The following is a 72,089-nucleotide window of genomic DNA, read 5'->3' on the forward strand; positions in this document are numbered from 1 at the left end:
AACTTAGGACGAATGTAAACGAGATAAATTTTTTTGAGAATGTTTATATCTGTAGATTTAAAACTCTTTAAAACTTGAAAAGAAATAGTTGATGCAATTTGATAAACGTAATTGATGTGGTGGTTCCATTTTAGGTTTTCAGCAATAAAAATTCCCAGATCTTTAAACACTTTAGTTGAAGGTAACTTTATGTTGTTTATTCTAAATTCAGAAGTGATACTAGATGTATTTTTTTGAATGTTTAGAACCTGACATTTACTAGGATTTAAAACTAGTTTTCTTTCTTTTAGCCAATGATAAATTTTATCCAAAGATTTTTGTAGAATTGTGTTAGAATGGCTAAAAATTTTTGTATCGTCTGCAAAGAGATTTATGTTGCTATCGACATCTACTTCTAAAGCTATATCATTGATATAAATTATAAATAAAAGTGGGCCAATAACCCCTCCTTGAGGCACTCCACTGAAAACAGGTAAAGACTCTGAAAAAGTGTTACCAATAACTACTTTTTGGGTTCTGTTTTCAAGGAACTCTTTGAACCAGCTAACTAAACTTTTATGAATTTTGTATTGAGTTAAAGTCTTTATTAGTTTAAAATGGGATACAGAGTCAAAAGCCTTTTGAATGTCTGTGTAAATAACTTTAGTTGACTTATTGCTTAGAAATGAAACCAGCCATGAGTGTATGCAATTCAACAGTTGATAACTAGATGATCGATTAGGTAGAAAACCAAACTGTTTATGTGAAATTAGCCTATTTAAAAAAAGGTGATCAAGTATTTTTAGAGAAATTATATGTTCGAAAATTCTACAAAAACTGCTTGTTAAAGAAATGGGTCTGTAGTTTAAAGGGTTGTACTTACTACCTTTTTTGTGCACTGGTATGACATATGAGACTTTCCACTGGTTTGGTACAGAGGATGTAGCTAGTGAACAATTAAAAATTAGTGAAATTGGGAGAATTAGAGAATGAATAGTACGTTTAATAAAATATGAAGGAATGTTTTCAGGCGTTCTGATTATTTTATCTTTTAAATGATTAACAGACTTTATTATTTCATCATTGCTTATGAAGAAGTTTTTCATTTCCAGACACTTTTTACTAACAAGTGTAAAATTTTTGTCATCACAATCTTTAATAAATACCTTTTGAAAGGACCTGTTAAAAAAAGAGGCTTTATCAAGTTCTGATATTATTGGAATATTATTTTCATTAATTAATACAGGTAAAGAAGGTGTTAACTTGAGCTTTGATTTTACATAGCTGTAGAATTTTTTTGAGTTTGTGTTTTGGCAAAAACGTTTTTCATGTTCTATGTTGAACACTTTCACTGCTTTTTCATATTTTTTTGATACAGTTTTGTATTTTTCTATCATCTGCTTATCTAACTTACATTGTTTGTAGAGTTTTAGTTTTTCTCTTAACAACTTTTTTATATCAGAAGGATATGTTTTCATTTTTCTGTCTTGTTTAATCAAAGGCACAAATTGTTTGATTGAAAAGTTTATTCTTTTGATAAATTTATCATAAAACATTTGTAAATTTTTTGAGTTGTTAAAAAGAACTTTCCAATTTATATCTGATAAAAATTTATTAATATTCTCAAAATTTGCTCTACGAAAATCTGGATAGAGTGATTTAGGAGATGGTTTTTTACTTTTGTGAACACTTATCCCAAACAAAATAACATTGTGATCATTTATATTTGTTAAAGGTGAATCAACCAAATGAAACTTAACTCTATCTAATGCCATATAATTACAAAGCAGTAAATCGAGGATATTACCGTTCTTATGGGTAGGTGAGTCAATAAGTTGTGTAAGGAGATTATCTGAACAAAATTTAATAAAACATTTGTGACAGTCATTGTAGGTTGTGCTTGGGATATTCCAGTCTATATTTGGCAAATTAAAGTCACCTAAAATGTAAAAAGGAGACTGTTTTGGAATAAGGTTTTTGATTAAGTCGATCATGTTTGAAACAACAGCTAGAGATTTAGAAGAATTTGGAGGGATGTAGACACATAAAAATCTCAATCTGAGTCCTTTAAGAATCAAATCAAAACACAAAAATTCAAAACCATCAGATGAAACAAAATTAGTTTCTACTTCAATTAATTTTAAAAAGTTTTTAAATATAACAGCAACGCCTCCTCCCCTGCCTATTCTGTCATTACGGATTATATTATACCCTAGAGGACAAAAATTTGAATCAATAACATTTGAATTTAACCATGTTTCAGTAAAAAAAAATAAATCTAAATTTTGTGTACACATATAACATTCAATGAAGCTTATTTTGTTTAAAATAGATCTTATATTAGTATATGAAATGTTTAAAAATAAATCTCTACTAGAGGTTAAACTATTAGAAAAAACAGTGCCTGAGGCCTTAGTATTAGAACAATTAAAGATTAAACTAGATGACTTAAGATGCAAGTCAGTGTTTAAGCTAGACTTATTAGGCCCAGAGATCCTGGGCGTTAAACCGAAAGGGCAGTTGAGTACTTTCAACTATTTTGTTTTGTTTTATAACGTATCTTATGTTCAAATTTTTACTTTCAGCTTCTGCTTGTTTTTGTTTTAGTTCAAATCTCAATTTTCTAAAATGTTCCATCTCTGATTTTGTTCGATCAATATTAATGTAGATACTAATTTGTTTTCCCAGATGCTGTATTTTAAGGTTTTTTAGACTCAACAGTCGTTTTCTGCTAGATTGTGTCCGTAGCTTCAAAATTATTGGTCTCGTTTTATTGCCGTTGTATTTACCGATACGGTATATTGTATCTAATTCAGTTTCTGCTATCTTGTTGGAACCTAGAGAACTTTGTATTTTATTCAGGTCATTTTTTGCATTTTCTACCGTATAAACCGATGTATTGCTAATGTTTTCTGGAATATTAAATACTATTACATTCAAAGATTTTTTTTCTTTCAATTTCCTCTCAGTTTCAGCATTTATTTGATGTGTTACTAGTGACAATTTACTGTCAATGTTACTAATAAAATCTGGTTGTTTTTGAAAGGAGTTTGTTGATGCTTCTGCATACATTGAAAGTTTCTTTTCAAAATTATCAAACTTTTTGCAGAACTCTGTTTTAAATTTCATAAAACTCTCATTTAGTGAACTGATTTTGTGATCAAGAGACTTTTCTGTAGTTTGTTTCTTGTAGACCTCCTCATGAGTTTTTTGTGTACTCTGGATACTGATTTCAAGTTCCTTGATTTTTGTTTCATACTGACTTTTCAAGTTATTGATTTCTTTTTCCATTGACTGAAATTTTGCATCATTCTTTCTTCCTAGTTGTAGCAAACTTTCCTTTGTTGCTTTACTAACTTTGCAGTTTTCAATGATACTTTTTATTTCCAATTCAGACATATTAATTTACTTATATATAACCTTTCTATAATTGTAAAGTTTTAAATGCTTTTTTCTTAAGTTTTCCAGTTTAGGTGAGAATATTTTATTGCTGATTTTTACCTCTTATTAGTCTGCACATACTTAAACTGATTTAGTTTAATTTAACTTATTTTTCACACGCGCTTACTTTTTTGAATATGGGCAACCTTGTTACAATTTAAATAACTATTTATACAGTTTTTCTGCCCACTTAACGTTGGGTAGCTGTCAAACTTGCACAAGGAGACAAAATTGCACGAATATACTTCAGCACGAAGGGTAGTTTTCGCACAAAGACACTTTTACACGAGCAGACAATTTTACACCTAGACATTTTTGCAAGGGTTATATTTATTTATTTTTTAATATTTTTTTATTAATTTTATTTCCTTTATTTTATATTTTTTATTTTATTTATTTATACTTTTTACTATCACTGTTACCCCTAACCCTTACCCTCGAACGGTTTTTTTTATTATGAATTTTTTTATCTTTATTCTTTTTATAATAATTTTTATATGTTATTTTTTTTTACTTTTACTTTCACTGTTACCCTTAACCCTTGGTCAGTAACTTTTTTTTTTATTCAATCGTTTTTTGTTTTTTTCTGTATTTTTTTACTCTCATGCAAAAATTTAACAAGTTCAAAATTGACCCTTTGTACGAAATTATCTTCGTGGAATTTTGTACATTCGTGCAAATTCGTCTTCGTGCAATTTAGACCCGTTCCCCCTACTTTCTCCTTGACATTAAAAGATGTATATCTGATTTTTCAATTAATACGTTGGTCTATATTTCATTCACCATTTAAAATAATGTACCATTTAAAATATGCAATATCTCATCAATTTTATTTGCTTTACAACATAAAGCTAATTAAAACTTTTAACTTTTTATAGCTTATTGACTATTACGCTTTATAAGTTACTTTAAAGCTTGGTTTTTAGTTTCATTATAATAACACTCGCATAGACTATAAAATTGATAGTAAAACCTGATATGTAAATTTTTAGGTTATAAATTGCTTTTTATTAAACTTAATTTTTCAGTTAATATGCACACTCAGTTTTGTATTAATTTAAAACTAAATTGAATCTAAGAAAAATTGTTTCAACAATGAAGTGTTTCATTTTTAAAATTTTAGTTTTAAATTCGTGTTTAACTATAGAAACCAATTTAGTATGAGCTTTTAAAACTATTTTTACAGTGCGTCTGCCCCTCTCTCCCCTACTTTCTCCTTGACATAAAAATATAGATCTCTATTTTGTCAAATATCAGGTCGGCTTATACTTCATTCTTTAACCATCTATGATATGCAACATCCCATTATTTCTTTTAACTTCACAATATAAAGCTAATTCAAACTTTTAAATTGTTTAACTGTTAATGCTATTATGCTTTAAACTACTTGAAAGTTTGATTTTTAATTTCAATGAATTTTAATTTAGTTACAGTAACATAAACTACAGTTCTAATCAAATGCAATTAATAATAAAGTCTGAATTACAACATTTGCAGGTTAAAAATTGTAAGATTATTAGATTACTTTTTTTAATTTAACTTTTCATTTAATATACACAGTAAGTTTTGTACTCCTTTAGAACTAAATAGTATCCAATAAAAATTGTTCAACAAGGTAGTGTTTCACTTAAAAAAAATTAAAATTCAAATTTGTGTTTCATCATAGAAACCAATCTTATATGAATATTTATAAAAAACATAGACTTTGAAAGTTCAATACTAAAGCCTTAATAATTAAAAGGGATAAAAAAATTTAAAACGAAAGTAGTTATATAAGTATCAGTTATCAAAAATAAAATACAATTTAGCATTAGCACAACAGGATTTATATATTTTTTTCTAAGCCAAAATGTTGTTAATTACACGTTCTTAATATGGGTAGGCATAACACATGCACGAAGACAAACTTGCACAAGGCGTCACTTTTGCACAAAGACACTTTTGCACAAAGCATCACTTTTGCATGGGTTGAAATTTTAATTTATTTAATTTAATTTTTAATATCACTATTATTTAACATTTTTTCAATTATCTTATTTTTTTTAGTATCAATGTTACCTCTAACCCGTACCCTCGGTCGTCAGGTAATTTTTTTTCTTGTTATAGTTTTTTTATTATTAAATTTATTTCGTTTATTTATTTTTTGTTATTTTTATTGACAATTTTTCTTGGTTATTCTTTCTTTGTAATTTTGTTTTTACTATCATTACCCCAAACCCTTAATCTCGATTGGTAGATTTATTTTCTTTTGTTCTTAATTATATTGTTTTCATATATTTTGATTGAAAATTGTGTTAATTATTTAATATTTTTTATTTTTACTATCACTTTTAATCTTAATCCTTACCCTTGTCGGGTGACTTATTTTTTAGTCTTTTTTGTTGTTTTATTAATTTTTATTTAGTTTTTTATTTTTTTATTTAATTTTCTTTTACTTTTGTGCAAAAATGACCCGTTATTTTTTTAATATTAATTTAGATTTAATTACTTGTAAGAAAAATAAGAAACTATAAATATTATGTATATATAATAAATAAAAACAACTTTTTTAGTTATGTATGGTATAATTCAGAGTTTTAGCATAAATTATTTTAAACACCTATATTTTCTTATCTTAATCACGGGCTTGAACTTAGCTTGAGAGCATTTTTTAGGAATTTTCTAAAAATGTCCAAACTTAAAGCCCAATTATGTCCTTATCTAGTTAGTTAATTAAAAACTTTTTGTTTTATTCTAAAGAACGGTCCTTTGTCTTTAATTTGAAAATAATCCATTAAATTGGAGTTTGACTTTTTGAATAGGGCCCCTTTAAAAATTTGGTATTTTTTTCTAGTTTTTTATTTATACAACCTTTTCTTAAAAGATAATAATGTTTTTTTCAAAATTTTTCTCTTAAACATACTTATTAAAATAAGTTTAATGATGCTTTTCATTTTTTTTCATTTTTTTAGTACCATAAGCCTGAATAAACTTTTCAGAAAAATTCCAGTTTTGCACAATTTCGTTTTTCAGATATACAACCTTTTATGCAAAAACCAAATAATTTTTGTGTAATTTTTATTTTAAACAGACTTTTATAGTTATTTTTTATGATGTTGTGATATTTTTTTCCCAGTTTATTCCTGCTTTTTAAATATATGACTCATACAAGTTTAACCTAAATTATTAACAAAGCTATTTGAGGGATTTCTTGCTCAAGTGCTAAGAATTTAGGTAAACTTGTAAGGATCATATACTTTAAAAGCAATAATAAATGGAAAAAATATCACAACACCATAAAACATATATATACAAGTCTGGTAAAAATAAAAATTAATAGAAAAATATTTTATTTTTGCATAAAAGGTTGCATATCTGAAAAACAAAAATCTTGCACAATTGGAATTTTTCTGAAGTTTATTCAGGCTGATGATATGAAACACAAAATTGAAAAAAAGTTTATAGCATCATTAAACTTATTTTTATAAGTATGTTTGAGAAAAAAAATTTGATAAAAAATAAATATATTTTAAGAAAAGGTTGTATAATTAAAAAACTAGAAAAAAATACAACATTTTAAAGGGGCCCCATTCCAAAAGTCAAACCCAAATTCAATGGTTTTTTTTTAATTAAAGATAATAGACCGTTCTTTAGAAAAAAAAATAATTAGCTATTAAGATAAGGGCATAATTGGGTCTTAAGTTTGGACATTTCTATAAAATTCCTAAAAAATGCTCTCAAGCTAAGTTCACGCTCGTATCTTAATCTGCTAAAATAAATACGAAAATTTTTATTAAAATTCTACTTGTGGTACATGAAGCTTGTAAAACACTCAATAAATGAACAAAATATAGTAAAATATTATGATCAAATGTTATTTTTCTAAAAGTTAAAATCTTAATGCTGAAACATTTAAAGCTTATATTAAGTTTTCAAACAAATATCAAGATTATGTACGTTTTGTTCTCAATGACAATAGTTTTGATGTAATTTATAAACAAGACAATTCTTTTATTGTTAACTCAATACATTATCAAAGTTTTACTTTTAGTAAAAATCTTAACTGAAAAAACTTAAAACCTATAGTCAATAAATAATAAAAACTTTGATAAAAGATGCAAATAAAGTAAGTTTGCTGGTTATATTTCTCTATTTCTTAAAGTTAAGATTTGTAAAAATTTACTTTACTTTTACTTTAGAAATATAATCAATATTTAGTACAGCTGGTTTTAGTTGACGAATCTATTATTTATTTATGATTTACTTTAATCAATATGTGTACCATTTTATTTTTATTTTGTATATTTTTTTCTAGAAAAGTGTCGCAGAGGATTTCATCTTCTTCCAAAATCTGTAAGCAGTCGACATGGCAACAGAAGAAACATCAACTTGAGTTTTGATTAGTTCAAGGTAAGCTAGATTTTTTGAGTGATGCATTATTTTTTTATAAAACAGCAGATATAAAGTAAATAAAACATGTGCCTTCTTTTAGTTCCCAACTTATAATTTTGTTGTATATGATGCAATTTAAATTGTGTTTTTTTGAATTTTACATGAAAGTAGAACAGGGTTTCTCAAACTTTTTTTGAAAGGAGCCCGTCAAGGATATAAAAAAAGCTAATAGCCATCCAGAAATTTTCTCAAAACACTACCATTAACAGCGCATAAGACCTTTTTTTTGCTTCCCATTCCCAACTCCTAGAACATCTAGTGTAAGTTTCAAACTATGGCCTTTTGGCCCTTTATTGCTAAAACTACAATATGTAATTTTTTGTTAGATGATAAGCCAACTTTGTTTTATCAATAACATTTACTAAATAAGCTTTAATTTCATTGAGGTTCATATTGTTGATATTCTCTATTTTCTTTAGATCTACTAAACTGCTTTAAAACATTACAAACTGTTTATTACTAGCATGGTCGTTACTTTGTCAAACTCTATTCAAAACGTAGAAAAATTATCAATGAAAAGTTTCACTAATAATTTCATGAAAGAAAACAACTATAATATTTCGAAAAATAGTTATAGTTGCTTAGAAAGGGTAATGTATTAGAATAAAAAAAGTGATTAAGTACTTTTTTATGTACTTAACGAAAATTGTTTGTATTTTGAATACAAATTTTTTCTTAACTATCAAACATTTTTGTTCTACTTAGACAAGTTCTTATAGTTTAGTTTTTTTGTAGTTTGAAAATTTTCTGTACCCCAACTAAGTTGCCATTGACTCAGGTTGCTATACATTTTAGGCCATCTGAAAACAATAGTCCGGTTTGGATTGTTTTAAGTTTCTTTTTTGCAAAACCTAGGCATGTTATGGATTTTATTTTAAATCTCAGTAAAATTAACTTCAGATAAACTTTAAAAAACTAACCTTTTAACTGTAAAAATTTAAATGCTGCTTTCTTACGTTTTCCAGTTTGAGTGACAGTATATTATTGTTGATTTTTACGTTTACTAGTTTAGTCTTTGCAAATACTTAAACTGATCTAGTTTAGTTTAACTTATTTTTTACCTACTATTACTTTTTTGAAAATTGACAACCTTGTTTCAATTTAAACAACTATTTATACAGTTTTTCTGCCCCTTTTACGTTGGGTAGCTGTCAAGCTTGCACGAGGGGACAAAATTGCACGAAGATACTTTAGCACGAAGGCTCACTGTTGCACAAAGACACTTTTACACGAGGAGACAATTATGCACGGTGACATTTTGCAAGGGTTAGTTTTTTTTTTTCTTTAATTTTTTTTAAATTTATGTACTTAATTTGTTTTATTTTTTAATATCACTGTTACCACTAATCCTTACCCTCAGTATGAATTTTTCTTTTATTTAATTATTTTATTTTTTTATAATATTTTTTCGAGTTATTTTTTTTAGTTTTACAATGTTACCCCTAATCCTTACTCTGGGTCAGTAACCTTTTTTTTATTCTATTATTCTTATTTTTTTCTTCCCATGCAAAAATTTAACTCGTACCAAATTGACCCTTAATGCAATAAAATTCCCTCATGCAAATTTGGCTTCGTTCAAATTTGTGCATTCATGCGAATTTGTCTTCGGCTAATTTAGACCCGTTCCGCATACTTTTTTCCAGAAATAAAAAGATAGATCTTTAATTTTTCAAATAACAATTTTGTTTATACTTAATTCTTTAACCATTTAAAATATGCAACATCTCATCAATCTTATTTACTCACAAAAATAGCTAATTCAAACATTTAACTTGTTTTACTTTATTGACTTTTACGCTTTATAAATTACTTTAAAGCTTGACTTTTAGTTACATTACATTAACACTAACATAGACTATAAATTGATAGTAAAACCTGATATTTAAATTTTCAGGTTTTAAAATGCTTTTTTTTAACTTAATTTTTCAGTTAATATGCACATTCAATTTTGTATTCATTTAGAACTAAATTAAATCTAATAATAATAGTTTCAACTAAGAAGTGATCCACTTTTTAATTTTTAGTTTCAACTTTGTGTTTAACTATGAAACAAATTTAGTATGAGTTTTTAAAACTATTTTAACAGTGCTTCTGTCCCTATCTCCCCAACTTTCTCCTGGACACAAAGAAATGGATCTCAGTTTTGTCAATTAACAGGTTGGTCTATATTTCATTCTTTTACCATTCATGATATTCAACATCTCATCAATTTTTTTACTTTACAACAAAAAGCTTATTCAAACTTTAAACTTTTTTTAGTTATTTATGCTATTATGCTTTAAAGTACTTGAAAGTTTGGTTTTTAGTTTCAAATAATTTTGATTTAGTTTCAATCAATTCTCTTTGCTGCTTATGACCCCCTTAATTTTCGTAACGGCTTCCAAGGAGACTGTTTGGCCAACTTTGGGAAAATTTAAAATCAAGGCATAATAGCTATTAATAATTTAAAAATTTAGGATAAATTTCGTAAATAGTATCACTTGATTTTAACGAGCATAAAGTTAATTTTATAGACAAATTTATAAATTTTTCAAAAAACATAAAACTTTAATGTCAATTATATTCCTTATCTTTAAAGCTATCTAAAAAATTTTTTTCTATCTTAGAGAACGCACCTTTGTCTTTAATTTAAGAAAAAAAAATCGGTTTAGGGTTTGAATTATTTCATGGGGTCCCTCCAAAAATAAAGGGTTTTTTTTCTTTTTTTTCATTCAAATTGCATTATAACCAAAAATAATTTTTTTTTTAATTTTTTTTTGATTTCCCTTAGTTTGCATGTTATTTAAACTCTTAAATAGTTATTTTATAAATAATGTTAATATCTTTTACGATTTGGCCCCAAAACAAAATGATGTATATTACACTATCATTTGCCTTGGCCGTTTCCTAGATAAAAAATTGATAAAAGGAAAAAAACGATTAATAAGAATGTAAATTACAAAAAATTTAAATAAACTATAATAATTTAATTAAATTTGTTGTAATTCACATTCTTATTAATTGTTTTTTTCCTTTTATCAATTTTTTATCTTGGAAACGGCCAAGGCAAATTATAGTGTAATATACATCATTTTGTTTTGGGGCCAAATCGTAAAAGATATTAACATTATTTATAAAATAACTATTTAAGAGTTTAAATAACATGCAAACTAAGGGAAATCAAAAAAAAAATATTTAAAAAAAAATTATTTTTGGTTATAATGCAATTTGAATGAAAAAAAAGAAAAAAAACCCTTTATTTTTGGAGGGACCCCATGAAATAATTCAAACCCTAAACCAAATTTTTTTTTCTTAAATTAAAGACAAAGGTGCGTTCTCTAAGATAAAAAAAAATTTTTTTAGATAGCTTTTAAGATAAGGAAAATAATTGACATTAAAGTTTTATGTTTTTTGAAAAATTTATAAATTTGTCTATAAAATTAACTTTATGCTGTCAGATTTTAAGTAAAACAGAATCTTTTTGTCAATAACATTTTTGTCAATAACATTTATTAACCAAGCTTAAGTTCAGTTGAGATTTATATTCTTGATATTCTTTATATTCTCTAAATTTACTAAATTGCATCAAAATATTACAAACTGTTTATTAACCTTAAAACTTTTGTCAATCTCTACTAAAAACTTAAAAAAATCATAAATAAAAAATCATACTAATACTATCATTAGTAAAAATAATTATTAGGTTTTGAAATATAGTTATAGTTGCTCAGAGAGGGTTATATTTAAAAAAGTGATTAGATTTTTTTTTTTTTATCTAGTTATTGAATATAAACACTTTTTCTGACTATAAAATGTTTTTGTTCTACTTAGACAAGTTCTTACACTTGAGTTTTTTCTAATTTTTAATTTTTCTGTACCCCTACTAAGTTGCCACTGACTCAGGTTAATATAAATTTTTTAAGCGATTTGAAAAACCTAGTTAAGTTTTAAATTTTATTTCAAACCTTAGTTTAATTTTCAATGACTTAGATATCAACTTAAAAACATATAATTTATTTTTTAAATGTCAAGATTTTTTATACTATTTTCTTAAGTTCTCAAGTTTGAGTGGCAACATAAAAAGATATTTATTACTTAGTAGCTAAGCTTTTGCACATACCCAAATTGATTTAGTTTAATGTAACTCAGGCTTACGTTTTTTCTCCTAAATTTACTTTTTTGAAAAGTGGCAGCTCTGTTTCTCAGACAAACAATTTTTTTTTTCATATCTAGTAAACTAAAAAGTATATTTTTTTTAAAGCTTTTCAAGTGTATACTGTTTGTATTCTGTTTAGCTAAACTTTAAAATATTTATGACTATAAAGAAATTACATAGTATTTTAAAAAGCAAGTATATTGTTTGTACACATCTATTATTTTGTTAACAATAATTACTGTATATTGTCACACTAATATAGTAGCATTATTTGGTTAAATAAACTATACTTAGTATTTTTTATAAAATTTCAACTTTAAAAACTTAAACATGATTAATTTTTATTATCAAAATATGTGTACTTTTTAATAATATGAAATACAATTTTTTTATCTTTTTAAAATACTTTGTTGTTTTCTTTTTTATTGGTATGTGCTCAAAAAATGTTTTTCTTCTTAAAACTTGTGTTTAGTTTTTTTACACTGACGTAATGATTTAGCTGGTAGTATTATTGTTGTAGTGTAGAATGAGTTTTGCCTGTATATTTTTTCTTGAACTGCACAATTACTGTTTATTGACCGACAAAAAGGCGCTCCAAGTATTTGGCCCAAAAACGTTTCGATTATTGTGAACACCACTTGCATTTGCATACATACTGTTTGACGCAATTTTCCAGAACTAAAATATTTAAAATTTAAATTACAAAGAAATAAAATAAAAATATCTATTATTTATAGTTTTTCAGTTTAACTCGTATATAAGTAGAATTATCCATAAGTTTTCCTTTATATTAGTAGTTTTATCTTTAACGAATATTTTTAACACAAGATTGTCATTTTATTTAGCTGATTCAGTCTAGTTAAGACTATTTTAATAAAAAATCGAAAACTCAATCTAGCTACAAACTTCAACAAATTATATTTGATTTCTGATTCTTTTTTTACTAAAAACGGTATATCAATTTATTTAGTTAACTATAGATTTACTAGTTCTTTTGTTTATTTACTAAATATAGTTTTCACTTAAAAATAGAAGTTCTGTTTAGAACTATTGCACTTTGATATCTACAAACTTCAGTCGATTGTAAAATCATAATACTAAAATAGTTGTTTATAGAAGTATACTTAATAAAATTGAAAAATAGTAGCTTCAAAATTTTATTTTTTTGTAAAATAAAAAATATTTAAGTTTAAAAATACGTATCTACTTGTTACAATAAATTCAAAATTTAGGATTACTGTAGAAGTAAAATATATCATTTTTCTTTATTTGAGTGTAGGTTAAAAAGTATGGAGTATTTCTTAAACGTAAATTAGTTTAGTTTATACAATTGAAAATTATTTGTACAAATATTATTTGTACACTCTAATGATTATTCTAATGTTAGATAAAAAGGAAGAGTTCAGATTAACTTACTTGAATATGAAAAGTAAAAAATATAAAAACAGAAACAAGTTTAAAAATTTAATTTTAATTTTTCGCACATATTTAGATTTATAATTCCAATAACATTTGTACTGAAGTTAATGTCTTTATAAAAGTCTGTCTTGAACCAAAGTTAACACGAAGTGTAAATTTTATTTTTGAAATTAATTAACATGTTGTTGAATATAATTTAGAACTTTAGATTAGAAACATTTAATTGAACTTCTTATGTTTTTCAAAAGACTATGTAAGGGTACTAAAATACACAGAAATTAACTAGACTGAACGTGTTATTGAATTTACAAATAATTAATTTAGCGAATAAATTGACCATAATATGTTATGCTAATCTCTCTAGTTTTTTGCTTTTTAATACAAGATTAAACTCATCTGATTGTATTTGTTTAAAATAAAAATCACAAACAAAGTTTATTTCTCATAGGCCGACACGTTTTTTCTTGTATGTTTACAAAAATAAAGATCAGAAAGCTACTAGTAGTCTTATTATTTGTTGTAGCATAAAAAAACTTAAAAAATTGTTTAATTTTCCTTTAAGCGTGACGTATTTTTGTAAACTTTTTGTAGAAAAGTCTGTCATAAGGTTATACTACTGCGGTGCACTAATTAGTTGCGTTCTTTTTGAGTCTAAATTCTTATGTAGTTAATGAAGTTGTAAAATTTTTCCTTATGGAGTTTTTCATGAACATCGGTGCGCACTTTCGCTTGCGCACCGAATCAGTCTATTGGATAATTTAACTAACTTGTAACTAATTAGTATTCAAAATTTTATTAAACTTTTCAAATACTAGATAAACATAGTTCAAAAAAAAAGAAAATTAAGCAGAAAAATATACAATAAAGGATAAAAATATTACATTCTGTTTTTTACATTTTTCTTTTGTTTGGGTAGGACACATGCGCCAGTGTCCCTCCCAACGCTACGCCCTGATACCTATGTAACATATTATAACTTTTGAGTAAATCTAATCTAGTTAGAATTAATTTTAGTTAGAGCTTTTTTATATAAAACTGATTACAGTACAACAGTTTTTACAATAGTTCAACTTAGATTAAGATTTAAGATAAATAAAGATAATCACTACAAGTTAACTAATTGGTAAACACTGTTTTAGAAATTATCTTATTAATCTAATGATTTATTGTTTAAAAATGTGACTAGAAAATTAAAATTTATGTATGCAATTAATTACAAACCTTTATTTCATACAAATGAAAAATGCTTAGAAATATTTCACTAATTAAAATATTAAAACATTTTTTTATAAGTTATTAAGAACAAAATTAAAGATTATGAAATTTTGCAATTAATACATATATTACATATAATTTAATTGACGAACACTTTTTATTTATTTTGTATAGTTTTTATACATGTCTTTTTTTCTATTTCTTAAATTTATCCTTAATCATTTTCGCCTCTTCTTTAGTCTTGTTTTGTAATTTTAACATCTTTCTGGCATTCTACATATTTTCAGCTTAGGAACGACTTGTGTTAATCAAATAAAATAAAATGATTTTTATCCAAAAATATTTTAAAGTGTGCTCACGTTTTGATTCTTATTATAAACTAAATTTTTTAATCTTTTTTTAATGTATTTTTAAACAATAAACTATCTTATATTAAGCTATAAAAAATTAAACAGGTCTTTACAACTAACTTAAACTAACCCTGTTGTTATGTTGTATAATTTTTACCTCTTAAAATCTATATTGTCAGTAGAAGTTTTTAAAAATCAAATACTAACTCAGAATGTAATCGCTTAAACTTGTATGGTTTAGTATAATCTTTATACTAAGAATATAAACTAAAATGAACTTTATAATACAAAAATTCTTGTTTTACTTCAGACGACCGGAATCGAAGAGAAGTGAAAAGAAAATGAAATATTTGAGCTTTAAAAATGATTTCAAACGAGATTCTTGACACAGTGTTTCAGCATGAGGCAGCCGAAACCAAGGTTGATACCAAAGTTACTTTCAACGGTTTTATGAATCTCTGAATAGCAGCCACCAAACTTGTGAGGAAAAAAGGATTTTAGAACAAAGTAGGTGCAACAAGAATCACAACTTAAACAACTTTGATTTTGATATTTTTACAAAGTTTTATTTTCAAAGTTAATTTTTAAAAAAGTTTAATTTTTCCGCTTTCGAATATAAACATTTTACTAGAATTATATTTTTAAAACTTCCAACGTTTTTCAAAAAGTTACAAAATTAATTTATTTGGTTATGCAGCTTTGAATGACTATAAAAGATTTTTTTGTTTTAGTATTTGATTTTAAAACAGTTTTATTCAAAAGTTTGAACAGACAAATAAGTTTCTATTTTTGTTTCATGATTTTTTTAATTTCAAACTTTTAATTTTTTATGTATGTTTACTAAAAGATAACGTTTAAATTAAATTAGTTTCTTTTTTTTTTCTGTTTTAAGTGCTTTTCTTGTACTTAAGTTCTTTTTAAATACACTTATAGTATATTTCTTATTGTATGAACAAAGTTTATAAGCATTACAGAATTTTATTTATTTTAGTGTTTAAAAAAATATATTTTTACTTAAAACAAAAAATTGTAAATACAAACAATAATGCTTTTTAGAATAAGATAACGTGTTACTACTTTTGACAGGGTAAATACATGAAGCCATTTCATTAAAAATAGCATCTTAAAACTATACTACTTTTTCCTGGCTTAAACTAAAGAAACTTACAAAGAAGTTCTAAAAAAATTTAAGTTGAGACATTCAATATTATCAATTTAATTATAGTCAAACCAATTTAAAATCTTTTAAACATATGATTGAATTTTTACATAAAACTGTACTAAAATGAATCTCAATTTTTTATATAGATGTCTGAGGAAAATTATTCATGTTTTGTTTGTTTAAACTAAATCTATGATATCTACGAATTTCTAGATATTTTTCTTAAAACCTTTACAAAGTTCTGTCTTTATAACGTTTGCAGCATAATGTAAAAGCTTTTCTAAATTTTTTTATTAAATAAAAATTTCTAGAAGATTTTTGCTAAAAAATTTTCTTGTTGTCATACTTACAAAAAATACTTTTATCGTGTTCAAGCAGTACTTAGTTACTTCTAATTTTGCTTTACTTATTTTTCTGTAAACTATAATAAAAACCAAACTCTCTTATGGAGTATTGTAAATCAATATCACGTTTTAGTTTAAACTAGAGTATTTAAGTAATTTATTAAAACAAAAATCTGTAAAAATAATTTTAAATACGATTGTTTACGTCAAAAGTTTTAATTTTAGTCGTTTTTGTTTGCAAAAAGCTCATTGAAATACAGTTTTGTTGTGTTTATTAAGAAACTTAACTAATTGAAGTACACTTTTTAAAAACTTGTATAATATTTTTTTACCATATATTGTTGTTTTTATGTTCATTTAGGTAACTTTTATTTTGCACAAAACCTGTTAAAGTATATTTTCTTTAACATAACAAATATTTCATGTTGGTTTTGAAAACTTTTAAGATTAAAAACAATAAAAGTTTTGTAAAGTAATTGTATTTATGTATGAAGAAAATAAAAAAAAAACACTGTTTCTATCAATGATTCCAAAATGCTTTTAAATTGTAATAATATACATACTTTTTATTTTTTTTAATTTTAATCTGTTTAACTTATTTTATACGTATCATCAACTACTTTGGTAAACACCAGGGTTTTCTAAATTGGACAATATTGAGATTTATGCGTAACGGTAATATCAAAATAAGTTACCGGGTATTTAGGCACTTAAGGGGCGATATATAAAAAATGGGGGCTATTATTTTTCAGTATCTGCCAAAGCAACGTTTATGAACATGAGCTTGGGAAGCTGTGGTTTAGGTTCGGTTTGAGATGTAACAAAATGTTTTTTAATACTTGATTAATAATGCTGAAAATCAAAATAAAAGTAAATTGTTTACATTTTTTACTTACACTAAGATATTTAATCAGGTTTCAGCATACAGCGGGCGGTCTATTCATGTATGTTTATTTATTTAATTTAATGTTGTCTTTTTGCTTATTTTTAAATTAATAAAAAAACAAATTAATAAAGCAATGTTCTAGATTTTGTTACAGTAAACAAGTTCTGTTTCTAAAAAATGGCTTTATTTAAATTAAATTATTAGTTCAAACATAACAACTATGTAAGAAAAGTAGGTATTCTATCAGTATGTGATTTTTTTTCAGAGTATTTTTCCATTATTAAGTCAGAAAAAGGAAATTATATTTCATTTTTTGATTATATTGACCCTGTTATTTTAAACAATTTAGTGTCCTTGTATCATTATAGAATAAGGTTAACAAAGGTTAGTTAAAATAAAAATGCAAGTATATGTTTTGGTTGTTTTAACCATACAAGATATACATTACATTAGCTTCAAATACTTATAACAAAGTATTTCTTAAGATGTTTTATTTTTCTGCAAATAATATTTTGTACTGTAAAAAGTTTTAAGAAAACAAATGTTGTACATGTAAAAATATATATTCACTTGTTAATGAGTTAGTTATATTGCATTTTGAAAACTACAGTTAGATAAATATCTGTATCTATGTTTTATTGATAGCTAATGTTTTAAATTATCTAGTTGCTACGATGTACAGTACTCACTATTGATTTACATAGATAAACGTTATAAACAAAGTACTAGTAACAGAGTAAACAACCATGACAACTTTATTTTTACTTGTAAGTCTAAATTATCTAATTCGATAATATGAAACTTTGTAACATATATGAAAATAACTGTATATTAAAATTATTTTAGTCTTTAAAAGTGCTAAAGCAATGATGCATTATAGTCTATATACTATATAAGTATAATATTTATTTTTTATGAAAACTCCTGCGTGTAATTTAAATTAAAACAGTATCATTTAAACAATAGAAGCTGAAACCTGAGTTTTAAAAATTAGTTTTCTTCTTTTGCTACTTGTGTTTTTAAAATTTTAAGCTAATCTCGGAGGCTACAATCAACTATACAAAAACAGAATGTAGCTACCTGCAGAACAGTTTAGGCTTTAGACTGTTTTGCACAAAAATTATATTAACCAAGTGTTATAACTTAAGGGTTAATCAGCCCAGCTAACAAAACATCTGGTCCGTGAAGTCTAATATTGATTTACTTTAACAAGCATAAGTTCTAGAAAATCAAAACACAATGCTGCCATCTTAAAAAAAAAACTTAAAAAAGTTACGTGTATAATTAATTTTCTCTATCTACTTCTTTTTTACCAGAACATTTTTTATGGAATTTTTAATAAAATTTGAAACCTCAAGAACATTTTCAGTAGTTTTTGTCTTGATAATTTATATAAACTTAATGTTTTAAGCGCTTAATATTTTAGAAATTTTATGATATGTGTTATATTGTTTTATAAAAACCTTACTTAAGAATAATTTTTATATGTTTAATAGTATAATTTACAGTTTTAAAGAACTATTTGTATTTAAAGCACAGTTATCAATTTTAACAAAGAATTTTTAGCAACTTTTATTTAATATTAGTTTATATTTTAAAGCACAGCGTATCAGAAACTACTTATTCAACTAAAAATACGTTTTTAAACAATAAATATTTTAGAAATATATTTATAAACTTTACATTTATTTACAGTTAAATAGCATCTTTCTTCAAAGTTAAATGCCAATCAAGGAGTTTAAAAATATTTTAAAAAGTCAATTCAAATTAAAACCTACTAACTTTTCTACATTACTTTTACAGGTAAATTGTAAACACCACTTTTTGAAAACACTTTGAACATTGTACACAAAAAAGTTATTTGTTTGTTTTACGTGAGTTTTTTATTTTACACACAATAAATATTTACTTAGTTTAACACTAAATAAATTTAAGCTTATTTAAGTTCATGTAAGTCTCACATTGACTTTAAATGAAAAACTTTGCTTTAAATAGACATTATAGAAAGCTTGAATGAAAGTTTAATTAATGATATTAAGTATAAAGTTTTAAAATGCGTATTTATTTTATGAAATTTTATAATATGTGATTTGAATACGTCTTGTCATTGTTGATTGAAATTTACAACCACTGAGTTTTTACATCTGTAAAAATTTTAAGATTCTGTCTTCAATAGGTTTCAAGAAACTATATAGTTTTTGTTAACAATTGAAAAGTTTGAATGTACTTACTACAGTCAAGTTTTGAAACAAAACTATTTTGTACAATACAAGTTATACCAGAAACTATTTCATAGAAAATTGCAAAGTTCACACAAACTTTATTTAGGTAAAATAAGAATTTAAAACCGTTTTAATTGTCCACTATTAGCTAAATAATAAAATACATTGTTAAGTCGTGCAAGCGTTTGACTTAAATTGTTTTACAACTATTTAATTTTAAACTACTAAACAGATCGTTGCTAAACTTTAACTTGCTCAACTTTATATTTAATGAAACTATTACTTAAAGTTAGATCAGTACTTTCAGTTACGTTGCATTTCAATCGCTTGAAAGGTCTAAAATTTAAAACTGTTTTAAAATACATTTTAGAAAAAAGTACATTTTACGCACTTTAGTGCACATTATGTTTCACAAACTACATATTCTAAAACTAGTTATCTTGAATAATTTAACTGCATGAAAAAAAAAAGAGTAAAAACTTTAGTCAGTTATTAACTACTGTTTCGAATCAATATTTAAATCATTTTAGGAAAACTGTTTAAAATTATTTAACTATGCTTTTAATTTTTTTTACATACAATAAATTTTAGTCATTTAAAAAGTCTTTAAACTCTATTACTTCATATATAAATATCTTTCTTGAAATTATTTTGAATTTAGAAGTACATTGTTGTCTTAAAAAAATGTTTTAGTTATTTGTTTTGAAAGAGTTTAGCTTTGAAAGATTTTATATATAATTTTTGGTAGTTTTTTTAAGTACTTATTAGTAATAACTAGTTTTTGTATTTGGCAACTACCAATATTTTCCTTATAAACCGAAAAAATAAACGTTGCCGTTAATTTAAACAAAGTTTTACAAATAAACCTACTTCACCAGAACTCAATAAAATTTGTTGCAAAAATTAAAATTGTTTTTTACAAATACTCAAACTTAATCAAAGTACTAGGAGAAGGAAAACTACTGTTAGACAAAAAAGATCTGCCGCCTTTTAGGTACTTTTCAACTAAAATAATGTACTATTTTAAATCATTAAAAATAAGCTTTTGTGGTAAAAACTTACAATTGTGCTCTATGTTAAGTTATTACAAAATACAAATGTTTTATTGCTGCTTGTTGTACTATACTTTTTGTCCAAATTATTATTCAATATTGATCATTACTTTTGTTATAATTAAGAAGCGGCTCGCCGAAGACTTTTTATTTTTTTAAGAAATTTTACCCGCAATTTTTATAATGCTGCTCGCTTCTGTTTTAATTTTTTATATAGTTATGTTTATATATGCCCTACATGGGTAGGTGTAAAATATGCAAATAGAACAATTCTGCACGAATAGTCTATTTTGTACAAAGGGTCACTTTTACACAAAAAGAAATTTTTGCACTAGTGATAACTTATTATTTTTTTAATTTCTTAACTATTATTTCTTATTCTTTGTTTTTATAACTTTTTTTAATTTTTATTTTACTATTACTATTACCCGTAACCCTTATCCTAGAACGGGAAACTTTTGTTTTCTTTTATTTTTCATTAATTAACTAATTTTTTCATAAAAAAAAAAAAATTCTATTTTTATTCTTTTTTTTTACTACCACTGTTACCCCTAACCCTTAACCTCAGTCGGTAACTTTATTTTACTATTTTTTTTATCTTATTAGTTTATTTTATACGTTCACTTAGAGACCAAGACTCGGCAAACTGCGGCCGGCGAGTAGGAAGCGTCAAATCATCAAATTGAAAAAATGCAGCTTGCGAACATAAAACTTGACCCGCAATAGAAAATTTTAAAACTCATACTAGTTTTACTAAAAAAAGGGATTCAGTACATTTAATTGTAAATTCAAAACCTTCACCAGTTATTTCGACTCTATAATAAAATTTAAAAACAAAACTACAACTGCGGCCCTAGAATATATTTAATTCAAAAAACTTATAATTTTATACGAAAAAATATCAAAGTAGTTTTTTGTAATGTTTCACAAGTTTCAATCCAATAGTTACGTCATAAGTGTCCTAAATGTTAGTTAAATATGTTGCACATTAAAAGTTTTAGCCTCCTTAAACACATTTCTCCGATTTTTCATAAATCAAGCTTGTACATACACTACCAATTTTTCAGCAGTATACCAGCAAAAATTATATATAGCTTTGTTGATCATCAAGTAAGCTTACGAAAATAAACTTGGTTTGCTGTAAAACTGTTATAAACAATTACAACACAAAGTTTTTAGAGAAACATACTTATAAACTTTGCAAACTCCAATATTTGTGTAATTAATACTTTTATCATAATTCTGATAACAACAAGCTACAGTTTCAAACCTATACGTACTTAAAAGTTACAATTTGTTACAAAGTTTAAAAATATCAGCTCAAATTAGTACAAAACGATAGTAATCAATCAGGCTTTACTCAAACAGTTTTCTTAGCTTCTTTTTGATTGTTAGAACAAAAGAAAAAGCTGCATTTCAGAACGAGCGAGAAACATTGTTAGACAAGCAACGAGTTTGTTGAGAAACATATTGCTCAATTTTAATAATAAATAAGATTAAAATTCACACAGGTTGAGCTCAAGCAAGTCATATTGTTCGGTTTTTCAGGTGATATGTGGTGTCACCTCCGGTTTCTATAAATATTTTTCTCAAGCCGGCTATTTGTACAAGCAAAAGCGTAATAATTTGATTTTTGTTTTTTGAGGTTTTTAATTTTCTCACTTGCAGCACTTATTTTGTAAATCAAGAACATATAGACTTATAAGTGCCCATACTTTAATTGAGTTGTACTTTACTTTATTTTTCGATCAGTTGTCTTAGTTGATGTTTTACTAACTTCGTCTACAGCGTACAAATAATAATTTAGAATTATCTATCTAATATGTATCTAGATATCTTCTAGTATATATATTTGTACTTTATTAGCACTTATGATACTTTTGCTAGTCTACTAAATACATCTTTCCCATAATAACAATTGATTTTGTTACTAATAAATGTTCTATGCTCTATTACTAGTCTTAATTACTTGTCATGGACAAGATATTAAAAGGTACCCGTGGTGTACGACTCGATAGCCGAAAGGTTCTTTGTGCACCAGGTCTTAGGACGAAATGTTTTGAGCTTCTTTTATATTGTTCAAATAACTATAGTTTAATATACTTGTACACATATACATGCTTAAAGTTTTTGCTAAATTTTTTGCTGCGTATGAACTTACATTGTATCGTTCTAAAGTCTCGTCTTAAGTTGTAATATTACGGATTATATACAACTAGCTAGATCATAAAGTTAGGTAAATTTAACGTATTGTTTTACTTAAATTAGGAATTGATGTTTTCAAAATTATTCTACTAAATTTATCGAAGAAAAACCTATTTTGTTTAGTCAAACATATACAATTTACTTTTTTTATAAGAAAAAAATCAGTTTGTTTTTAAATAAGTGTTCAATTAATATATACTCTTACAAGACTTCTTACTACATTTAAGAATTTTATTTAAAGTATGTGTTGATTTTTTTAAACTTACGATCTTTATTTATTAAGAAGCAAAAATATAAATGCTTTAAATTTTAAACATAAAATTTAAATGTATGAAGATAAAAATAATTGATGTATGTTACAAGTATCATTTCAGCTAACATTTTTTACACTTGTTAAACGCTATAGACTCGTAAATTTCTAAAAAAAAATTTTTAGTATGTAAGTTCGATTAAGATAAATGGTAAAACACAAGTTATCACCAAAATAAATTAATATATGTGGCTTGTGTTTTAGTCTGTATAAGTTAAACCATCTATGACGTATGTGTGGTAATAAAAAACGATATCATATATGTTTTGAAAAAAAATTACAATGCATTTTAAAGATAGTTGTGTTTAAAATATAGATAGACTCAAAATACAAAAACTAGTTCAGCCTAAAAAAAGTTACCAGATTTATTTTGAGTTAGCTTCAAAAACAAACTACTTACTGTAAACAAGAACTTTAAATTGATTAAATTTTACAGAATTGAAGACTAACCATTAAATATGTGCTTTTATTACATCATTTTAATTTTTTATAAACAAATAAACATAATCTTTATCTTCAACTTTTATTTTTGAAGTGGCTAAAACTATTTTAATTACACAAGAAGTTTCCGTATTATTTTTTGCTTTTTAAACGTTCGCAGGAATATTAACAGTGTGTAACAAAATGTAAGAGTGTGCACGCCAGGAGCATAAAACATATTTACAAGGTCTAAAAATGTCAATTCAAATATTTTTTTGAAAAGTGTGTCAAGTTAAATTTATTTTACCCATATTTTATATTAAAAATATAAAGATAACTTGAACATTAAACGTTGTTCGTTTCTGCGTAAACATTACTGAAATCCATAAAATTCTAACGGCTTGTGAAATTCGTTTCGCATCATTGGTTAGACAAGTAAACAAGGTCATTTACAAGTCTCAACAAATATAGAAAAAAATGTTATAAGTATTACTTTTTATTTGAGATTTGTATTCTAGTGCAGTACATTTATTTTTATGGTTTACTTTATCAAATTAACTGTACAACGTTTTTTCGATAATCATCATGGTTAATATTTGTTGAAACAGTCAGCTATAAATTTACAGTCAGCTCTTTTTAAACTCAGCTTTAATTTAAATTAGTTTCTATTTTACATACATATGATACTTAAGCATAACAATAAACAAACTAAAAAGTTAACAAATTGTAAACTCACCAAACAATGAAACTATATTAAACTTTTATCTTAAACTGACATTGATACTATTAATAACGAACAGAAAACTAATTTTCAGAGAGTTTTTTGTTCCGTTCTTAGGACCATTATGCCGCTAAGCCACATAAACACAAATTAAAATATATAATCAAGTTATCATTAGAAAAAATAAAAATTTTTACTTGTCTGTACATTTATTTAAAGTATTTTTAAGTTAAGAATCTAACTATGTAACTATAATAAACTGTTTACCTCTGCATTTTACTTATAACAACGTTCTAATAATAATAGTTTTAAAATGTTGTTTTAAATTTGCCATTAAATATCTTAAATAACTAAATTATATTAATTAAATGGAAATTTATGTTTAACCTAGATTAACTGGAGAGTCTGAACCTTAATTGTTGGGTATAACCTTTTTACACTAAAATAAAGTCATCATAATTTCAAAGTTTAGCAAAAATATGTTTTAACAGTGCTTAAAAATGAAAGGGAAAAACAAATTGAATACACTTGGTAGTTGTTTGTGACCCCCATGATAAAAATGTAGGGATACGTTGATATAAAAAAGTGTATTTCCTACTTTTAAGTATTATTTGTTTGTTTGTGCACAACTGCAACTGAGGATGAAATTAAATAAAATTGTTTTCCTCATTTTATCGATATTTTGGATCATGTTGCACCCATACTGTATTCTTCTGCTCCTAATATTTCACTCCACATTTACTATCTCTGTGATAGAGGGCAGCAACTCAATTGAAAAGTTTTTTTTTCATAAGCTTGATATCAGTAAACAGTCCTGACGGCAGTAAATATCCCTTTGTTTACCAAAAATTAGTTTTGTCAAGCAGTGCACTGCTCATTTTTCTTAGGAGTATGTTTTGCTTGATTTAAATCTATTGTCAGCACTCTTGAAGTGATGGCAAGTAGCAAATTGCATTTATTATATAAAAGGTATCAATGCAGACATGTAAATCATGCTGACTTTCTTTCTTTTCTTTTAAAACTTTCTTACAGCAGTTGTACATGACGTGTCTTTTTTCTACACGTGTGCAAAATCTACACCTTTTTACCACTAGTTTACGCTATACAGTCTTAATTAGTATCTTTCTGTTCATAGTGATTAACTAATCTTAGCACATAATAGCTAAGATTAGTGCAATCCACTATTGATCACAAAACAACTAATAAAATATTAAGAACATAAGACTCGACTGTTGTTCATTGATTAGTTCTAATCTTTGTGCTCTCTTTATAAAGTAGCAGCAAAACTTTTCTTCATATCACTTTGCATAGCAGTAAGTAAGCTTGTTCAACAAACATGTCAGACTACGAAAACAACGCTGCCTACAACCAAAGTCTTTCTCCAGATCTAGCTGAGTTTCAGCCAGCCTATGACGAGAACGCAATCCACGCCGCCAGTGATATTTTTGAAAGTACCAGGCAAGAAATAATTAATGCAGTAAACATCACTTGTGAAAACATCATTTTAGCGGTCAATCGCGAACTTAACACCTTAATACACTACATAGACTCATTCACTGAGAGTCAACAAGGTGTAACTAACATGCAGCAAGTGGGAGGTTCTAACTGTAACATTGGGCATGGTGTGCTTTCTAATCCCTGCACTTTCGGTGCGAGCCCACCTCCATATGACGTGCACAACGTCAACAATCTCGACCAGAACCAAGGTTTTGTCACTTACAATGGTTCTGGGGAGCTGAACAATGCCCCGATGAGAGAACTAAGTACTCAGTCTAGAAGTTTTGAAAGTGTACAAGGTGATGGTAGCAGTACCAGAAGTTCCCATGGAGGTAGAAAAAGGAGACGCAGAGGAAAGGTTCATCATTTTACCAAACAGAAGAAGCGTATAGCTAAAAAATGAGCTTATTTTACTTTTCTTTTCTTTCATTCAACATTCTCTATTTTTTTTTTTGAACTTGATGTGAAAAATTTTTGCAATTTTAATAGTCAGTGGAAAATTTTTTTGTTTTCAATTTATTATAAAGAATTTCTTTTAGTCATGCTAAAAAGTTTTTTACTTTTTGATATGATTACAAATTTATATTTCTCATATGTTGTAATATAAACCTGACTGAAAAAAGTACATAGTTTATTCAATTAAATATTTAATTTAAAGATCAAAAGTTCACTAACAAATGTTTTATCTGGGAGAGTATTTTAAATATTTTGTTATAAAAATTAATATTATAGAAACACTACAAATTTTAAATTTGACTTTAATCTTAGTATAACAATGTAATACATCAAAGTTACCATCAAAGTTTGAAAGTAATAGAGTTTATATACCCTACTTATACAATAATTTTACGCTACTTTAAAACTTTTAATAGAACTAAAACTAAATCAGATTACATTAAAAGTTAACAAAATTATAAAAAGGTAAACAAACTTATTTAAAGTTATACAAATGTGATTAAGCTTCAACCTTGAAGTTTCTGATATAATAAAAATAAAAAAACTTTTGAACAGTACAAAGAAAGTTTTATTATACTTTTAGTTGTAACATTGTAACAATATAAGCTCCTAATTGCGGCATCAAAAACTCTCTGAGTTGAAAGTTGTTAGATATAACAGTAGTGGCATCAAAACCCAATGGCCGACACATAAATACAAAACATACATATATAGATTAAAAATAAGCTTGTTACTAAATTGAAAATGGTCTAGTTTGTCAAACATATAAGTGTATTGTAATTTTTAATATCAAATCTTTTTTTAAATTGACACGTTTTCATTGAACAATATGCTTAATGACAATTTTTAAATAAAAGTAGAGGTAGTTTATGCTTTAAATGTTTTAAAAAATTAAAGAGTATAATACTTAAGTGTAAAAAGAACTGTATTGAAACAATATTTTCAAAAAAAATCTAGAAATACTTATAAAAATTACTGTCATTGGTTAAGATAGAATGTCTAATAGGAAACTAAGGGTTTTTTATTATTTAAGTAATATTCTTAGTTAAAAATTAAAAAAAAAATATAAAAAGCACAAAAATGGAAACCATCAAATAGATTATTAGTTTATATGTAGTACATATACTAATACTATTAACCTTTATTTGTTACATATAGAAAAATATAATTTAAGTTTAAATACTTTTTGTTTAGGTGTAAGACTTTTGTAAATCCATAATTTAGTTTAGTTCTTTAGTTATTTACGTACAAGAATACAATTCATTATATAAAGTTAATAAAGTTATTTTATCTAAAAGCCTTTTTAAACATAGTGAAATATAAACTAAAGTAAAAAATATCTTAGAAACAATGTTCACTTAAGTGTTTGCATTAAAAATTTCAATTTCTAATACACATAAAAAACAAGTGTTCTAAAACTAAAGAAACTGTTTTGTTAGAGAAAAGTATCAACATTGCTAAGCTTTTACATATTTATTTTAGACAATTATTTGATATAATTAAAAAAATAAATATTATGGAAATGCTTAAAATTCTCTTAGTGGGCAAAAGAAACTCAAAATACTGCAACATTCACCAGGCAAACTGTAAGTTATTTTTCATACAAAAACTTAAATTAAGCTTAATAACTGGAAGTTTTGTCATGCAAACATACTTGATTAATTCATATGCAGTGAATTTTATCGGCTGAGCAGTGTAGAATTTCTGTAAGTATTTCATTTTAACTTTACTCATGCAAATAATGTAAATAGTTTTTCCAAAGTGTTTCAAAATTAAAATTCAAAGCAATAGATTTCTTTAAACATTGAGTTTGGTAAAACTTGCAACACTGCAATAGTTTTATAAATTAAGCTTTTATGATATACTCAGTTGTTTTGTTATAAATTAAGCTTTTGAATATGATTGAAGTGAAGATTAAGTATAAATTAGGAAACAAAAGAAACATGATTTATTTAGTTTTGAAAAATACTCATTAATAGTATTTGCATGTTAAGGCTACTGTCCAAATCCAAACTAAACAGAAACAAAAAATACAACATAATAAAAAATTTCATTTATTCAGTTTAAATTTCTATAAACAATTTATCAAACTTGTAAATTTAAAAAAAAAACTTACTTTAAAGCTTGACACAAAATACTTCAAATTAATACAAATAAGTAAATACGTAAACGCTTAAAATTACAATCAAAGGATAAATAATTGGTTTTTGAGCTGCACACTATTTATTTGAAAACAAAGTTTTGAGAAAATTTTTATTGCAAACAAAACTGATACATAAAATTAACTTAGCTTTTTTGAACGTAAACTAATTCTAGGTTAAAAATAGTAACAATTTCGTTAAAATCACTAATATCAACTTGAACATAACTGAAGCCATAGTATAACATTGACACCACACTACCTCCTACATTACATTTCAATTTTACAATGATCCTTACATTACAACATAGTGAAACATGGGCTTCACAACGCCATAATAATTTAATTTTTATGATCTATTACGTTTACACTTTTATCTTTGCCCTTTTCGCATGAGCAACCACATGAATGCAACAAACAATTCAATATAAACAAGTACAAATTAACTGTAAACAAAACATCTAAAGTTTCAAGTTAAAAATTAAGAATTTATTTTTTAGTGGCACAGCAGTGATGTCATAATCGAAACAAAAAAATAAATTTGTTTATTAGACTGATTGTATAATGTCAAATGTAAATTCTTCTTTGCAACAACAGTTAAAAAATTGGTAGATTGTATAGTTTTATTATATTCTTAAAATGAAGCTTATGATAATTACTTCTTTAAATTGACTATAAAGTTGCTGTCAGTTTGTATGTAAAATCTACTACAAAACAAAAATAAAGTTTATTAGTTAATTTTTTTTGTTTTGGATTTAGGATATTAGTTTTCAACAAATAGTGTGTGCTTTTTTTCTTAAATGCATTTCAATTACTTTGAGTTAAAGAAATATAAAGCTTTATCTTAGAAAATATGTCCAAATTTTAATTTATTATTTGTAGTTATGTGGTTTTTATGCATTTGAGGTTTAACATAGTAATTTAAATAATAATAATAATAATTTGATACCTTTCTTTAAATACAGAATAGTATAAAATAGCAATTAGCAAACTGTGGGTTAACTGGTAAATTGAGGCCCGGACAAGCCAAAATTACATTTGTGCAAAATACAATTACATTACAGCCTTATTCTCTGAATATGCTTTAAAATTATTGATATCAAACTAATTACTCTATATTAACTTGGATCAACTTAAGCTTGGAGTACTCATATAATAAGAAATAAGTTTTTTATATTTTGATTTAGATTAACTAACATGGTGAAAAAAGAAATATTTAATAATTAAAAACTATTATAACATAGTTATATGATGAATTTTAATGAATTTGTGTAGACTTAGACTTTAAAGAGGTATTTTAGAAATTAAGCTTAACTACTGACACATGAAATTAAAAAATGTCTATTAAATAAAACAAACTTGTGAGAAAAAAAATTTGTGATGTTTGTTTTTTCTTTTCAAGTTTCCACGTTTATTTAACAAAAACAGCGGAGCATAGATATAGTAAACCTAATTGTTCTCTGCTTTCAATCTTTGTGATGTAACGCTCACAAGCCCAAAGATTTCAGATAGCTTCGTGTTTAGATCAAGCTAGTAAAAACGCTTTTGTGAGTAAACTTGTGTACGTAGTAGACATATTTCAATAACATAAAAGTCACAGGTATTTGATATACATGTGTACACATGTCCAAGTTCAATAAAAATCCGGTAGTTCTGCTACTTGCTGTTATACGTGTATTACATTACAGTATTCACCTAAACTAAAAAGTAGAAATTTTTAATCGTACCGCGGCTAGTGATCGGTCTGTCTTTGCACAAGGAACTTATGTTGAAGCAAGAAAACAGGGTCTTATCTGTTTACCATAACAATAGATATAGTCAATAACAGTACCTACAAATCCTTTATTTTTGTATTACTTTTATTAAGTTTCTTGTCAATACGGCTAAAAGTATTTGTTTAAAGTGTCATATAAGACATGTAAGAAGCTATTAATACTTCGTTGTATATGTAACTTCAACTGAAACATTTAAGTATTAATACTTTTTTATCTTTTTCTCTTTAAAATTTGGTATACATGACTCAATGAAAATAAACAATACGTATTTTTTTATGGTACACGTGTACAATATCTACATTTCTTTTCTCATATCTTATATTAATTTAAACTGTTTGTCTTTAATCAACAATAATTAAGTGATTATTGCCAATTGAATAGAAAGTATCTAATTAAAGAAAATTAGTGAAAATTAGTGTTCTATTACAAGCAATAAGAAACTTTAAACAAACAACATAATTATTACTTCTAATTAAGTTGCTATCTCATTTCTTTGTATTAATACTAGCACTCTAAATTTATAATCATTTTGATTTGTCACTGTTTCCACCAACATGTATGGTAAAATGTATAAAAATCAAAAAGTAAAATTTGTACCCTATAATGAAAAATCCGATAATTACCTGAAAGCTAAAATAACAATTGAAAATGTTTACAACTCTGCTAGGGTTATGGCCCGGGGTCTTCACTCAGCCCTCAAAACAAAAAACTCATTGATAGCAAACGAGTTGGAGAGAGAGCATGCGTTACACAGCAACAAGCTGATGATGCACTTTCAGATAGAAAAGCTCCATATAGAGGAGAATCTTCTCAAAACGACTTTGGAATTGAAGCATGTCACAGGTGAAGCTGAACCTGTGACATGTAAGAGCACATCAGTTCGTGAAAAGGTGAAGAAGGCCACAAGACAGCTGCGAAGATTGAAGTATGGTAAGACGATCAGGCAGAGAGCAGGCAAGAAGACAAAGGGCTTTACGACTCTAAGAAGAATGTATAAGTCAAAACAGTTTTGAAGTGGAAGCAGTGCAGAAGAAAAAATATAAACGATTTCTTTATTCATTTTATTTTCTATTCTTTTCACCTTTTTAAAGTATTTTATGTCAGTAATAGTGGTTAAGCTTGAGTTATAACTGAGTTTTTTAAAGACTTCAAAAAATTGTAAGTTTATTATGCAGTTTATTCGTTTCAAATCACATTTGTTTCTTTATCATGGTATATAAAAACAAAAAAAAAACAAGTATTTTAATTTATATTAATTTGATAAGTACTTTAAGCTTTAGTTGGTCTAAATGAAAATAAACTAAATTGATAATATGATATTTGATTTAATAAGTAAGAGAGTTAGGTTCGATTATATGTTAAATTAATGTTGTAAAGATCTACTTACAGGATTTGTTTTTAATATTTACAATATTAGCAAATAGTTTTTTTAATTAGTAGAAGTAAAATAAATAGAATATGATGTATAGTCATGTCTAACAGCTCAAATAATATAGAAAACTTGGTTCCATTACAAATAAAAAATGTAGAATTAAATGTTAAACTAAAAGTAAACTCTTAAAATATTAACTTTGATAACAGTTATTCAAAAGTGTGTTGATATTTCAATACAAAACTCATGTTTTGTTTATAACTTGTTTTAATGGAACTAAGAATCATAGCTTTTGTTGGTAATTATTGGCTAATAATTAAATTTCATGTATATTATACAGAATTGTTTTCATATAAACAGAATAGTTTCAAAGTGTTTAAAAGTTCTAACTGGCTTAGGCTGTTTGTTTTAATACAAAACTTTAGCTAGTTTAATTTTTTTTCTTAATACCAGGCTGTTTTTGGATTAATCTATATTTAAAAAAAACAATTTTTTTTAAATATTTAAGCTTGATACTATAGAAAAAATTTTGAATTAGGATTATGGATAACTATCAATTTTATTTTTTATTTTTACTATAAATTTAGGCTAGCTTATTATAACTCTCTATATAGTCACACAGGCTGTGTTATTTGTTCTAAAGAGTGGCAATTCTCATGATAATATAAGCTATAAATTTAAAGTGACAATCAAAAATGACTTGACTTTGTTTAAAATTTATTAAATATACTAAAATAAATAAAATGGAACTAAAAAAGCAACTTTTTTAGATTTTTTTTAATTATTTTTTAGTAGCCTTAAGTTAGGATATAAGTTAATAAAGAGTTACAGATGTTTTGTTGAGTAAAGAAATACTCACTAAACTTTTGAATATTATTAGTTTGTATACTACATTTTTGAAGTTTATTATGTTAGGTAATTTTTAATGTAAACATTTGCTACTAAATATCTCCAGAGTTAAATAGTTTAATAAAAATCTCTGTATAAAACATACATAGATAGTTTTTTATGTTACATTTATTTATATGAACTCAGTACTATCTATTACTTTGTTGAGAAAGTATAAATTTGCAATTTAAAACATCTTCAGGGTTTCAACTTAAATTTTTGAAACCACTGAAAAACTACTTGTTTTAACATTTTTGTTAGTTTTTATAATTACCTTAAAAACTAATTTTTAGTGCACACTAGTTAAAGTTTATGATGCTTCAGTAAACAAAGTCAAAGTATATACATGTGGTTAAAATTAAATATGGATGGTTTTTTACAAGTTAATAGGACTTTATCTTTAAGTCTTACAAACTATTTATGTTGTACAAGGAGAACATAAGTTTTAAATTTTAAAAGTGGCCATAACATTTATACATTTTGCTTTTAGCAATTTTGATTTTAAAATAGCAAACTGTCACAAAAACTATTTTCATGCTAAAAATATATGAAATAATTTACTGCCTGTTATGTGTTTAAACTTAATTAATGATAAAGCATAAAAAAATACTTTAATTACATATTCAAATTTATTAAACAAGCAATTACTTAGAAGTATATATTTGAGAGTAAAATTATAGCTTTTAAATAATTTTTTTGAAACTTATTAAATATATACCAATTAAGTATACAATTTATAACGAAGTACATCTTTTTACAGATCATTTGATTTTTGCACCTTATTTTAGAAATGAAGTTTAAAATTGTAACAAATAAAGTAATTTAATTTCTATATAGAGCTATTGTATGAGTGAGCTATAAGTTTCTCAAAATATGGTAAAAACATAAAGTAAAGTAAATACATTCACACATGCAAAATGAAATTGTAAATTATAAAAATATGTATCAAACATGTTTGCATGAGAAAAATTGTATTTAACAAATTACCTTGGTTCAGTAAATTAGGCTACTACTAACTTTGAAAAACCTTTAATTCACCTTTAGCTATTAAATTAACAGTTAGTGACTTCTTAAAAAGTTTTTGGTTGAAGATACCATAAATTATTGTTAATAGGGTGGTCATTTAACAAAGATTTTTTGATAAATGTTGAGTTTAAATATTTAGGCAAAAATAACTAGGAAAAACTTGAAATTATATACTTTTTGTAAAAAAACTTTGATTTTTTTATACTTATACTAGTAAAAAGCCTTGAGTTTTTGTTAGTTTTACATAAAAAGATTAATATGTTTCAATTTAGATAAAATACACAAAAAAAAATATATTTATAGAAATTGTTTATTATAACCCAATTTAGAGTAGCTTAACAGAATGTTTTTAGTTAATTGAAGTTCTTTGTAACTGTTACTTAGTTGATTTTTTAATGAATTAGAAACTAGAAAACTGTAAGAAAATTCAAAAAAATCAGTGGCCACACTTCAAAAAATCATGTTTTACTTGTTTAACTGTAGAAATGTTAAAATGTAACTATTTTGCATTGCTAATAACAAATTAAAGACTAAAACTATAGTATGACATCAAGTTATTAAAGTACAAGTGTATTTGTAAATTATTTATTGATGTGTTAAAAATAATATAAACAAATGTTCCATTTGTTAAATTTAGTTGACTCAAGAGGTACAAAAAATGCTTAAGCACCAAGAAAATACTCATATAAGAATAGTTAATAGATTAACTTAAAACGCAAAAATTTTATTCCCATATTACAAAATATATGTAAACTTTTCCCAAAGATATTTTCCATCATGAATTATTTTGATTTGTTTGTTTTAATTACAAAATTATAAAAACTCCATCTTGTTAGATATGATTGTTTTACAGTGTAGTATGGATTAGTCATATTAAACTAAGTTTAAGTGCATAATAATTTTTTTGAAATTTAAATATCAAAAATAAAATATTTAATGTTTTGCAATTATAATCTTTTGTAAATCTAAACTACAATATAAACTGTAAAATGACTAAGAATATAGAACTATAAAATTGACCTTCGAAGACTTGAAACATCAGAAAATTAGTAATACATACTTTGAATACTATTTTTAATTTAATAGAACAGTAATTGCTATCTTTCTAGCTTTACAGAATAATTTTTTTATATTAAAATACTTATTCTAAATTTTCTAATGTTATTCTACAACACATATTTTCTGGATGTTATTTAGAAGATTTTTTTATGTTTTTTTTTTTTCATTTACAATTAAAAATAGGCTACATCACATTAAAATTTTTCCTCATAAAAAATGGTTTTTTTAATTTTCATCTGAGTTGAAATTTTTTTGCTCAAATTGTATACTCAATTATAAAATTTGATTTGTTTTTAATTATTTATTTTGTTATATTCACACAAAATATAGTTATATTTAAATACAAATTTCAATAATTAAATCTGATGAGTATTTTTTAAGGTTGCTTCAAGTTTTAAACAACTTAAAGTTTTTAGTATATAAACACTATTAGTTAGATACACAATACAAAATTGAAGTAAACCATTACAGTTTGTATGAACTGATAAGTGTTTCATATTGGGAAGTATAACTTTGATTGTTTTTGTTTCACTGTGGGAGCTAAACCTGCAAAAAGTTTAACAAAGTTTTAGAGATGAATGCAGTATTTACTTTAAAAATATTTTGAATAAGTTATGAAAAAGTAAACATATAAGTATAAAAATTTAAATCTTTAAACTTCTTATTGGTAACTATTCAAACTTGACATAGATAAATCTAAAATCTATCGTTTAATAGTCAAAGATTTAAATGTTTTGTTAAAAAAAATAACTCTATAAACAAAACTTAAAAAATAACAATATACAGAACTAACCTTTTTTGTAGTAATTATATAAAAAAATGAATTTTCTATGTTTTTACTAAGCAAAAAAGATAATCATTTAAATTATGTGAATTTCACAAGTTTAACCCGAAATTGTATTTGTAAACCTTACGATGCCAAAGCTTACTTAAAATACATAATATAGTGAGCTTGAGTAATTAAAACATTAACTGTACTTAAGACATGTAAAGTATTGAAAGTATGTAAAAAAAAAATTCAATGTTTATAAATACAGAAAAAATATTTATATAATTATAAAACAAAAAGCTACAAAGTTTCAAGTTAATAATCTTTGTTCAAAGTCAGAACATAGAGAAAATGTATATTTTGTTTTATTTAACAACATTGGTAATAATCAAGTACTATGAAAAATGACAATAATTTAAATATGCTTAGATAAAACTTTCTTTAAAAACTATAGTTGTTTTAATGATTTTTTAATTTAAAATTTTTTAAACTAAAAAATCTTGAAAATAAAAACTGTTTCAATTTATAAAAAACTAATTAGCTAAAAATAACTTGAGTTATACTTATTGATGGAAAATATTTTAAGAAAAATTACTTATTAATAGTATTTTATATACGTGTGGAAAGTAAAAACTCAAAGTGTACTTTAATGTCTTAGGCTGTGTTTACAAACGCATTCACTCATTTATTCACAAAAAAAAAACAAATTGTTTTAAATTAACAAAACTAGTTTTAACCTAAATTAAATGTTATTTAAATTTTTATTTATAAACAATTTTCAGTGGCTTCACAACATCCCCTTTACAACAACGTCAAAGATGGCCAAACAAAAACTAGATAGATGGTCGTCCCCTCCAACAAATTCTTCATAGTCAGTTAGTTAGTTTTGTTCTAATGCAACTGAATACAACTAATTAATAAGTCTTTAACCTAAAGTTTAATCATATTATATGTTTTTCAATTAAAATTCAAAATTAACACTATACTGTTTAGTATAGGTAACCGTATTTTGCAACATGGTGCTTTAGTAACTTGTTATCAAAAATAACTTCAATTAATGAAAAATTTTTCAAAACATTGTAATTTTCATAAAGTTCCCAATTTATTGAAATTGGATTAAATCTGTTACAACTATTTACTTTGAGATTATAAAATATCACTATGATGTTTATCATGTTTAGTTTTAATTTTCACATACTATTTACTAAGGTTGTTCTGTGTTTATTATATTTTGTATTCCAATTTGAACTTTTAAGGCTTTTTCCTTAAAAAGATAAAAATTGTTTATCTCTGCATTCTAAGAATACTCACACTACTTTTAAATCATAAAAAAAACATTAATTTTTAAACAAAACTCATTATGTTTTGATTTTTTCATAGTCTTAGGCTAACTTTGAAGACATTGATACGAAATTTAAATTTTAAAGCGTATTAAGTATATATATTTGTTTGATTCTGTTTTTTTTTTCAAAATCAACATAGAACTCATGTAATTTTACTCTTGCATGCTAATATTTTGTTACTCAGGTTAGATTTATTTTTCATAGAGAGCAAGCATAAGTAAAATGATTGTTTACTAGTAGTTTAATTTGAATAAAAAAAACTGGATTTTTTAAAAATACTTTTATTATTTATTGATTGTTATGCACGTATTTACTTCTGTTTGACAATCTTAATCATTGTAGAAAAAATATAAATAACAATAATATTGCCCTTTAATCTTTTTTTAACTTTACTATAATTCTAATTTTGTAAAAAACTTAACTTGTTTTACAAATTTATAATTTCATTAGTTTTAAATTTTGTTATTTTTTTTTTAAAGTTTTGCGTTTTTGTTAATAATATAACCCCATGTCTTTATTTTAATATAAATTATTATATTTCATATGATATATAGTTTTACTTAACATCTAGCTATTTACCTTTATATAAGTATTTTGTCTACAATAATTATATTTTAGTAACTGTTTTACATGTTTTTAACTCTTAAGGTGTGATACTGATAGTGTTTAAATGTAAAACAAAAGTTAGTTGTTATTTATGATTTGAATATTGTAATTATATAAAGATATTAACAAAAACCAGTTTATACTAAAAATTAGTTTAATAAAAATTAATAATAATTTAATAAAAATTAGTTTATACTTCAATAAGTTATAACTAATGCAAATTGTTGATGGAGCTTACCAGGGTATAAAACACTGCATAAAATGTCATCTCTGTATAATATATTAGTTTACGTGTGTTTGTCATTCATTGAACGTACCCTTTTGGGCTAATTTGAATCTACTCAAATTGTTTTTTAAAATATAAATAAGTTTTTCTAAGTTCAAGTTATTTGGTCAATTTACTTAACTCTGTCTTGTTACAAAAATTCATGATCTTTGTATTTTTCTTATGCTTGTTAGTAGTATTTTTTACTGATAAAGTTCAAATAATTAGGCTACAAACACTTTGTTAGCTTTAGCTATACATACACTCAGACATAAATTTTATTCCATATTTTACAAAAACTAACTGCAGATATTAGTTTTATACCACCTTGAAATCTACAAATTTTTATTTTACACGATCGTTATTATACAAACAAAATTTATTTTGCTATGTAAGCACTTACTTATTATTTAAAACAGTATACAAAAAAAAATCAGACAAAGCAGTTTCAAACTTTGTACAACTTAATATCACTGATATATTTATAATTTTAACATATATACTTAAAGTAATTTGATTTTATTACAGCTTTTATATTAATTTTCACATTTTAGGTAATACTAGAAGATTGGAGTCCAACGAGTAGCTAAACTTCCTTTATCTGAGATTACAGACAGAAAAAAATGGAGTTTAAGGTAAATTTATTTAATTAATGTCAAAAAGTAATATCTTTTTTTTTTAGTTCTTTAGACAAACAAACTTAATGTATAATAAATACATAATTAAATTACCAAAATTTTTATAAGTTTAGTCATTTGAATTCAGTATAACTTAAAACATTGTCGTCATATGTAAAAAAAAATTCAGTAAATTTTTTAGTTAATTTTAATTAATTTTCTATTTAGTTAAAAAGGTTTGATAAAGTTTTTTCTTTAAAAATTTGTTTTTATAAATCGCAATTTCTTATTAAGATTTATTTTAAATGCGAATACATTTTCCATTGCAGTAAGATTTGAGTTTCAACTAGTTTAAAATTTGATATACATACTACGACATTAGCGTAGTTACTTAATTTATTATTATGTTTACACCGCGGTATATTTGTTGTCTATTATAAATAAGGCTAAATTAGTTTATTTTTTTACATTTTTATGGCTGGAACACACTTTATTTCTGACTATGAAAGTTTTGTGTATAAAAACATAGTAACATACTTAGCTGAGATGCCTGTTAAACATTTTATTAGCTACTTTTTTTAAATAGAATTAATAGAATTTTATTCTAGTTTTTATACAACATTATTTATAAAATAGCATGTTTGTTTGTATTTGCTTACATACCTTAACTTAAGTGAACTTAGTTTAGTTTTAATTGAGTTTAATCTCAGTTTTTTTTTATCTTAAACTAGTTGTAGTAAATATTTTTACTTAAAATACAATGGTTTAAGATTAAGAAATTTATAACTTGTTTAACTACTAATTTACTAACTGGTGAACACAGTTGTAAAAAATTATTTACTTTAGTGCTGTCTTACTTAAAAATGTAACTAACAATAGTTTATCTATAACATGTATATACTGTTTGTAAATTTTCACTAAGTATTAGATTATCAGACAACGTTAAAAGATTTATTGACAACGAAAAATACACTTCTTACAACATCCTGCATTTAAGACGTTGATTAAACATAAGCTAATTGATGCATTTCATTTTTCAAAAATGCTAAGATTTAAGTGTATTAGATTTTTTTTTTGTACTGATATTTCCTATAAAATGCGTTTATGTCTTTTTGAATCCAATCTGTAAGTTGGTTATTTTGTTCAGAATCGTTTTTGTCTTCATTAAACTTGTATTTGTTGTAGTATTTATTTCATACACGGGACATTTTGTTTAGCTTGCATGTTCTACAAATATAATAAAATCATTTCTACTGAAATATTTGATAGTTGCTCTTATTTTTATTACAAGTTAATAAATGATCAATTCGTTTAAAATTTGTTTCACAAGAAAGTTTTAGAATTTTTATTGCACAATATTTTGATATTACACGGCCCGCTTCCAGATGTTGAAATACATTTTACTCGAATTGTTTACAATTTGAAAGTTTTCATGTTCTATAATCTAAAATTATTTTTATAATGAATACTTTCCAAAAGTTATCCATGTTCACTTTTTTGTTGTACCTATTGATGTAGGTAACTTAAATAATAACCTTAATGTATACTAAATGCTGATATTAATAATAATTAGGAGTACTCTATATAAAATTAGGCATGACAATGAATGAACATGTTGTATTAAAAACAACTGCAAACACTAACAAATACATAAATGACATCATACTTTAGAAACTATTTTTAATGTAGTCAAAACTTTACACACGAATCAATCTAACAGAAATGTACTTTAAGATTGTATTAAACAAAATAGGATTCAACTACTTAGGATTTAAATAAAAAACACCATAAAAAAATTATTTTTAGATATATGCTTCAAATAGTACAAGAAAACAATATAATACTATATTCAACATGAATAACATGTTTACTGAATCAGGCTGTGGCTAGAATCCCCCAAAACTTTCTGTGGCTGGTTTATATAGCAGCGTTCTTAACTTTTTGCAATATTACATCAGTAGTTTCTTGTCTGCACTTTAGTTTCTCCTTATTTTGTTAACTTGCATCAGTATAAAACTTGACCTTGCAAGCTTTCTCTTATACGCTTAAAAGAACAATGATGTTAGCTGAAACTTTTTCATCAAATCTAAACAATAATCAAGTGCAATTTGATATCCTCTTACATTGTACATTAAATTATTATTTTTTTATTGAGAATACTTACTTTTTTACTTACTTAAAACATGATGCCATTATACCAAGTGATGATAGATTTCAGATATTAATGTGAATTTATGATTTGTAAGTAAGTTTATGAAATATTTGTTAGCCATACTAAACTTTGTTTCTAAACATAAGTACATGTTTTATTGGAAACCATGGAAAATATTTGTTGTATTGTCAGCTTCTTAACACATTTAAAGCCTTTATGAAATTATCTAATGATTGAAGAACGTATAGTGGTCTAAGAGTTTTAATTCTACGTAATCTGTTTGTTGTGTAAAATATTGTAGCAACTTTGCTAAAAGTAATAAAGTAAACTTTAGTGTTTATATCTTTGAAACCTTTGTCACATTTAAACTAAGCTAAAACAAAGGTATGACACTTGAAGCAAAATAAATCTTATTTAAAAACTTTTAAGGTTGAAGTACAACTGAGGGAAAGGTAAAATAAAAGTGAATAGTAACAGAATAGTACGGGTAGATTAAATGAAACAAAAGTAAAACTAACTTCACAGCAAAAATAAGTCAAACTTTTTTATACAGATGGTTACTGAAAAAACGGGGAAAACCGGAAAAGGGGAAACGTCGAGGACCAGACGGATAAGGGCGTCGAATGGAAAGGAGTCACCAAGCGAAAAAGGAATAAATAGGGTTCGCCTAGCTGAAAAGGAGTAGCCGATTGAAGAGGAACTAGGAAGAAAAATAAAGTTTTAGAATGCCGTAGGTACTAATAGTAACCTAATACTCAAACTTATAAAGTATGTTGAAATTAATTAAATTTGATTTTTAATCTACGTGGCTTTGAAACGCAAACAAGTTTACTTTAAACTAACAATTAATTTAGTTTTATCAAATAATTTTATATTATTTAAATAAATAAAAAATTGTATTATAAATATTTTATTACTTTATAATGAAGTATTTCAAATTTTATAAGTTCTTTAAGTTATTGGCTGTTTTTCGTCTTCAATTAAATAGTTTATAACACATTTATAATACATTTTTCATTTTGTTAACAAATATCATGTGGTGTATAACAGTTTAATATATGTTTTATGCTTAGTATTAATGGTTTTGTACAAATATAGACTGTATACTTTTTAGAAATGGCTTTTAAAGTAATATAACTTTTCATACTTTTGTCGAAAAAAATTTAATACTATTTGGTAAATCATTATTGTCCACGAAATGTATCTGGAATTATATTTGTTGCGTGGCCTGATTTTAGAGGCTTAAAAAGAAGTTGATAAAAAACTAAATATTTAAATATTTAACTTTGAGTCTAATCACTAACAGACCATTTTTAAAAAAAGGTTTTTTTTATTTAGAGGTAATAAAAAACCTTTGTAAATATGTTCAACTGTATGAAAACATTTTATTTGTCTTTTTATTTAAAAGTTAAAAAAAAAAAATCGCAGCTCTATAAGTATACAAGTTTTTACTTGTAGTTTTTTAATTTAAACAGTAACAAAGTTCCTGTTCTTTATAAATGTTTTGAACGCCTTGAAATTATAAAAAGAACCTTATGATTCTAATTATTTTTGATTGTTTTATACCTTATGACTATTTTTTTTGTCATTAGAAAAATTACTTTGATTTTTTCAACACAATGCTGCTTTGCTTGAGTTTGTACTTTTTTTTTTTGTATTTTTTAATTTCTTTTAATCAAAAATTTGTTGTACTCCTGCTCTTTTTTAATGGAACTTCACATTACAATTTAAAATTTGGTTTTTCATTATAATTTTTAATTAAAAGTCAAGAAACTACAGATAAATACTGATTTATTTTACTTGGGTTTTTAAAAAGCAACTTTGTTTTTGCTGACAAAAAAATTATCTGTTTTATTTATGTGTTTATTTGTTGTATTTATCAAAAGACTAAAGTAACTATAGTAATTTTGTTTTTAAATGAACACTTTATGTTATTGATAGGGGTAATAGCTACATAAGGATATAATTAGTTGTTTTGTGTGACTTAAATGCTTTAAAAAATATAATAGTAGTTGTTATTTAGTCTACTTATAAGAAATATTTAAATTGATTTTCAATTAGTTCTAAGAAAAAAATTAACAATTTTTAAAAGTTTTTATATATTTAATTTTTACAAGAAAATTTAACTGCTAATAACCGTTATTCTGTAGATTAAACTATGTTTAATAAAAATAAGCACAAATATTTTTAAGAACTTATATATTTTTTTAACTAAACCGGTTAATCCTTATTTCTTTGGACTAAAATTAGTTAAGTATATGTCAGAGTTTTTCAAATATGGTAAAATTCCATTTAGGGGATTTTTTCATTTCAGGGGGCCCTTGCTAGTAAAAAAACACACAATCAGTTATCTAGTAGAGAAGCACTGTTTAATGAATAGAAGCAGTTGTTTTTTTAACTTATAAAAACGGAGCGTTTATTAAATAAGTTTGAGAAACTCCAGTATACATTTTTCGAATTTCCGAATGTTTTTAAATCAATTTTTTTAATCTGACTATATGCTAAAATTAGGTTAGTGTCATTGACAAACTCATCATAAATTCAACATTTGATTTTTTTTTTGCAAAAGATTTCAATACTTAAAAATAATTTAATACATTATTTATAAATTAAAAAACTATAGCTTTTTTCAAACCAATACAAATGTTTCTCGTTTAAACAAAAGTTTTTATAAAACTCAGTAAGGGTTACCATCAGCGTTTATAAACAATAGTTTGACGTAAATTATATTTAAATTAATAAAAAATATGTATGAAATATATCTCGTTTTAATGTTTTATATTTATGCAACTTAAAAGTTTAACTACCATAAGGAATTATTATTTAGGCCGATGGTTTTTAACCTTTATTCATAATTTACTTTTTAATGGTAAGTAATTACTAAATCCACTCCCAAAATACAAAACTTTATTAGATTTATGAAAATACTAGTTATTTTGAACCCTAAGCTTGGTACATGTTGTTTATTTAGAAGTGTATAATATTTAGAAAATGGAATTCTGTTTTAGTGAGAACTGAAAATATTTATTTACTAAACGAAAACTCTCTCAATGTTAGTGTTTTATAAAAGACTGAAACAGTTTTCATATGGTTCCTAAACATTTTTTACTACAAATACAAAAAATAAGTTTTTCCAAGAATAAAAATGCAAAAATAAATTTATTGCTATGTAAAATCTAAGCTTTGAATAGCACCTGCTTTTTCTGTTTTGCGTGACAAAAAAAAACTACCAGAAGTAGTATGATTTTGGTAAAGCATCTTTTTTTAATAAGGCCTTTCAAAAAAAATAGTTGTTAAAGATTATGGAAATAAAGATTTTGAGATTATTGGTGTTATTGGTATTATTTTTTTTGTAAGCAATGATGAAATTGTAAAATCTGTCATTTACTTTAAAGATAAAATAAAAAGAACAACAGATAACGTTCCTTCGTTTTTTATTAAACGTACTATTTATTCTATAACTTTTCTAATATTACTAATCTTAATTATTGTCTAGCTAAATATTCTATCCGAGAACATTGAAAATTTCATACGTTCTACCAATACACAAATAAAGTAGCCAATACAATCCTTTAAACTAAAGACCAATTTCTTTGACAATTAGCTTTTGCAGAATCTTGAACAAACAGCTTCTAAAAAAATACATCTTTTCAAATAACCTTATTTCACATAAACAATTTGGTTTTAAACCTAACTGAACATCCTGTTTCAAATTACTAGATTGCTCATACGCTGGGTTGTTATCTTTTTTAAACAATAAGTCTACTAAAGTCATCTCTACAGATATCAAAAAAGCTTTTGACTCTGTCTCCCATTCTAAATTAGTTAAAACATGTTCGCAATACAACATTAATAGCAGTCTGTCAGTTGGTTCAAAAAGTTTCTAAAAGATAGAAATCAAAAAGTAGCAATTAATAACATATTTTTAGATTCTTTACCTATATTTAGTAGGGTCCATCGAGGAGGGGTTATTGGCCCACTAATATCTATTATTTACATAAGTGATTTAGCTTGAGAAGTTTATGTTAGCAGTTCGTGTCTTATTCTTCGAAGATGACACGAAAGCTTTTAGCAGATCGAAAAAAAGTATGCAGAACTCCTTAGATAAAATATACATTTGGCTAAAGGAAAGAAAATTAAACTAAAACTGTAATTGATTTCAAGTTTTAAATATAAAAAAACACTACTTTTTCTACTTTTGACTTTAAAGTAAACAATACAAACTTATCTTCAACTAAAGTTTTTAAAGACCTTGGAAGTTAGATTTTTTTTTTGCAACACTTTATTTAGTAAGCTTTATGAAGTTTACTACTTAATACTATAAGATTTATCAAAACTATACAGTTTAGTTCCATTTATTGTGGTAGAATATTTATGATGACTTTACTTGACGAAAAAAAAAATTGTGTAAACAATTTTTTTTTTTACGATATAAAAATAAGTTCAAACTATCCAATAGAAATCAATTCATTTACCAAAACTATTTTTTAAATTTTATATGTTTAAAAAATTATTGAATTTAAATACTAATATAACTCAATAAAAAAACACTGTTTCAAATTGTTTTTGTTGTATACTAAACAAAAATATTTAATATATTTAAATGACCTCATTAGTGCATGCCAAAATGCATGATTTAAATTGAAAAACAAAAAGAGTTCAATTTTGTTAATGAATATCTGCTATTGCCTAACGACGTACTGAAATCGCCTAAAAATGGAAATATCGCTCTTTATTGGAACCCTGTTGTAGAATAACTTATAATATATTTCAAAAATTCCTAAGTATACAAAATACTCACATCGAGTTGAAAATACTTGAGTAAACAAAAAATTTTTTTATTTTTTACTACAACAGTTAAAAACCTCTTTATAAACACTACTAAAACTCGCAACATACCGACTTCACTTAAGTAAACAATAAAATCGACTGCGTAAAAAACAATGCTTACAACAATGCGATCTATTTTAGTTTTACAAATATGTGACGTTTTAGTTAGGAAATTTTTTATTATTTGCTGATTAAAATTGACTTTGCTAAAAAAAATGATTTTTCTCATGCATTTGATACATAAGTATTGGCAGAGTCTTAAGTTTGTTATTTTATAGAAATTTTTTTTGTTATATACTTGAAAGTAAAACATTGTTTTTTTGATAAGCTTGAAATAAAGCCACAGTTATAGAATTTAGAACATATTTAATCTAAATGATAGAAAATGAATAGTTCTAAACTGCTTATCTTTCTAGTTTCTACTTTTATCTTCTCATCAGCTGAAAAGTTAGACGTATGCAATTGCAACGATTATTGTATTGAAGGTAAACTAAATGAAGTAGAAAAAATTATAGAGCTTTTTTATATTCAATTAAACTGAAATAGTCTAAAACTATAACAACTTTTGCATTATATAAGTAAGGGTTAGAATTTTTTATATGAAATAGTATAATAAGAATGAATTATAAAAGTTTATAAATGTAATTGTAAATTCATTTCAAAAATTAAGTAAATAAAACATTGTTAGATTAATTAACCAGTAGTTTTTTTTTAGATAAATGCATTGGCAAGATGTTCATTCTGACACCTGGAAAAGGTACATTTGATAGAGCAAGAGGAATGTGTCTGGCACTAGGGGGTGACTTGGTGCAAGAGACAGTCGGAATAAGTGGCAAAAAATACCACAAGTTATAAAACTTAAAATAAAGTGTTTATTAGTTTAAAGCTGTCATAAGTCACATTTAAATAAAAAAAATACTAAAGGGTTGTTTCAACATTAAATAATTATGATTTTCATTTTTCGAAAGTTTGTTTTTCAATGAAAATATATTATTTTTAATTTTCATAATAGAGACCTCTACTTTTTTGTAAACAATTAAACTTATAATATCTAACTATTACTAGCATCAGTTAGAAATATAGTAAGAAAAGGTATTTAAAAGTTTAGAATTTTATGTTAAGTTTGAGCAAGCTAATTTTGCATAAAAACCAGTTATAAAAGATTTTATAGGTACTGCTTATGTATTATACAAACTTATATTGAGTTTAATTTAAAAATAGTTTTAATTAAATGTTGTATAACACCAAGTAAAATAACAGTCAGATACAAGCAATAACGAAAGCTGCTTGGGACGGTGGCCTCTACTACATCTGGCTCGGCATCTCCGACTCCTATGACGAGGGTCGCTGGCGTTACATTTCATCAGGAGAAGATTTTGACAACTGCTGCCTTCAGTTGGGGAGAATATTGGGGTGATGCAGGTACTGATTGGAATTACGGATGCACTGAGGGAGATTACCTGCGTGAATGCCACAACACTTTCATAGGGTACGGTATTTGCGAAATTTCGGCTAATATTTGCTGATTTGTATGATCGGAAGCATGTTAATGATAATAAAGTATTAAATTTCAAATATATATTGAGTGTTTTTGTATTTTTAAATATTTAATTTTTTAAATTTACTATATGAAAGGAAATCTTTATCTAAGCACTTATATTTTTGAATAAATAATAAATATTATTAAATAAAGTATAAATAAATATTGAAAAAAACCTAGTTAATAAGTATAAGTACTTTTTAAAAAACCCGAGTTAAAGATTAACTAAAAGTTTGACATAAAATAAAATATTAAGTTTCAATAAGTGTATTTTGTTAAAATCCCTTTTATAAAATTTTCATACTCAATATAAATTTGCATAGTAAAACTTTATTGAAGGATAATTTCACAGCCTAAAAAAAAAATAATCGAAAACTAATGGAATTTAAAATTTTTATGAAAAACGTCTTAAAAGTTGTTTAAAAAGATTTTAATAAAACCTCTTTTAATTTAAGATTTTTTATAAATTTTATTGAAGTTTAAATTAAAGTTATGACGATGTTTGTGCTTCCTAGCTTAGCTTAAACAAACAAAAATATTTGAGAGCTAAATAAACATTGATTTTTATTTCATGTTTGCACAGTATGTTATTGTGGTTTAGAATACAACAAAAATTGTACATTTCAGCAATAAGTTAAATTTTTTTAAATAAAAAAGCAGCATTTAAAAATAACTAAAATTTTACATTTTGTTTCTGAAATGCTTTTGACTAAGTTAAAAAGTTAGTTTCCGTTAAAAAATTTAAAAATTTTAAACTAAAACTTAGTGTTCTAATGCACATAGATAACCTTAAAAAATTGAAGTATAAAACACTAGATTAGTTTTTCTAAATATTTGCACAGTAGTACTCAAGTAAATCGTAAAGTTATAATTCAAAATTAGACTTCTATATTTATAAGCAAGTTTTTATTTTAAAGTTACAAATTTACATTATTGCTAGAAAATGTTTTTTTAAATTTTCAAAAAGATCAGTTAACCTTAATCAAAAAAAAAAAGATATATTTAAAAAATAAGTGAAGCAATTACGAATTCTAAAAGTAATTATATAAATTAAAAAACTTATAGATAACTTAAACGCAGTTTTTTAAATGTTTACAGAGAGAACTTGCTTCAAAATATAATGTTGTTAAAAATAAACTTAGACACGAGCCAACAAAATTTAGTCTTTTAAAGTAAACAAGGATAATTTACTTTTATTATGGTAAGTATTTTGAAAACTTTTGATCAGACTAGGTAACGCAAGGCTTTTGATACTAACTTATTTAATCGTTATTGTTTCAAAATGTTTAAAAACAGAATATCTAGTGTAAGTTATTTGTTACCATATAGCTAATGATCAACTTTTACTGCCCAAAATTTAAAAATCTCTTCTCCCCCACTTCTCCTAAAACAAGTTCCCCCTTATTTATTGAATCGATTAAAATGGGGTGAAATCACGACCTTTGAAAAAACCTGGTTTTGAACAAATTAAACACTAAACTTAGATTTAAATATAACAGCTGTATGATTACTTAAGGTTGAAAATGTTATTAATGCTATATACTTAACTTACATTTCACTAAAAGCTTGCATCTTAAGCCTTTTATAACAATTTTGTTCTAATTTCCAAAAGTGCTCGACAAGGGTTTATTTTTAAATCTTGAACGCTAAGAAAGTTAGTAAATCATCGCTTATAAAAGACTGCCGAGTGCCGACACCGATAGATTTTTAGTATTTAGATAGATCATTAGTTTTTCATTGTTTCTTCGCCAAATTTGCCACATCGTTTGTTTTTATATTTGTTTAGTTGTTGCTTTTTTGATTTCGTACACTTCAATAACAGCAAAATAAAAGACACTCATTTACTTTTTAGAGAAAAATAATTATAGCTTGTTTGAATTTAAAATTTCTACATTTGTTTAATTTGCATTTTGTTGTTTGAAAATATTAAATAAAAACTAGATTGTTTAGTTATTGGTTTAAATCAGGGTTTCCCAAACTCATTTACTAAATCGCCCCCTTTTCAGTAACTTGAAAAAAAATCGCCCCCCACGATTTTACAAAGTAGTTTTTCTTTTGAGTACAAACTTTTGAGCTAAACAAAAGTTGTGTACGAAATGTAATTTAGTCTTGTACTTCTTATGCACGCACTTTTCAAAGTAGTTTACAGGGCTTGAGAAAATAATTTACAGTTACTTTCTTAGAAGCCCAGTAAAAAGTATCAAAATACTTATTTATTAAAAAGCCTTTACTCAAGGCCCTTGAGTAATCTGTAATCAATCCTGTTTAAATATGATCTGTTTTGAAACTATTGAAACTTTTACGTCAGTGGTGGACAACTTTTGTAGTCAGCAATTCATATTTACTAAAAAATATTTTCTATTTTCAACTCGTTAGAAAATGTAATTGCGGGCTGCATGATTTAGAAAAATTACAAGTAAGAAAATTAAAAAACTCGAGCAAAATTGTTATAAAATGATTTAGTATTATTGTGATCTATGAAATATTTTTGTGAACTGAAAACGAAATGAAAGCGTGTATCAAAATATTAAATATCAAAAAAATAAATTTTATTTATTTTGCACAAGTAGTTTTCAATTTACTTAGCGGGTCGAAATTCGACTGGATCTGCGACTGGATCTAAGCCGTACGTTACCCACCTGAAATCTTAACTTAAACCTGACATTTTAATAATATCTCATATAACAAACTTCGGAGTCCGAAGTTCGGACATTTAGAAGTTAATACTTAGTAACTTATTTAAGCCGCACAAAATACTTAAATTACTTTATAAATAGGCTTTTTTAAAATATCTATACCAGAGATTAAAAAACTATAAAAGAATTAACAGTTTAGTTTACACATAATGAAATAAATATTAAAACATTATTTCTGATCTATTTAAAGGAAGTTTGACCGACTGGTTGATTATCTCACATGAAAAGTGGTTTCATCAACAGCTTCAGTTAATGCAGTAAATTTACTAATTTTAATGCTAAGATACATTGTAAGCAAGTTAGTTGTAAAGTTAAAAATTTAATTTTTAACTTTTTAAACTATTTTTTTTGTAGTAGAATACCATGAAATAGCATTTGACTTGGAATAATCTTTAGGGAACTAAACCTTAATTCTAACAATTTTTTTTATTTATTTAAATTCAAAAATAAATCCAATGTTTTACACTTAATTCTGTAAACAGAAAGTAATCAATTTAAAAAATTTTTTAAACAGGTTTAAATTTTGTTTTGTAACTGTAGCAGTCTTTTTGATGGCTTATTTAATTCTGTTTAAAAAGTGTTTTGTTTTAGCCTACAATAATTTAACAGAGGAAAATAGTGAAAAACTAAAAGCTAGTGTTGAATTATTAAAATAAACTAAGTATATTCTATTTGCTAATATATATTGATTCAGATAAAACAAAAAAAAGTTGTATTAATAGTTTAAAACTCCTTATATTATAATAAACTTTTGAACAATAATAAATCAAGTTAGAAAATAAAATTGTGTTTAAGAAACTTTTAAATGAAAAAGTAGAAGTCATTTCAAATAGAGACCTCAAATTTATACTCTTTTAAAACCAAAAAAATCTTTTTAAAAATAAAAACTTTAATGGTTGTCAAAATATTACAATCAGATAATAGTTTTATAGTGATATAAGTTGTATACAGATTAAACTAGTAATAACAAAAACCTGTCAAATAAAGGTCTTTCAAACAAATATTTTAATCACTATGCTATAAAAACTTTTAGTGTAATGTAAAACAACGAATATCAACTACAAAATTAACAAGGTCAAAATAAAATTATTAAAATCTTTAAAACATAAACCATTTAATAAATATAGTAGACTTCCGCTTGAGTTCCCACTTTGAAAAAAATCAAAAAGTGCAAACTCAAAAAATTATTACCATATTTTTTTTTACAAAATGACAAATTTCAATATGTTATATGCAATGATGTTATGAATAAACATGAAATCCACTAAAACATAAAACAAACTTTCATTAGAAAAAGTAGATCTATATAAGCTATTAAATATTATATATATTTTGTTTTATTAATATTTAGTTAGTAATAGACTTTACTTAGTTAAATTTAAGAAAATATAAATTTGCACTTTTTTTTGGGCAAAAAGTGCGAACTCAAGAGGAAGTCTACCGTAAATAATATTTATTAGGCATTATGCAAACCTGTTGTAGAATAAATAGGTTAATAAAGTTGTTATTATAAAAAGACTATTTAAATACAATACAAACCAGGTTAAATAAGAAATACTTCAAAAGATCAAATAAAATTAAAAAACTTCCATAAAATCATGTCTGCTACTGAAGTCTAATATAATGTGAAGGATGAGGAATATGACTGATTGCAAGTTTTTCTAATCTAATTCTTAATTAGTAAAATAGAGCCTTAAGTCACCTTCTTTATATATATAGATTAGACCTTTTGCTCAAGATGTTGATAACTGAACTTAAAGCTTTCTCAACAACATAGACGGAAAAGCTATAAACAACAATCTAAATTCCTCTAAAATGATTGGATACATTTGCCTTAGTTTTTGTTGAGTCCAAAAGCTTTCATATCGTTCTTTGGAAGAATTTACTTTAAGTCAAGGTCAGTTTGTAAGTCTGAGAAGGTTTCCTGTAAGTCGTTTACTTCAAAAGTATTTGCCTCGAAGGGATCCATACTTTTATCTATATGATAGCTTTTTTGTGTCAAATCTAGATTTTACTACTTTGAATGTTAAAATTGTTAAAATTTCCAGATTTTTTCCAGGTTTTTTTTTTTGCTTAAATTGTCAAATTCTAGGTTTTTCCAGGTTTCTAGGTAAATTGGCAACCCTGTATAATTTTATTTCTTAGTCTAACTTAGTGACTTTTCAAAAAGCAACTGGAAATATCATGAGGTGATAGTTAGTAATAAATAACATAAATTTTTACAAACCATTTATAACCCCAAATAACATATATGTCAGGTTATAAAATAGTGAGAGGGATTCCAATCGTCTATGATATATGTAATTGTTAAATATGGAAATATATAAATGAAAATATAGTATTTACTTGAAAGTAGGAGTCATAAGCACTGGTTTTTTTTTTTTAATAAATAAAATAAACTTTTTTGTTTAAGTTTTACCTCAGGGTCAAATAAATAATAGCAAGCTAAAAATAGTAAAATAGCAAGAAAAAAAGTAAAAATCTTATGACAACCCAAAATTTTAAAATCGCCCCCTTTTCGCCCCCTTACTAGTTATCGCCCACCCTTTCGCCCCCTTACTAATTATCGCCCCCAAAAATACTAAAATCGCCCCCAGGGGGGCGATATCGCCCACTTTGGGAAACCCTGGTTTAAATTAACAAAGTAAGTAAAACTTTCAAAACTTGTTCACATTAATTTTAAACTTAATTGCGGCATTCTGTATTTAAGTTATACATCTACATAAACTATTTATTAAAGGCTTGACACTGACTTATTAAATACATTTGTCGAAGTTTTACCTAGTATACATTAATTTTTAACATCAGTCATTTTTACTGTAATTCTAGTGCTTACGACTTGCATCTCATGCGTAAACGAGCTTATTATTACTCAGCATTATGTTTTTCAGGTATTTCAATCGAACTATAAGTTTACACGTTTTTTCTACATAATATCATTCTAAGTTAGTGTAAGTTTCTGACTTGTTAGTTTAATTATCTGACTTTAGAAATTCTTTAATACATTTTTTACTTGTATAGCTTAAAATGATTAATATATTTCCATACAGTATTTTTATATCACGCTTTAGTCTAGAATTGTGTTATTAACACAATTCTAGACTAAAGCGTGTTTTAACTTGATATTTTTCATTTATTTTTGTTATATATAATTTGTTCACGTATAAATTTCGGTTTACATCATTATCTGCATATAACAACTGTCTTTATTTTGTCAACAAATAATTTGAACTATCTCGAGACATAAAAAGCGAATAAATTAAAAACATTATTTAGGATACAAATTGTCACTAAAAAATATCTTATTTTCCGATTACGTTTAAATAACGTTAGTACTAGTATTTATATGCTTTAGTTGTTTATTATTTTAATATTTTCATTCAGTTTTATAAAAAGAGATAGAATATTAGGACTCTTTATTTATTACACTATTTTATGTTTTACATTACAAAATATGCATAGTTTCCATGATTTTTTTAATAACATTTGCTATTCTCTTAAATGACGTTAATTTAAGAACTATTAATAAGTAAATCAAATAAATTATTAGCAGTTAAAACCTTAAAATTACTGAAAAAAAGTTAATCCAGGGAAGAGCAGCAACTTTTAATAGTATTTACTTTTCATAAACACAAAAGCTCGCAGTCTAAACTGTATAAAGTTATATAAAAGTGATTGTCGTAATTATTATATAAAAGTCTTTTTTTTAAACAAAAGTGTATAAGTATGAAAAAGTAAAAAACTATTAATCAATTAGTATATAACAAAAACCCTTATTGTAAGCTTTTGTCACGGGCTGTACATTTTTGCTTTGCCGTCAAAAACTCGTTTTTGTTAAACCCTATACAAATTTTTAATGATGATTAACAGCAAAAACTTACACTTAATTTATATATAAGCTTTTTATGTATAATATACAAAAGAATATCATACTCTGGCCTTTTAATAGTTTTGATTTGAACTAACCTGTAAAACAAAACCGATGTATTTTTTACCACAAATATTAATGATAAGTTTAGACAAAATTGAAACTTAGTAAGTATGTTTTTGATATTTTTTGTGTATATTGTCAATATACGTTTCTTATACTTACTTGTATTACATAAAACTGTTTAAGCGAACACAGTAACCTATCGCTTAATTTGCATAACAAAACCGTTGACTTAAAATGACTATAATACATACACAGCAAGCATAAAACAGTTGTAGGTCAAAACCTAAACAAACATTCAGATACTTCATTTTTTATTGATACCAACATTTTGGTATTATTCTTAAACTTTAACGTTATGCCTGAGCGTAAATTCTATTGAAATCCATAAGCTCCAACGGCAGAAGAAATTCGTTTTGCTTCACTGGTTCGACATATAAACATTGTCATTAATAAAATAGTTCTTATTTTGTATAACTTTAATTTAAGATGTTTTGTTCTTGTACAGTACTTTAATTGGTATGTTTTACTTAATTAAATTAATTTTTAAGCTGTGTAAAGTTTTTTTTTAATAATCATCGTGACTAGTCTTTGTTGAAACAATCAGACATATATTACAGTCAGCTCCTTTTCATTAATTAGCTTTAGTTTAGATTAGTTTCTATATTAGATATTTTTAAAAACTAAGTTTAACAACTGACAAATTTAACAGTCAACAAAGTTGTAAAATCACCAAACAATAATGCTCTATTATACAATAACTTTAAACTTATATTGACATTAACAATATGAAATATAAAACTAATTTTCAGAGAGTTTATAATTCCCTTATTAAGACTCTTATGCCACCAGGTAACACAATCAAAAATATCTAGTTTAATAAACATTGCAAGAAATCGTAAATCTTCACTCGTCTGTATAAGAAATTCAAAGTATTTAAAGTTATGAAGCTAACATGTAACTCTTATTTGCATTGACTATAATATTATATAATCTTAATTGTTTCATAATGTTGTTTTAAACTTGCTAATAAAGGTGTCAAAAAACTTAGTTTTAGATCTTGTTGACGTTTATGCAATAATTGAAATTAAATCAGAACGCTGAAAGTTTAGTCTTGGCCCTTTACATTCATTATAAGTCTTCATAATTTCAAATATTAGCAAGATTATATATAGTTAGCGTTTTAGAGCTAAAATTTAGATTATTTAGCTTATTAAAAATAAAGCTTATTTACTCGGTAGTTTATTGTAACCCCTGTTATAAAAATAAAGGAATACTTAGATATGATAGAAATTAATGCCTACTTATAAGTATTATTCTTTGTTTTAAATAAATGCAACTGAAGAAACATAATGACCTGCAATTAAATTTAATTATCTTTGAATTTTTTAATGTAGGTTTGTTGACCCTCATTTTATAGTTATTTGTTGGACCACATTGAAACTACACTGTATACTTCTGCTAAAGGTAAGTAGTAATTTTGATTGTCATTTTTTTCCTCTGTGTTATAGGGTAGCTAGTTAATTTCAGTTATTTTATTAACTTTAAGTTCGTATAAAGTCCCGACAGCGGTCAATATATATTTGCTTATCAAAATTCACTTATCTTATTTTTTTAAGATTACTAGTCAACTCTGTAAACTGGCCAAAACTTTATCATAAATTTTTATAATGATTAAAAAATTCCTTGCTTTTATGAGGAGTCTGTGTTTTGATTAAATAGAAAGATAGAACTAGTCATAAGTTTTAAAATAGTTGTTAATCTAATGATATTTTGTGCATTAAAACAAGTTCTTTTGTTAAAAAGTTGTACACTATAAAAAAATTTGTCAAAACTGATAAATTTGAAATGTCTGTAAAGCTCATCTGTACTGCTCTCTATTGTTTGTTGCAGTTGTCGACACCCTTAAAGTAATCCATGTAAAGGTAAGTAGCAAGTTTACGCTCAGCATTTATTGTATCTCCTGAACATGACTTTAAACTATATCCTGGTGTATGACTCGATAACCGAAAGGCATTTTCGAACACCACTTCCTGGGACCAAATATTTGAGCGCTTTTTTTTTTTCGTTTGATTAACAATGTATGCAAGGTCTCATTGCAGATATGTAAATCATACTAACTTTCTTTCTTTGTTCTTTAAAATTTTCTTCCAGCCTCTTATATGACGGTCTTTTCACTACACATGTGCAAAATCTAAATTTTTTACCACTAGTTAGCGCTATACAGTTAGTTTTATAATCTTTCGTATCGTAGTGATTAACTAATCTTAGTATATAGTTTTTTAAATTAGTGCAATCCACTATTATTCTCACAACAATAAGACAAGTACTTAGAACATAAGACTTGACTGTTGTTCATGGCTTACCTCTTATCTTTGTGTTCTCTTTATAAAGTGGCATGCAAAAACTGTTTTTTTTTTTTATAATAATTTGTCACATGGTAAAAACAAACGTCTTGTCCAACAATCAAAATAATGACATCTTTAACGATCTTCCTTTGCCACAGGATCAACTACATTTTCTTTGTTCAAAAGGAAATAAAGCAGCTCTAAACCCTGTTGACAACCAGCACTTAAGGGCTGCAGATCAGTTTATTGATGCCATGAAAACAGCATGCATAAACATTTGTAGTGAGCTTGACAATCTCGCTTGCATCTCAGTGACATTACTGAGAGTTCAAATGCTGCATTCCATCAACATAACACTCAGCAGCAGGTTGTAGGCTCATCATACTCATCTACAAATGGTATCAATATTTGGCATAATGTACTTTCTACTCCAAATACTAACGTTGGTTTGAAAACACTACTTTTTTATGATGCTGGTTCAGAATTAAACTCCGGTATTAGTAATTCTTATTCTACTAATTTTACCCCACCTGCACATTTCGGTATGATCCCACCTGCTTATGATGCCAATCAAGCGGCTATGCAGAATGGTGGCGAGGTCTTTGAGCAGAACAACCCTGCAGATAGAAGAAGAACAATTATTTCAAGTACTATCTCAAAATTTTCAACTAAATTGCAGTTTAAGAACTAGCAAAATGTCCGTACATCTTAGTTGATCTGTTGATCAGAGCGTAAAAGTTCTGTACAATGGAAGCGGAAACCAGAAGAGTAGAAGAAAGCGCAGAAAGAAGGGTAAAAAAGGGTAACTTTACCAGGAGAAAGCGATCACCTAGAAAATAGACAGTCTTTTTCTGAATTGTGTCTTTCTTTTTTTTTATTATTTGAACTCTTTTAAAAAACTAATGAAAAAATTGCTTGTTATTTACGTAGTCAGTAATAAAGCATTACTTCAAAGTTTTCTTAATATGATACACTTACCAGACACTAGAACTGTCATATTTATACCATGATTTGTTTGTTTACTTAAGAATATACTCAGATTTTTTTGTAATATACAAATACTAACATAAAAATTTAAATTTCTTATTTAGTTGTTATTTTTACTTAATTATTTTAAATGTTTTTGTGTTTTATATTCTTTATTAAAAATGTTTGCAGTATGCTGGAATATTTTTATGTGTACTTAACTTACAAGTACTTATTTAGTAGATTATTTTAAATATTATGTTATTAAATAGTTATATTTCATTAGCATGGCATCTATAAAACTTGATATAAGTTAATAAAATAACCTAACTTTCATTTATAAATCCAAGTTAAACACAAACTGTTTGAATATTTCATGCGTATCAACAAACTTACTCTTCAAAGGCTTTAAAAAACCTTTAGAAAAACTCAGGCAAAGGATTCTACTTGATACTATTTTCAGACTGTTTTTTAACTCAGACTTATGTAGTTCTAGGGCGCTAGCCCGAAAAAAAAGGCATACAACATAAAAATGAGTTTAATAAATTTTGAAATTTTACTAGGTTCAAATAAGTTCAGTTTCAAAATTGTAATCAAAATTGAATGTAAACAAATAGTTAAGACATACAAATTATCTAAAATTTAGTCTTTGCTGATGTTTTTGTTACACGTAACTACTTATTTTAAAATAGTTCGAAAGGGTTATAAGTTTGTGTCATTTTTTTAATATAAACATAGTGAACCATTGTACATATTTTACGCAAAATTTAATTATTAATTAGTCAAGGTTGAGACTTTTGAAAAATGAATAGTTTAATGTATTACTTTTAACTTATAGTTAACTGAACGACAAAATAAGACGCTCAAGATATTTGATCCTATGACCTAGTGCAAAAAGAACCTTTCGGTTATGGGGTCGAACATCACTTCGATACCTTTTACCGTCTTGTCTAGGAAATTATAGGACATAGGGTTTTTAAAAATAACTATTAAAATAAACTGAATTGTAACTTAAGCTGTGATTTTTAGCTATAAATTGGTGTAGAGTATTTGCATGGCTTTAAACTTAAGGTTATAAACTTAATAAGTATGTCTCATTAATATCAAAAAAGTGATTTTAAATTGTTAATAAAAGATTAAGTTCTGAAACACCTGTATCAAAGAACAATCTAAGTCAAAAGATAAAACTAACTATTATTATCTCAATTTTTGTTTTAAATGTATATTTATTTTGTACTTTAATCCCAATAGAGACACAGGTTGATAATCAAATTGAATTAAAAAAGTAAGATAGCTGATAAAACTTTTCTATATTCCTAGCAGACACCATAAATTATTTTTTGAACCTTGTTAAAAGTATTTTAAACTTTACAAATTTGTAAAACAATTACAGGAATTCAACTTAAAGTTTAAAACTTTTTATATACACTGACAATATATTGTATCTAAAGTTATAAAAGTAATTTATAAGTTCATTATACATTTAGTTGGAGCAGTTGGTAAAAAAACAAAAAAAAAGTTTATTTTTTAAGTTTGAAAAGGTTAAATGAGTTATACTTTTAATTTCAGTATAGTTTTTCCGATTATGCTACTTTTAAACTGAAAAAAAAATTGTTACAAGTAAAAGTAGTTTATGAGTAACTACTTTTAAACTTAACATAAATGAATAAAGTTTTATAAGATATGCATGATTCTCAATTATTAATAATTTCAAGATCTTAATAAAAAACTTAAAGAGTTTTTAGTAAATGACAATTTAATTTAAAAATAAACACTTAAGTACCAAAAAAACTTGTTTTGTTTTTTACTATTTGTATTAAAAAACAAAGTCATCAGAAGTAAAACATATGATAGTCATAGATTTTTTTTTAATATATTGATTTTATTGATAAAAAATTGTTTTATTAATAAGTTTACTTTTTTGTTTTATTAGTTTTTATATCTAAGTTGAAATTACCAAATTTGAAAAGTAAATCTTCAAGCACGCAAAAGTTGTTCTTTCTGTGTGAGCAAACTGTAAGTTTTTTGTGATACTAAAATATTTAAATTTGGTTTTAATTTTTCATACTTCAACTATTGCTGTATATACTGTACTAAAATTTAGAACATATTTTGGTTGAAATCTAGTTAGGTTTATATAGAATGGCCATTCAGGTTTTCATTTGTATAAGTAATAAAAATACATTTTATTGAAGTGTTTCACAATGAAAAATTAAACAAAAATATGGTTTTGAATTGATTTAAGAAAATTAGGAAAGTTGCAATATTCATCGGGTTTATCAACTTATCAGTTTTTTTCATTTTTTACTATGTTGTAAAAAACCCTTAAAACTTTTAAACGAAAAGCAGGTTAAAAGTAGTTTAAACTTTGATAAAATTGCATTTTATTACTTAACAAACGCCAATTATTTTTTCCAAGGTCTTAATTTATGCATAACACAAAAATCATTTAAATTAATTTGAAAAATAAACTTAAAGGCTCACAACTAAAGTCAATAGACTGTTGTGGTGGCTTTTTGTCATCGAGCGACACACTATTTAGTATTTACTTGTATAGTTTGTTAAGAAAACTTCTAATTATTATGATAATACAAATAAAATGTTTGTATTATTTACACTTGATTATTTTAAAAATATCATTAAATGTAAAAATCGCCACAGTGGGGTTTAGGAAACTTCGGGGCAGTTGGTTGAATGTGGGCCGATAAGAAAAAGCTGCACTTGTACAAAATACTAATAAATTATAACGTTATTAGTTGTACACACACTTTTAATTAAATATACTTAATAGGTAATTTAGATTCACTTGTCTTAGACCACTAAAGTTTAAATTACTTTTTTTTTTGTTTTTGTTGTCTAACGATAAAAATTAAAGTTTCATTATAAACAAATCGACTTAAAATATTTGAATTTATAAGCTACATGAAGCTTTACAATAAGTTTGTTATAGCTGTATCATTAACACTTGACATATCAATTAAAATTTTATTAAATGAAAATAAAAATATTAATTCTTGTATATAAGACACTAATTCAAACATTTAAGTAACACAGTTTTTCTTTGTTTTCTATTAAAGAATTGTACATGATTTGTTGCAAATATAGAGCACCTTTATTTAAAACTTAAGCAGTATCTACACTTTTTTTTCCATTGCTTGTCTTAATTAAAACTAATTGTTTTTAATTAACAGTATTTGAGTGAATGTTCAATTAGATAATCAGTCTAAAGCAGGTTTTTTTTTATTTAAGCTTTTATCTCATTTCTTTTTTTTTCTTCTTTTTATGAAAGCTACTTGCCAAAGCTTATCTTCATTCTAGTTAGTCTGTTCTATTACTAACATGACAGAAGAAATTCCTAAAAGCCTATCGGCCAGGTCTGTCAAGTATTTTAAGACCGGAATCGAACACCGTTTAAATACCATGAAGGTGCTGACTGCAGGTCTTAATGCTGCTCTCAGGACAAACATATGCCTGATAAAAAGCGATTATGGGAGAAGAAACGCGCTTGCAAGATGTAGTTACGACATGCGTTGTCAAATGTTGAACATACAAGCAGCAGAAATAGCGTACAATATTGCAGTAAACCGCCTTGGTGTCTCACCACCAGCAGTTGAACAAGTCACACCGTGTTGCAAAGACGTCTCTGCGAAGTCGACCAAGGTTTCAAAACCTGTACTGAAGGGAAGTAAGAAGAACAGCAGGAAAAATACGAAGAGAGGGTTCACTGAGCTCATGAAGGTGTACCGATTGAAACACTTCTTTTTGATTTCTTTGAGGAAATAAACTTTTTTTTTCAGTCTTTTTGTTTTACTTGCTTGCTATAGCCTCATGTGTCAGTAGAAATACTTTTGATTTGTTAATAACATATTTTTTTAATGCTTTATAAAGCTTTAAAATTAAAAATGTTCTTATTTTAGTAAAAAATGTTTTAACTGATACTTCTTGATTATTACTTACAGTAGGCCGAATAAAAACAAATTCCTGAGTTGTTTTATTTTGTAATTATAAAAAAAATTAAGTTTAGGTTGGTTTAAATGAATATAGGTTAATTACTTACTACTACTAATTCCAAAAATAAGTATGTAGTTAATAATTTTATAAGTTAGATGAAAGTTGTAAAAGTGTACTTGCAGTGCACTGAGTAAATTCACTTGTTTTTTTTTTTAAACTAAACAAATATTATTTAATCAAAAATATTTTTATTTAATATAACTGCAAGTAAAAAACTCACTGATACTTGAATAATATATATAAACTAAATAAAACAATTTGTTCAATCTGAAGTTATAAAAAAAGGTGGTAATAAAATACAACTATTATTTTATGAACAAGTTTGTTTCAATTTCATTAAGAAACTGAAAAATATTTTTTGGTTGTTCACTAATAATTCAAACACAGATGCAGATTTGCCACATACTAAGATAAATTGAGTAATATAATTGTAAAAAATATAGAATTTTATTGTAAAACTCAGGCTAACTTAGATTTTTTTAAATTTAAGCTAGTTTGGAAATTTTTTGAATCAACAGGCTGAATTTCATGAATTTATGTTTTTGTTTTTTCTTCATTGTTATTTGTTAATTTAAGCAAGAGTAATAATACATTTTTAGTATTTTTCTCATATTTACCTTTTTTAATTTTCATTATAAACTTAGTATGAGCCAATGTAAATGTGTTACTCAGTCTAAGTTTTATGTCTCAAAGAATAATAATCCTACAAATAAAAAATCACATGTATAATAACAATGACAATAAGACATGGGTTTAAAATTAATTAAAAAGTATTAACAAATAAAATTATAAAAAACTTTTTTTGTAAAAACAAAAAATAAATTTAAAAAAGCTATAATTGTAAGAAAAAAAAAATTTAACAATTTGTTAAGTTTTATCAATTTTGTTTTATCAAATTGTAAGTTTTATCAATTTAGGAAATATTAGTTACTGTAGACAATTGCAGAAAAAAAAACTTAAGGGTTTCAAATTTAAATTTTTAATTGAGTAAAACAAATTCAACCAAAAAAATGTTATTTTTGATATTTTTTGGGAACAATGTATAAAATAATATGAAGTGCACCATGATTTTAGTACGTGAAAGTTGAATAAGTAAATTAGTTCACAATTATTATGAAGAATAGTAGTGTTTTAAAATAAATATGTTATCATCTTTTAATTTTATTATTTAGTTTTTATGACAAAAATAAAAACTTTTAACTTTATCAGGAAAAACTTATATATTAACTTAGTTTCAAGTACTGATGGTATAAAAAAGATAAATTTTCACTAAAACTAAAGAGTTTTTATATGCCAATAATATATGAAAGTGAACATTTTGCTACTTAAGCATCTTATTATAGCACTCACAAGTTTTAATTTCTCAACAAAAACCATAAGATTTATAGCTGGTAGCAATTATATGCCAGCCAGAATTAAATGAGTGTATTTCTATACTTTTGAGACTAAACTAACAGTTTAAAAACAATAACTTTTGTCTAGAGTTTACTTTAGATATGTATCAACTATAATAAAAATTATTGACCTAAATTTTAATTCTTAATCCTATTTTAATTAAAATATTTACATAAACTTTTTTTTAATGCCTTTATAAAGTTATGAAATTTAATTATTGTTAAGCTGAACTATATGTTACACAAAGCATAGTTTATTCATTTTAAGTGACCATGTGTAGTTTATGTATGTAGAATTTTACTTTAAAAATTATAGAAAATAATTGTAATCATGGTTGTTAAAACTGAGTGTACTAAATTTTAGTAATGTAGGCACTTCACTAGTAATTAAAAAAACAAACATATGTTTTTCATACAGAGATGATTTTTGATAAGTATTTGGCAACAAGTATTTGGTTGCAATTATTAATAACTATAAACAACAGACTAGTCATTTTACCTTGAATCCTGATAAAATTAAGAATAAATTACAATTTGAAAATTTGAGCTAAAAATCTTATGTTTTATATTTTTTTGAAAAAACCTAAATTTTAAACTAAAACCATAAAAACTCTGAATTCAAAAAAAATTCTTAGAAGTAATGATTTATAAATAAGTATAAATAATGTAAACAAATATTTTCATAAATGAACACATTTTTAATCATTGAAATCCAGAGAAATTAGAAGAAATTTTAAAAAAACAATGTCCACCCTGTAAAAAATTGTGTTGAAATATTTATCTGTAGAACTGCATTAATGATAAAAAAGTATAAACAAAAACTAAATAAACCATTTTTTTTATTAAATACAAACTTTTGCCATGTGTACAATTTATTTGACAAAGAAGGTACAATGCTTGCTAAAACACCTACAAAGTCATATTATCATTAAAATTAATAATTCATTGTAAAGTATAGTGATTTCTTCCTATTACATAAGTTATAAGTCATGAGTTCTAAAAAGTCTTATCAGCTATTAATTTATAGTGAAGTTTTTTACAAGTATTAAATTTAGTAAAACTTCTTATCGTAAGTTATGGTTTTTGTACAGTAAAGTAGACTATAGAGTGGCCTAGCCATTGGTTTTGTATTCTTCCAAAATTTTGAAAGTACAAGTTTTTTTTACCTTTTTAAGCGTAAAATTAAACTAAAGATTAAAAAATGTTTAAATTAGCATAAAATCCTACTTGAAATGTGTTTTGTAATAAGATAAATTTTGAATAATCTAAATAAAACCTATTTTATAAATGATATTTGGTATCTAATCTAAGTTTCCTGATTATACTTGTTAAAATGGATCAAAGTTTCAGGCTTATTTGCTTAAATTTTCAAGCTTCAATTTTTTCAGGATTTCAGGTAAAATGGCCACCTTGTATGTAATATAAATTAATTATGCCTTACTAAACTACTATAAAATTGTATTAATTTTCTAATCACTATTTAAACTAAATAGTAGTGATTTAAAAGTAAGCTTTGTTGAATAAAATAATTTATAAGTAAAAAAAGTTTAGGTTATTATAAGTTATTGTAAACCTTTAACTATCTTGTAAATTATGATATGAATAAAATACAGTATTATAACATTCATTTTGTTAATACTATTATATTTTTATTTTGTACATACTTAATTTAAAAATAAATTTTTAATTTTCTTGAGTATATTTTCATCATTATTTTAACTGATTTTTATGGATTTTTGTTTTATCATAGCATATTCATAAAAGCATTATTATTTTTTGTACCCTTCCGATTCAAAACAAATTGTTATACTTATATTGAGTAGATTGCTTATAAGCAATTATTTTCATTACTTCTTAATTATGTTATTTGAAAAAATATTCTACACATAACTTAATTATTACTTGATGGTAATTTAGCTATTTTACCTATAAAGTAAGTAACTACTTTAAAGTTTATTTTTTATTTTCAAAAAACACTTTTTTAGTTACATATTTATTAGTTATAAGTCACATTAATTAAATCACAAATAACAATAAAGTCCTGTTGGAAAACTCTGTATATTAATATTTGTTTGTTTTATATAGTTTAAATTTAGTTTAATTTTTTAGTTTATAACATAATCATTTATGAATCCAATAGACCATTTAGTGTAAACTTGTATAGACTCAGTGTTTCAACTTGAAAACTGTAAATTTTTGAACTTATGTTTTTAAACTGTGTGCTCAAAAGCTGTATAAAAGTAATAAATAAAATAAAGTTTTAGAGAACGATTCCAAAATCAAAGACGTATAAGAAATATTTAAAGTCGTTTATAAAAGTAAGTGTAACGTATGAGGATAAAATATCAGATTAGAAATCAGTTTAGCAGTGGTACTGAATATTACATGAAAATTAAAACTTTTGAAAAACTGTCTACGTGGCTATTTATAACAAAAAGGTAAAACATATTTGCTAAAAAATATTAAAAGATAACTATCAAATAACTAAAAAATATTTTTTTTAAGTTATTCCAGCCTTTTTTCAAAAATATTCAAAATTTTGCACAAAAAAAAAGTATTTGTTGTCAACTATTATATTATTTGTTGAACAAAAAAAATCGCTCAAAAATTTGGTCCTAGGACCTGGTTTACGAAAAAACTTTTCGGTTATTAAGATTACAACAACTTTTGTTTAAATTTATCATTTTGAGATATGGTCTGTTAAACTTTTTTATAACAGGCTTAGGTGTCCGAAAAGGTCGTGAACCTGATACAGCAGATTTGCAATAAATGAGAAATCTTCTGTTTTAAAGCCAAACTTTTTTAACATTTATAGTGGTAAGAAAACTGTAAATAGATAATACTTTGTACATCCATATATAATTGTTGCAATTTTGACAAAGATTTATGTCTATTAAAGCAACAAAAAAACTTAAAAGATAGTCATAACATACTTGAAAATTATAAATATTTTGTGGTGAAATTAAAAAAAAGTTTAACTTCTCAATCAGTTTTCATAGATGTAACAAAACAATCGTTTTGACTTGTTAAACATCGATTTTTATATTTTATTATATATAATACATACAAATTTTTTAAATTTATTTTATAAAATAATAGAAATCAATTATTTATTATTTACTAAGATTGATACCTTTCTGGTAAAGTGTACAATGTTATAAACATTTGCATGAAGTTTAGAAAAATTTCTAGTATATTTATTTCTAGCTTATAGTAAAGAAGTTGATTTTGAAGAAACTTTAAACAATTAAATGGATTGATTTAGTTATATACTTCTTTGCAAACTTTTAAAAGTTTTAAATGATTTTGTTAAAATTAACTTAGCTGAAAAGTTTTCAAACGTATTATACTAATGAACTTGAATTATAATGCAAGTTTAAAAAATTTGTTAATTATATTGATGCTTGTCTTTAAGTTATATTTCTCAATATCTTACCTAAACATCCCAGAGTACATATGTAACAACGTAAAATAAATAATCGGTCTTTATTATCCAAATGAATTAATTATTACACTTTTATTTCTTAACTTCACACATAAATTTTTACAGCTAACAAAGTAACTAACCCTTTATGAGGACCCGAAAAATTAAACCTGTTCATTTAAACAAACATTTCATTGTAGTTAAAACATTTGTAAATTTTGTTATAAAAAGAATTTATTGAATTGTTTTTGTTTTATATATTTTTATTATAAGTTTATCTACAAACGTAGTTATTATATTATTTATAAAAACTTAACTATAAAGCTTAGTAAAAAAATGTCTTTATAAACAACTATTCATATTATATATTACATATATTGTTATGTAGTGCATATGTGTAAATACATTTTTAAACGTACTTAAAGTTGTTTTAAGCTATAAAACTGTTTTACTTTCAAAAATTTGTTTTTAAGAAGAAACTGTTTTTAGTATTTTCCTTAAACTATGTAATTGCTTAATGGATATCGGAATTATTTTTTTGTACTTTTGGTAAATTTTACTGTGCGTAAAAGAAATAAAAGTTGTTGTCTCAGTTTAATATGAAATTAAGAAAATAAGTGTGGATTAGGTCAGCTAAAGACATTTTTTTTAATAGCTTTAATATATTAAGAGTACTTTGATCAACTAAAGTAATTTTTTTAACAATTTTGTAATTTAAATTGTCCTGGTTAGCTGAGGCTACTTTCCATTTTATTTTAATTTTTCGTTCTTACTCAGGATTTTTTTAATTTTTCATCGAAAAATTTATCTATTTTAAACATTTTTCTTTGTCTTAGAAATATTTTGAAAAAGTTTTAAGTAAATTTTTGTTTTATTTATTTTATTTTGTAATAATTTTTTTAAATATTTTTAAATGCACTTTTATTAAAGACGCCATTTTAATTTACAATTGTTTTTCAATTTTTAGTTGTCAATAGTATTTTTAGTTTTTGGCTAAATTTATTATAATTTAGTATATCTTGATGCAACTATTTGCTAGTTTGGTCACCTAAGTTTATTTGTCGCTTTTAAAAGTAGTCACCTAAATTATTGACAAGTTGTACTTTCTTTTGCGTGAATTTTCAGTCAACAAACAAATATATAATTTAAGCTTGAATTTTTGTGCGCTATTATTTTATTGTACAAAAAAGTATTTTACAGGATTATTTTGACAAGTTTTTTGTATTACTATTGTTCATATAGGTTTGAAAGTATATATTTGCATATACAACATTATATAAAAAGTTTTTATCAACTTAATGGTCCCTACAGCTTTGATGTTTTTTTATTTCAATAACAATTTTAAAATAGAAAAAAAAATATGGTAAAATTTAAGTTTTTATTTTATTAAGTTTGTGCTTTAAGTGCATAAATACAAGTACAATAGTTTTATCTCTAATGTAATAGAGTTTATGTTTTATTAGGTGTTCTGAAAATCCCTTATAAAAAATCTTTTATATGAATTTATTATGTATAAATTTTTTTTTTGAAAATAAACAAGAACTAAACTTATATCAGTAATCTTGTGATGTATTTAAAATGTTTATTTTTATTAAAAAATATATGAATACTTTTTCAATATGTCAGTTTATAAGTAAAATAAAAATAAAAGTAATTTTGTTCAACATAGTTTTTTAGATTAAGTTATAAATTAAATCTAAATATTATGTAGGTTTTTAATACTATACAAAATTCACTATTTTAAAATTTACTTTGTTAAAAAGTGGTTGACACTTACTCAATTTAGATTTCGGTAACTAAAGCTCGTGTGTAATTTTAATACTGCTTTATTTTGATAGCAGTTTGTTTCCAACATAAATATTTTTTTAAAACTTTTCCTTAATAATGAAGGCTTGTTCAATTTTGATGGTTCTAAATGCCAGTATATATTTTGTCGCATTTAGATTAGAATTAAAGTAATTTCAAGAAAATTCTAACAGTTATACAAATTCTAACAGTGATAAGCTCGATATTTAAAATTCGATATTTATGAAGCAAAATATTTGTTGTTTATGAGCTGATTGCTGTTGTATTGTAAACATTTATATAACTTAAGCATTGTTTTGCTTATCAAGGTTATTTTTTGTTCGAAAATATAGTAAAAAGTTAACTTATTTACTTTACTGATCTTTATTAGGTATTGTACGAATATGTAGAGTTTCATTATGAAGTTTTAGAAAGTAGTACTTTTAGGATAATATAATGTTTCCAATTGCTACTTATGTATTAATCTTTAGTTTTAAGTAAATTTAATCTAGTTTGAAATTGATTATAATTAGAGATTATGTATGTTTATGGATTAAAATCCAATAAACAGCACTTAAATGGGAATGGTTTAAAATTAATGAAGATTAACACTTAACTACTAAATTACTGATTAGTAAGTGCTGTTGTTTAAATTATCAAACTACTTTAATAATTTTTAATTTTAAAATTGTGACTACTAAAGTTTATCTCAAAAATTATTTATGTACCTAATTTATAATTTTAAATCCAAATATATGCAATTTATGTTTTTTTTTAATTGGAGTTTCTTAAAAAGTTTTTAAAAGTTTGTAAACATAAAAATTTAAAATACTAAAGTAAAGACAAAGATTACACATAAGTTAATTAATCAAAGCAATATTATCATTAAATAACAAAGTAGATGTGTAATAACATGTTTTTGTATTTAGCAATAGTTTGTGCTCTTATCTATCAATTAATTTCTTTAATAATTATGTACTATACCGTTATTGCCTCTTCTTTTGACTTTGTAATATCACTCTAGCACACGACGTGTTTGTGGCTTTCGAATTGTCCTTATCAATAAAAGTAATTTTACAAAAAATATTCTTAAATTTTGATCATTAGTCTGCTATTGTACTTGATTAAAAACAAACTAGGTATTTTACAAAACATATATAAATATATCTACATTTTTCTACCATTGTGATACAGTTGTTACAAAATAAAGAAAGTTTTAAAACTACAGCCTCATTATTTTCATAGTTGGATTCATTAAACTTTTTTTTTGTTAAATAATTAATTTACTAAAGTTTAGCTTTTAAAAAGTGTTTTAAACTTTTAATAGTACAAATCTCAAAATTTATTAGCTCGCTAGTATTTTCTTTTAACTAGCCCGGTTTTTATGTTTTATAAGTTAACAAATATAATCCTCTTAAAACTTTATGTACAGACTAAGTATTAAAAATAAATACTACTAGTGTGTCTTGATATAATCTTTATACTAATACTAATAAAAATAAAAGTAATTTAACATTCGAAGATCTTGTTTTACTTCAGGCGACCCGAAACGAAGAGAAGTCAAAAAAATCGAGAAGAAAAGGAAGTGCTTTTTATTGTATTATTTTGTTAAAACAAAACTGTCCCAACTTGTCCCAACTTTCAACTTCGTAGTGTTCAGTTCATGAATTTCCGAATCCGGAAAACTCAAGAGCTAAGGGCAAAATCATGAAAAGGAGCGGATTTTAGCATAAATAAGTGAAATGAAAATCATTTAAACTGAAATTTTAGTAATTTTTTTTTAATTACTTTTTAACCGAAGTGTAACTTGTTCAGTTTAAATGATTTAAACGATCATGTTCATTCAAAAAAAAAAAAAGTTTTCAAACGTTTAGTGTCTTTTAACGTTTATGAAATTACTTTATTTTTTATCTTTGATTCATTTATCAGATTTCATACGTTCAATATTTGCATTTAAAATAGTCCAATTAAAAAGTTTTAATATACATATTTATATTTATATATCTTTCACTAAACTAATCAATTTAAAATTGTATTATTTTTTTAGCTTGTACGAGTTAAAAAAAAAATTAGCTCTTTATTTTGCTGTTTAAAATCTTTCTTTCTACAATAAACTATTTTTTAAACACATTTCTAGTAAAACTTTTACATTCATTGATACAGTTTACGTATTTAATAGATTTTTGATTTATTTTAATACTTACTATTTTTTAATGTATGGTTGAATTCATTAAATGTCAGTTTATAGGCTTGGTATATATAATTGTATATAAGTTAACTTAAACTAGTAAAACAGTCACGTAATTAAACATTTTAGCAAGTTGTTAAAGCTAAACTTTAGCAATAAACACTTTAATTAAGTAGAAATTTAGTTAGTAATGACTTTGGAATCAAAAAAAGCACAAAAAAAAAAAAGTACAATGAAATAGATGAATGGGTCATGGAGGGCTCATACAAATGCCCCAATAAAATAGGTATATAAAAATCGTGATTTTTTTACGGAATATGCCTTTAAAGTAGTATAACACGCGTAAATGGTAGTTCTACCATATGATAATGTAAATGTAGGCTTTACCTAACATGTTCATTACATTAGGAATCTTGATGTAAAAATCGTGATCTGTTATCAGGGAGTGTTTATTGCTCCGTTTCGCTCAATACAGCCTTATTTATGACTTATGACACAATTAAAATTATTATTCAAAAAAAATTACTTGGTAAAACTTTGAAATTTTATAAAAATTGGATATAGCTTTAGCCCACTACACATAAATTTTTTTTTTTTTTTGAAATAAATTAAAATGAATATAGTTTTAGTATTGCTTGTACAAATAATTTTAGTTTTGTTTTAAAAATACTTGCTGTTTAGAAGCATTTCTTAGTTTGATGCTGTTACCTTGAATGCGTCATTTTTCATACTAAGGGAAAAAGGTTAAATAACTACGTAAGTAAAGAAGTTTTATTTGTGACTAAAAAAGAAAACTCTCTGAATCTAAATTTCTAGTTCTAAAGTTGAATCTAACGTTTTAAGTTATGTAAATGAAGTCAATCTGAAGTTCGCAAAATTATTAATTTATAATTGCGACTACGTAAGTGAAGAAGTAAATATTTTAAAAAAATTAGTTCTTATGTTGACAGAAAACTTAGAATCTCAAGGACTTTATCTTAATTAAATACAGGGTTTTATTAAGAAAAAGGATTGTAACCTAAATAACAAGTTTTACTTACGTGAATGGAATGAATTTCGAACATCACAAAAATCTTTAATTTGGAATTTTTAACTTTAATGTCGACAGAAAATTCCAAATCTCTAGGACTTTATCACAATAAAATATAGAGTTTTCTAACTTTAAGGATTGTACCTTAATATAGTTTAGTAATCAGTTTAACGATAATCAACTAAAGTGAAATCGGGCTATAAACTTTTCATTTAGTAAAGTAAGTCGAACCAATTTTTGTTGAATTTCTCGTCATTTCAATAGTGTTATAAATTGTAAAGTAAGTTAGTTTAATGTGCAATAACATATTAAACATATAAGTCGCATTTTACTTAATAGATTGAAAGTAACACATTAATTTTTACTACAATTTAAGAACATACAATAAACAATTATTTATAATTTCCATTTTGGAGTACAATAAGTCATTAAGTAAATTGCAATTCTAATACAAATGAATATTTTTACCATTTGAACATAATTAAATACATTTCTTTTTATTAGTATAAGACATACTCACAGTAATTGTATTATATCAGTTAAGGTAGCTAAATATAATACAAATAACTATTGGTTAATTAGAATATTTAAATATACAATTTAATACAGTTGTACTGAATTTAAATAAACTTTAAGCAAGCCTATAATTAACTATTTATAAGCATAAAGGAATTAATTCTAGTCTCTGAAATTTAACTGTACTAAGATCGAATGAAATGTTTGAAAAATTCATTTGACAATTATTTAATGATTTGATTTTCTACACGTGGATTTTTGTACACACTAAAAATGAAAAGGTTTAAAAATGATTATCATTTATATCCGAATTCGCTGTAAAACTTAAACTACCGAAAGTTTCGAATATAAAGGAAAATTTATTACATTAACCGCAAAACGTAAAGGACTTTTGATTTTACAACTTTGTACTTGCGTGAATTAAACTTTGAATTATACGATGTTATTTAAGCGCTTTTAACTAGAATTTGAATATCTGAAGTTGGTTAGTAAACTCTATTGAAAGTGTTCTAATTGTTCGAGAAAATTTAAAGTATATAGATTAAAGTTTAGTAAGCAACATAAGAATATTATGACTTACTCTCAAAAAAAAAAAAGCTTTAAATCAACAATTTAAGTGCTTACGCCGTTCAGTTTAATTGATTACTACTTAAAATTGTCTGTGAATGTTCTGATCGCTGTCATACCGCTATCATTTAGTTAACAACAAAAAAAAAATGTTGCTCTTAATAATTTAAGCTACTTTGTCTTGGTTTTCAGTTATTTTAGTACAAGTAAAGATACGATTTTTATTGCCTCATTGTAGCTAAGTTCAATGGTAAAATTAAGTTCAACAGTTAACAGTTGTGCTTACAGATTGATTGTTCGTTTTAACAATAAGCTAGCGACGATTTACGAATTTGTTTTGTCAGTGTGTAAGACTTAAATACAAAGCTTGTAATTTTTCTAAATTTTGAAGTTAACCTTTTAGGGGAGGGTAAGTTTTTGAAAGAAAAAGCTAAAAGATGTTTTACTCCATTTCCGCCTTTTTATACCAAAACTTCTTCGATATGAGTAACGGATGCGTATGAATTGAAAATTATTGAATTGTTGTGGTATTTATAATAGCTTGTGGCTGTATTTGCCGAAACGTATAGTGTTTGTTGATATTTTCTTTTGATCTTTTAGGTATAG

This window comes from Thalia democratica, chromosome 5 (assembly GCF_965202585.1).
Source record: "Thalia democratica chromosome 5, ktThaDemo2.hap1.1, whole genome shotgun sequence".
NCBI classification, from domain to species: Eukaryota; Metazoa; Chordata; class Thaliacea; order Salpida; family Salpidae; genus Thalia; species Thalia democratica.